At 33.4% G+C, this 71,485-nt stretch overlaps 6 protein-coding genes across 8 annotated transcripts; all 6 read right to left on the bottom strand.

The window, feature by feature from the left end:
• Nucleotides 1–128: 128 nt before the first annotated feature.
• On the bottom strand, nt 129–2,808 carry LOC7454249 (heavy metal-associated isoprenylated plant protein 32). Its single transcript, XM_002311797.4, has 3 exons — nt 2,310–2,808; nt 2,009–2,084; nt 129–1,796 (listed from the first exon to the last, which is right to left on the bottom strand). Exons 1-3 carry the CDS (start codon nt 2,337–2,339, stop codon nt 385–387), a joined length of 1,518 nt encoding a protein of 505 aa, XP_002311833.1. The 5' UTR covers nt 2,340–2,808; the 3' UTR covers nt 129–384.
• A 7,223-nt stretch (nt 2,809–10,031) lies between these two features.
• On the bottom strand, nt 10,032–14,298 carry LOC7454248 (probable E3 ubiquitin-protein ligase LUL4). The gene is made up of 3 exons (XM_024607331.2): nt 13,583–14,298; nt 10,947–11,454; nt 10,032–10,384 (listed from the first exon to the last, which is right to left on the bottom strand). Exons 1-3 carry the CDS (start codon nt 14,122–14,124, stop codon nt 10,271–10,273), a joined length of 1,164 nt encoding a protein of 387 aa, XP_024463099.1. The 5' UTR covers nt 14,125–14,298; the 3' UTR covers nt 10,032–10,270.
• A 443-nt stretch (nt 14,299–14,741) lies between these two features.
• Nucleotides 14,742–19,371, bottom strand: LOC7454247 (uncharacterized). The gene is made up of 9 exons (XM_052455175.1): nt 19,111–19,371; nt 18,296–18,357; nt 17,951–18,005; nt 17,591–17,689; nt 17,221–17,307; nt 16,954–17,070; nt 16,207–16,299; nt 16,026–16,056; nt 14,742–15,086 (listed from the first exon to the last, which is right to left on the bottom strand). The coding sequence occupies exons 1-9, from the start codon at nt 19,207–19,209 to the stop codon at nt 14,902–14,904; spliced, it is 828 nt and encodes a 275-aa protein (XP_052311135.1). The 5' UTR covers nt 19,210–19,371; the 3' UTR covers nt 14,742–14,901.
• Nucleotides 19,372–26,838: 7,467 nt separating this feature from the next.
• LOC7454246 (uncharacterized) lies at nt 26,839–29,709 on the bottom strand. 2 transcript variants are annotated; one of them, XM_024607690.2, is made up of 2 exons: nt 29,426–29,709; nt 26,839–29,244 (listed from the first exon to the last, which is right to left on the bottom strand). In XM_024607690.2, exon 2 carries the CDS (start codon nt 29,237–29,239, stop codon nt 27,251–27,253), a length of 1,989 nt encoding a protein of 662 aa, XP_024463458.2. In that variant the 5' UTR covers nt 29,240–29,244; nt 29,426–29,709; the 3' UTR covers nt 26,839–27,250. The 2 variants fall into 2 exon arrangements, with proteins under 2 accessions (XP_024463458.2, XP_002311830.4); XM_002311794.4 differs by having other exon boundaries at nt 26,839–29,241.
• Nucleotides 26,839–47,185, bottom strand: LOC7454245 (uncharacterized). Of its 2 annotated transcripts, none has more exons than XM_002311793.4 (2): nt 45,037–47,185; nt 26,839–27,069 (listed from the first exon to the last, which is right to left on the bottom strand). In XM_002311793.4, exon 1 carries the CDS (start codon nt 47,183–47,185, stop codon nt 45,197–45,199), a length of 1,989 nt encoding a protein of 662 aa, XP_002311829.3. In that variant the 3' UTR covers nt 26,839–27,069; nt 45,037–45,196. The 2 variants fall into 2 exon arrangements, with proteins under 2 accessions (XP_002311829.3, XP_052311026.1); XM_052455066.1 differs by having other exon boundaries at nt 26,839–27,193; nt 45,140–47,185.
• Nucleotides 47,186–52,877: 5,692 nt separating this feature from the next.
• On the bottom strand, nt 52,878–56,602 carry LOC7481631 (UPF0613 protein PB24D3.06c). Its single transcript, XM_002311792.4, has 9 exons — nt 56,244–56,602; nt 55,965–56,041; nt 55,704–55,809; nt 55,299–55,391; nt 55,133–55,198; nt 54,492–54,637; nt 54,082–54,190; nt 53,642–53,706; nt 52,878–53,373 (listed from the first exon to the last, which is right to left on the bottom strand). The coding sequence occupies exons 1-9, from the start codon at nt 56,469–56,471 to the stop codon at nt 53,226–53,228; spliced, it is 1,038 nt and encodes a 345-aa protein (XP_002311828.3). The 5' UTR covers nt 56,472–56,602; the 3' UTR covers nt 52,878–53,225.
• Between the last annotated feature and the right edge of the window lie 14,883 nt (nt 56,603–71,485).

Here is a 71,485-nt window from a genome sequence, read left to right as displayed (position 1 = left end):
GAGGCAGAGGAGTTTTTTCTTTGTAGCTCCATCATCATCCTTCCTCCTCCTCCTCCTTTATCTTATATCTTATTTTTGTTTTGCAATATATAATAAGAACATATAAACAGCTCCATGGAAGAGTCTACTACTCCTAGAAACTTCAAAATATATTAATATATATATATTATATCTATAGTTACTCCCCCTTTGGTCATAATTAAAAACCCTAATTCCACTTGGACCAAAACAGAATATAAAAAAGGGAAAAAATCAAAGAGGAAAAAATATTAAAACTACAATGAAAACCCATTTTCATGCATGTATAGGCATTCATAACTTTCTAGTCCCTCCAAGTTGGTTGAATCTATAACCTGAACCACCACCACCAGCAGCTGCGAGCCTTTACATAACATTACAACTTGAGGTGTTCTCATCACTGAAAAAGTTGGTATATTGATCGTTCCCATTTGGGTGCGGGTGCGGGTGCGGGTATGGATACGGATACGGGTATGGATGTGGCTGTGGATGTTGAGGCATGTAATTTACAGCAGGTGGGGGCCTAGCATACATCATGGGCTGGAACCTCTCATTACCACCACCCATGGCGGCCCTTTGTTGGTTCATCATTGCTGTCATTGCTGCTATGTGCTGCTGCTGCTGCTGCTGCTGGTATGGGTTACCAGGTAGGAGATCCGGTCCAGCTCCTTGAAAGTATCCATTAGCGCCACCACCGGCTGCACCACCCATGGCAGCCGCAGCTGGCAGACCTTGCACTGCAGGGATGCCGCCCATTTGGCCCATGGGCATGCCGCCCATTTGGCCCATGGGCATGCCGCCCATTTGGCCCATGTTTACTTGGGGTCCACCCACTTTCTGAAATCCATCATTCAGAGCACCACCAACCCCATTATTTCCCTTTTTACCCCCATTCATTTGCATGTTGTTACCATTACCACCATTGTTCTTGTTACCACCGGCACCACCTCCATTATTACCATTTTTGCCATCTTGTGGCTTTCCACCACCATTTTTGCCACCTTGATTTTGACTTCCATTATTACCTCCTCCCCCACCAGCACCACCACCTTTTTTCCCTCCATTTCCATTTTTACCCTCACCGCCACCCATATTTATCTGAACAGGCACAGCTCCATTACCGCCTCCCCCGGCAGGGCCGGCACCACCTTTTTTACCATTCGCACCACCATTTGGAGCACCCTTTTGGGCGTTCGGGAGCTGGGGCGGTATACCATTCATCATCATGTTATTAGGACCTTGATGGCCATTACCCATGATTTGCTTCATCCTACTAAATGCATGTCGAGGGTCATCCATCTCATCATCAAGCTCATCTTCATCATATTCATCATCAAACTCATCATCAAACTCATCATCAGTTATGTCATCATCTTCAGGAAGTGCAAATTTTACACTTTTCTGTTGCTGCTGTTGCTGCTGCTGCTGCTGGTTAGGAGGCATTTTCATATCTTGCGATGCTTTCATGTGCTGTAGCTGCTGCTGAAGATATTGGATTTGCTGAGGGGTTGGTTGGCCACCTTTGGGCTGCTGGTGGTTATTGTTTTGGTTATTACCCTTTTGGCCTTTGTTGTTGTTACCTCCTTTGCCATTATCAATTTGCATGTTCTTGTTCTGGTTGGCTGTCTGGTTCTGGTTATTGTTGTTTCCCTTTGGGGCACCCCAAAGCTCAGCATGTTTACCTGATTTTGCAAGTTTCTTTATCAGTACAGCCGGGTCTACATTACCTGAAACTGTTACCTTCCCTTGCTCCGATTCTATTTTTATAGTGAAAACCCCTGAAATAAACCATGTCCCCAAAAACAATCAACTAGAAGAAATAATGCGCAATGAAAGAGGATTGGGGAGAACTTGAGACAGAAAAATCAGTCCTCCAACGGGTAAAAAAAATCAAAATTTGAGTATCCAAATCAAGAAAACAGATATGTAGCAATTTCAAGAGAGTATAGGGAATGGAGCTAGCTAGATATGTTAGAAATGGAAGTAATACCATCAATTTTCTGCAGTATTTTCTTGACTTTCTGTCTACATCCCTCACAGTGGATATTCACTTTGAGAACGCAAGTCTGCATGCACAAGCAAAGTAAAAAGAGAGATCGAAAATAAAGCAACAAAAAAATATGCTAATTGACAAGCTTGCTAATATAATGAGTTACAAAATAAGATAGAACGAAAGAGAATCAAGATTTTCTAAAGCAAGAAGAAAACCAAAGGAAAAAACACAAGCTTGAGTGAAGATGAGCAAAGGAATTGAAGAAAATGGGTAAAGAAAGAAGTGAGAAAATGGGTACCTGGATCTTCAAGAACTCTTCTTTACTCATATTTTTCCACTCAAGTAAAACAAACACAAAGGTACAGCACTAGAAAGAGAAAAAAGGGTAGCTGGCTGGTAGATCTGAGAAACAGAGAGAAGGAGCTAAAATTTACAAGAACTCCCACAATGGATTCTTCTCTGTTCTTTCTTTTGGGTCTTTAGTTGAAAAAGAAAAATCACACACAGGAACAAAGAAAAACGAGAGAGAACAAATGAGTCTCACTAAGTCTCTGAGCGGAGTAAGTTAGGAGACACAAGTCACACAACAACAACAAGGCTCAGTCTTTGGAAAGAGAGGGGGGGTGTTCATCAAAAGCTTTGGGTGCACATTAGATTTCTCTGGCTCTGCTTCATCTATTTCAGGGCGAGAGAGAGAGAGAGAGAGAGAGGGAGGGAGGGAGGGAGAGTGAGGGAGTAGAAGCAAATTAGATAGAGTGGCAGAGAGAGCGTGGTGCTTGCAAGGCTTCACTCTCTCTTTTGGTGCTTTATTTATTGGTGTGCATATTTTGCTAGCTACTGCTGCTGCCCTGCCCTGTTGCCCGCTTTAGATTTTCTAACATTGCCACAATCTTTTCTTACAACTTGACTAAGAGCCATTGAACCATTACATGAAGGCTTGGCTTGGCTTGGCCTGGCCTCTTCAGTTAGTTTTACCACGTGAGAGAGAGAGAGAGGAGTGGTAATAATTAATGGGGGCATAGTATGATCAGATTTGTTTTTAATTTTTGATAACCATTATCATCATATGTGAATGAACTCTTCTCAGATTCTCTCCCCAGATTGGGTGGCTGTCTTAAATATTGCCATTTAATTCCTTGGGGCTTTTAGGTTGCTTGTAAATTATTGTGCTTCAACACTGCATTCGAGTATTTATCATCACATTAGGAGGGAGTTTATCGCTAAGGTTCATTCTTGGGTTTTTTTAATATTTTTTTATTGTAAATTTAAAAAATAAAAAAATTATTTTAATATATTTTTAAATGAATTTTAAAAATAATATCCATACTTTAAACATTTAGCATTGACTTTTCCAGCCAAATCACTAACACACCGTCTTGCATAATGTTTTGGACTGGGATATGTTTTCTTGGATTTGGATTAATGTTTCTTGAACCTCATAAGCTCATTCTACAACTATAATTATCAAATCCGGTTCGATACTTGGGTAGATTAGTCTCACAAACTATAAAATTTTAACTTGATTTGAATTGAATTTCTAATTAAATTTGATAAAATATTAATTAAAGGTTTTTAATGAAGTGATTGATAAGGATACGTTTGTTTTTTGGAAAGTGGTTTCCGGGAAACCACTTTTCAAATTTTCCTGTGTTTGTTTGCCATTAGAAAAGTTAGTCAACGGAAAATACTTTCCAATTAAAGAAAAATTTGGTTTGGTTTTCAGGAAAGTATTTTTCTTTTATTATGGGCGAAAAACACTTTCCGGAAGTTGTGAAAAATTTAGAAATGTCATATTATTTGCTGATTATATCAAATTTGGTCCTCAAACTTTTGATTACTATATATATTTTGTTTTGAATATTTTTTTTTCAATTTCATCCATTAGAATTTAATTTTTATATTAACTTTGGTACTCATTTTTTATTTGCTTTTCCCTTATCATTTTTTATCTATCAAATTTGGTCATTGTTCTTTTGATTGTTACTTATTTTATTTGAAATAATTTATGAAATGTTAGTTATTATTATTTTAATTTCTTCATCTTTCAATTTTTTTATTTTTTAGATTTGATCTCTATTATTTATTTTATTTGAGATAATTTATGAAATTATATTTTTTTTTCAATTTCATTCTCATTCAACTTTTTAATTTTTAAGATTTGTTCCTCATTATTTTAATAAACTTGAAAAAAAATAAAACATTAATAAGTTATTTTCCAGCTCATTTTCCATGGCATAACCAAATACTGGAAAGTGTTTTCCAACTTATTTTTCATTACACTACCAAACATCGAAAAATAATTCACTTTCTCGGAATTCATTTTTAAAAAAAAAAACTACTTTCCAACAAACAAACGAGGCCTAAGTAAAATCCAATTTAGATTTGATATAACATCAATAAAAAAAACAATATTTTGATAAAAAAAAAACAATTAATTTATGATCCGTGGACTAACTCATTGACCAAGTGAACTCAACCTTCTTTATTTTTTTTCAGACCAATTTTCATATAGGATTAGACAACTATAATTACAACAAACCTTGTTTCATCCTTGGAAACATTCTTCAAACAAGTTCACTTTTTTCTTAATTACCAATAACCCAAAAAACCATCCTAAACTCTCTTTTTTTATTTGTTTTTAAAAAATGTGTTATGATTTAATACAAGTGTAAGTGTGATGAAAAAGTCGTGCAAGTTTCAACAAAAGCTTAAGTGCCTGTTTGTTTTTGCGTTTTAAAAATATTTTTAAAAAAATTTAAATTTTTTTTATTTGATTCAATTTTTTTTTGTGTTTTTAAATCATTTTAATGCGCTGATATCAAAAATTATTTTTAAAAAATATAAAAAAATATTATTTTGATATATTTCTGATTAAAAAACAATCGTAACCATACTTTCAAACATGCTAAACAATCGGAGCATCCATTTAGATAATTTTTTTAAGTTTATTTTGCTTTCTTTTTCAAATATTGATTTTCGGCTTTCTACTTTTTTAAAGTTAAAACAAAATACCCACTGATTTGGTTTTTTGCTTTTAAAATTCACCTGTTATGTCACCATTAAACTTCGAAAAAAAAAAAGAAACCTTTGATCTGAATGGTAATTAAGATAACTCCATTTAACTTTAAAGTCACTTGAAGATTCTTGGATTCTACCAAACTTTGGAGAAAGAATGAAAGATATTCATTACAATTTTCTTTTTGAATTCTCTCTAGCTTCGTGTCAATAGTTAAGCAATATCAAAATTCATGTAAATAAATTTAATTACATTTATTTAAAAAAATAAAAAATAAAAAATTCTAAATCATGTGTAAATAAAATATTATAAGCTGTTCCGAACATCCATATTAAACTAAAAAAAAATATATATATTACAAGCTGGCTGAATTTGATCTACAAATTCTGGAGATTCATGCACGTTGTCTGCTTTTAGACAAACAATCAAAGAAAAAATCTGTTTGTCCTTGTTGTTTTTATTCGTTTGTTTGTGTCTATTGTACTCAAGATTTATCTTAGTGTTCATAATAATTGGTCTTCACTATTTCTTTTTTCCCATTCTTTTCAGATATTCTATCATTTATTAATGAATATCAGCTTACAAAAAACAGTTAAGAAAAAGAAACAGTTCGTCAACATAGAATTTGATTAGAGTTGATTTTAATTTTTTTAAAAAAACCATAAACATGGCTTGAATTGATTTGTCGACCCGCGAGTCATCCCTCAATCCGAGTCCTGAATCGAGTTGAATTTCGAGTTCTATCTTGTAACTCCAACTCCGGTCTACATCTGGAAGGCCTAATCCCAGCCCATTCGTTGCTTCAACCCCATGCCATTTAAGTTCTTAAGTAGACCTGTGCAGGCCTAATTTTCATGTCACCACGAACAAAGACAAATTACTCAATTGGATTTGGTGTTCGAAGCTGTCAAGAAAATGAAATCTTCTTGTAGCAGTACAGTAGTGACCCCTTTGCTAACAGTCTCTCACTGGTTGTCGCAGCACTGACTTCTCTCAGCCAACAAGGCACCGTCAATATTAGGAGGTACATCGGCCTAACATTTTGAAGAACACTCTCTGAAGAAGTACATGGATTCAATCGTGCTTATAACTTGATGACAAGCCAAGAAGGCTATGTTTTCGAACCCACTTGTACGATGTGTTTCCTCCATTGATTCTTCTTCAATACATCATTTATATTCGAATTGATACATGGTGAGAGGATCCGATCTACAAATAATAATGCTGTACATTCCATAAATACATATATGTCTACTTACTGTTCAAACTAAGCATTCATAAATTTGTTTGTGTACGATTCAAGTCAAGAAGCTTTAAAATGATGTTTTTCAGAGTTGAAATACAATTTAAAACGGAAACAAGCACGTAGAGACAAACAGGCACCGAGAGCGTTAGCCCTTTCTCAAGGTGTAGATGTGCCCGTAATCATACTATATTATACATGCTGCTATCAACTTTTACAGCTAAATTTCTTCGAAAGCGATTTAAGAATTGCTTAACAAGCTAAAAGTTGGCTAGATATAATAGATAGCACCAGTTTTTCCTTTATTGGTTAAAAAAATGGATACCAGGTCTAGCAGAGGAGGACTGTTAACATGTGATTGGCGAAGAAAATAAAAACCAAGCATAGTTATCTTGTTGAGAGAAGGAACTTTTAAAAAGAAAGTGGCCATGGTCAAGTTAAGTAAGTAATGAAAGCTCTTTTGGTTTAATCATGTCTTACTTTGAGAGCAGTTAGGTGAAGAAAGCTATTCCGAACTTAGCCTAAAGATGAAAACAATATCACGTTTGTAGGGCTATTCTCTTTATTGTTTTCAAGTCTTCTTTTCCACCAAGCTGTTGCTGTCCTTCTTAATAGCATAAATCGTGATGTAACTAAAGTTTTTTGGTTTATATTCCGGTCTAAAGATTTGGGTCATAAGTAGAACGGGCTAAGTTGGATTGATTCCGATCAATACAAGATAATATTAACTAGATGAACCAGGTTCAGGATTGAATTCTCAAGGCTGGGCAAATCAACTTCCATCCTGTTTATTTTAAAAACCGGAGCAGCAGGTGACCAAGGAGTTGAGCTCCTCAAGCCGGGCCGGGTTTGATAGGGATGTAAGAAACCCTTGTGCAACTTTACCTGAAAAAAAGGTTCTTGAATGCCGACAAATGACATAAACCAGGTGTCTTTCTTGCCCTTGTTTAAGCAAAGAGACGCTGCGTCCTGGGTAATTACACATGCTAAAAATTATGTCGTAGTGAAGAAGGTCAAAATGTATATACTGTATGTTTATTTTTCAAGTCTCTAAACAAGCCACATATCCCACACTCATACCCACTTGGTACAATGAGTGTTATATTTGGGTACGGTTGTTGGGTAAATTTGAATGAATTTAAGAACCCTAACAGCCATTTCTGAGCTTGGCTTTACTTCCTTTTGTCTCTTTAGTTCTTAAGAGGAAACACCTAGGCTACTAGTCACAGGAACTGCTATTTATGTTCAGGGAATCACATGGTGTGTGGATAATGACTGGTTGATGAGAGGAAGAATATGTACGACTATATATATATTGATGGATGGCTTGGAAGGCCATATTTATTTTGGATCTATAGAGGCTGCCATGATCATCACATGCATGGTCCCTCTACAATCTTTCTTCGTTCTAGCTCTAGATTTTTTGTCTATATGGGTAAATAATAATAGAGGTACTACAAGTTTTGACCATGTATAATGGAAGTCTTTAATTTTCCAGACTAGTTTTTTGTTCTCTCCTTTTTATGCTTTCTCTCACACTCCCATTAGGAGTCATATCACCAAGAGCCACCCACAACCCTTAGGCATAGCCACTCTTCAGCATCATCATATGAATCCAAGAAATTAAAAGCTTCCCATAACATTATGGTAAGAGAAACTTAATGGCAGGTTTGACTTATATGTACAAGGGCATTGCACACTGTAACTCCATTATCTTCCTTTACATCTTTGCCAGGACTTGTCACATAAGGACCCTTTCCACCATGCCCATTTTGGAGTACATTTCCCACTTTTATCTATTCCTTTTTAGATACCCATCTCCCCTAGATATTTATCTCAGTGATTTTTCCATCATCCCTAGCTGATTCAGACAAACGCATGCATGTCAATGGTGGTCATATGGGCAGCATCAAGAAGAACAACATCTCCCATCAAAATGGCATTTTCCACTGTCCTGTGGGTGGGGGAGCGAGTGGTACCGAATTCAAAATTAAAGTTAAATTGTTTCCATGATCATTCCTAGCTAATACTATAATTTTGTACCTCCGAGCCTTTTTCTCGAAGTAAATGATTGTGACTTAAGAACAAATTCTTAATAATGACCGACTCCTCATGGCAAATTAATGCATTGTACGTAATTCTGTGATTTGGAAATGGCAGAAGCCAAAGATTAATTTGTGGGAAGGAATGACAGTTGCTTGTTGCTTGTTGCTTTCGTTCATTCTTGATGCTGATGGCACATAGCCGAGTGAAAGAAAAATGCAGTCATTGACATTCTGATTGGCAAATGGAGGGGTATGCTGGGTTTTGAATTGTGCGTAAGAAATAGTACTTTTTCATTCCAGCCACAATTTCAACTGTGGCATAGACCTAACAGTAAAATAACCTTCATTCTTGTTCTTTAATCTAGATGGTCATGAAAGCAAAGAAAACATTGTGACAATTTTTAGTGGAATATCAAGATTAATTAAAGAATGAGAGACTATTTTATAGCTTTAATAAAGTCCTTCAACAGAGATAGAAAACAATTTTATGCCCTTCTTCCTTTTACTCACCCTTTAAACAAGTTTATGCCCTTCTTTTTCAGCCTTACCCCCACCACTCCCTTGTCCTTTTACCTCTCTTTCGAAACAAAACAGATGTAAAAAGAAAAGGCGCACCGTGTATCAAACAGCATAATGCAGGGCAGAGCAAGTAGTTCAAGACTTCATTTGGCATCAATACAAGACTTGTTCAACAGGATGAAAGGAATCTGGATAAGTTTAAATGAAGTGCAACAGAGGTCTCCTGATTCCCTCCATAAAACGTTAACCATGTCCTGAAAGATCTAAAGTATCTTGCAAAATTAAAGAAATGATATGAACTGCATGCAGATCACTTATGCAAAACCATACGAGTGCAATGGTTAGACCAATTTACACGCTACAGGTACACATCAGATCTTACAAAACTTAAGAAGACATCAAAGGGAAAGTTTCAAGGTCTAAAAAACTGCAGAAAAATGAGTCCAGTCTGGCGTTCTAAAAGGCGCAATTAACACAAGACACCTGCATGCATAATCAAAGCAATTTAGGAGAAATATCTACATCCTTCGCTGGCAAGCAATACTGCGCAAACAATGATATCAAAGCATAGCTTTTGTATTCTCTGATCGTTAACATATCACTAAAGGTAAAAAATAAGCTTTGAAGATTCTCGATTTTTCCCCTTCAATTCTATCTTCGATGGCAAATATTCCCTCTCAGCCTCTCTTTTCGGCTGTAAGCTCAAAGAGAAAAGGCTGCTACTGTCGACCTACAGGCTACAAGTGGGTTCATTCAGTCAAACTGTTTGCAGCTTCTCTTTCTTCCTTTCGAATCTCCATGTTCAACTCACATATGAAAATAGCAATTTTACAGACACACATGATGGATACATGTCAACAGGAACTGGATTCAATGATGAAGGTTGGGAGTGTGGACTGTGTCAAGAGAAATAAGAAACAGCCACGAATCCTAACTTTAATGCAGATACCTCATATTCATGGAAAACTTCAAACTGTCCTGGCACCGACATGCAAAAACATAGATATTTGATATTCCTGGACTACATCAACCATGTTTTGGGATGAGATGGAAAATGATTGCCACTTCACCTCATGTACATAATGTCCAAATTGATGCATACCATACAATGGTTTTAAAAACACGTTTTGGAAGAATAAGATGATCGAGGTAATAAAGGTGGCTTCATGGACAAATAAATAAAGGCAATAATACAAGTGGCTAAAGATTCGTTTAATGTTTACTGTTAGTAAATTCTCTCTTTGGAAGATTTGGATCTCCAAAGTATTCTTGTACAAAGACACAAGAAAATTATATATATATAAAATAAGAACAAACAAAAAGGATAAAAATATATATATATAAAAGAAGAAGATAAATTAGAACACACATTCATAAGGGAAAAAAAGTTAACCATTATACCATAAATCCAACTTTATATGAGAAAACACAGTTTCTCATTGATCACTGCTATTTATCTTGATCCCAATGAGTTGCTCAATCGGTTGGCGGCATATCGGACACTTATTTGATTGAAGCCTCAATTCTTTTGCACACTTGCCACACATGCACTGAAAAGATACAATATACATGACTTGAGAACAAAGGAATAGAGGTTTAAATAAAAAGGAAAGGGAAACAGAGATTTGAACTTGTAACAACATGCAGAGTACAGAAATGTTTCCTCAAGGAATTCAGACACTAGAAAGAAGTAAGAATGTTACCTCTTGAGAAAAACCTTTTTGAACAAACTCCATGCAAATCAATTGCTGAATATTAACAATAGAGAAAAAACTTCTCTAGTCTAGATTTCCACATAAACTAATATTAATACTCAGCCGAACTTATCGCTATAAATGGACAATGACTGCTCAAGTGAAAGGGAGAGAGGGACTGAGAGATATATCCACTAAATAAACTCTAGAGATCACATAACTTGCACTCATGTGCCTGGAATTAAACAGTCAATTTAAGATGTGTAGTTCAAGCATAAGAGATTCAACCTTCCTGATATCACCCTTAATAGTGTGTGGAATCATTATGCTTGAATGCGAGAGCACTACATAGTGCTTCTCACTTATGATTGATAGCCATGTCTTAAAATAGTGAACAGGATAAAGGGCAGACTCTCACCATATGTCGGCAAGGTAACACGGCGGTATCCTTAGGTTCAATCATGCAAATCACGCACTCCTTCCCTGGGTCACTGTCATCAAAGCCTTCAGCTGCCAAGCTTCCTATTCCGTATATCTCACGGAGCTCATATCGAACTCCAGCAACCCATAGAATCTGCCTTATTACTCTGACATGGAAATTGTCATCATTTTTCTTCTCAAGAACAGCTTGAGTAATCTGCATGTGGCGAAGTGTGATCGGCACAGAATCATCATTTTCATTTGTTAAGTCAACTGGCAAGTATGTTTCAGCAGCTATTACAAGTGGAAAAACATCTTCTTCAGGTGATGATTTTGAGAGATCATCCAACTCAAAGAAGCCTAAATCAATGCCTGTTCCTGAAGGCTGATGAAATTTCTGGCCAAGACCTTTCTGGAAGGAGATTTTCACAGGCAAATGGGCTTCAGGAAATGCAGGAACGAACCTACAATCCTGCTCTTCCTTGGCAAAGTAGAAAATCGTAATGCTGTTATTAAAAACAAAACAAAACAAGCGGTATTAGATTTAAGAAAAAAATCCTTGCAAGGTCTCTTGTGTGTGTGATTAGAAAACTCAGAGAATCAAGCTGGCACACAGCTTCTTGTTAATTGCTGGTGTTTCTAGTGTTCTGAAGGGATCCAGTGCTTTGGTTCTCGTATGAAATAACCCCAATGAGATTCTCATGTTGTAACATTTGGATTTTCTTTTTAAACATGCAGAGTTTGAAGTTGCTACTTTAGAAGTGCAAACTTCTCACCCAATTCCATAATTCAGATTGATGCTATTGAGATTTTAATAGAACAAAATTCACTTCAGAAAATTAACATTGCAGCAGTAATACATCGGTATTGTCCACATATAAATGCTTTCCTAGAAAAGATCTGGGAAAATCAAAATAAATGCAGCTGACATTTTCACTTATTAGAATATGTGAATGTCTTCCTAGAATAAACGAGTGCCTGTGCTTACATCCGAGGTCAACTGGATTGAGACAGAACATTATAATTAAGGTCTATGACAAGCTTGAGCCTAAGTGTTACGATTATGATCTCTAACTCTTCTGACTATATAGCTAATTGCCATAGGATACATTTAAAATTACCGGAAAAAAAAATTATCGCTATTGTCTATCATGCATAGAGAATAAACTACTAAAGAGAATCACCATATAGAAATTGCATACATGCAGAATGATAAGTTTCTTCCGGTCAGCACAACAATCCAGTGAAGCCCACCCGAAAAAGGAAGATACTCCTTTCAAAAGGTAAAAAATGAGAGGGGAGAGAGAAGAACAAAATCCAACTAATATCCAGCTAATTCACTAATCAATGTGTGAATATTTCTGGTCATCCTAAATATTACAACTGATACACAATGCGATTTCATTCACATAGATCTTGTGGTAATCGTTTGGCATGAGTTAATTCTGATATCATAAAGCCAAGATGGTGACCAGTCTTTCTAAAATGAGAAAAAACTGTGTAGTTACACACGCTGTATTTAATACAGATCAAGCAAACCTTGATTACAATTGTAGTACTTTACGCTGTATTTAATACAACTGTAAACACAGAATGATGCTGAAACCTAAGGGTAAACTAAAACATTTTCTACTGAGCTTATATAATGAAAAATCAAGGCATCATATGGCACTTTTGAACAGTATTCGAGTCAGTATACAGACCAAGAAAGCCTTGATTACAATTGTAGTACATTATGATGTAATACAACCATAAACACAAAGAATGATGCTGAAACCAAAGGGTAAATCAAGCAGTTTAGCTAGGCTAAACTATCTTTCCTCACTAATCACCTCTCAACAAGGACTATTCACCTAAATTTACTAATTTATATCTCAAAACATATGAAAAAAATGGGCAGCTTGTGTAGCGTATAAGCAACCACAGTCCACGATCTCCGAGTATCTCTAGAGCTATATATTTGCAACGAGAACATCATTAACGGGAAAAAAAAAACTCAGGCTTTGGTTATGGTCTTGTCAGTCTACGTTTAATCCCTTCAAATTTCCCTGTTTGGCTCGTTCTTGCAAATTTCATTTCTGAAACGCTTCACTACTCTCATTTCCACCGTCAAAACCACTCTGGACAGTCAACAATTAAGAGATAAAATGCATGAGGTCTATCAAGGCCTCCGTCAACCCACACTATCACTTGAGACATCATCCTAAGCCCCAATTACCATCAAAATCACACTGTGAAAACTCAGTAAGATTTGCACAACTCAATGTTTTCAACATAAAAAGGTCACCTGATAATCTAATTGAGATCATTCCTTATCGGAGATGGTCACTCGTAATCTTGTTTCAATTCATTCAGTCACTCAAAACACTAGAAAATCTCACCCTCAGATTTTACTATAGGGATTCATTATAGTCAATCACCGAGCTCGTAGCTAATAAAAATTACAAGATTGAATCTTGACTTATTTTCTTAAGCAAACAAATCCTCCATGTTAATTTAGCAACAGAAGCAAAACCCTCAATCAAGAATCATGTAACCAACAACCAATGTATCAGAAACCTCTCCTTTAACAAAGCAAAATCAAGAATTCAACAATAAAACCAAGAATCTAACACTAGCAAATCAAACACTAACCTCCCATCAAATAATGCATCGAAAACGAAAGAAACCAAGTGATGATCAGGGTTTGAAACATCAATTTCAACCTTTAAAGTATCTTTATTAACATTGACATCATTTCTAACCCTCTTTGCGTTCTGATGGTCCACAAAAGGAGCTGGCTCCGGCAGAATTGGTTGTGCAGTAGCAGCATTAATAGTAGAAGCAAAACCCACGTGAGGTCTGATTACAGGAGACCACCCACTAGTTGGCTGATGATGACAGGTATAATAAAAAGGTTGGTGATTTGCATAGTTGCATGAGTGGTAATGTTGGGAATTGCGGTAGTGGTGAACTGGAGGTGGAATGTGGGTAGGATAAGGGTTGTTGGGTGGAGGATAAGATTGTGAGGGTTGTGGTTGGTGCATGGTGGTGTAGTGACTTTGATGTGGTGGTGGGGGAGGAGGAAGGAGAGAGATGGGTTCCGCGTGATGATGATAACAGCAAGGTGGTGGCGGTGGCGGTGGGTGATAAAAAGTGGTGGTTCTTCTTCTAGTATTGCTCCATGAAAGGCCCATTTTTTGGTGGGTGTTTAATTATTTTTTTGCAAATTGAAGGATGAGAGGACCGTTGAAAATTGGAATGCAAAGATTCGAGTGTTGTTGAAGAAATGGGTGAAGAGTATAGCTTAGAGAAACGAAACACATTTATACTTAAAAATTTTGTTTGATTTAATGACCAACATACTCTTATAAACAAACTCAGCCATCAGAAACGAAACACATTTATACTTAAAAATTTTGTTTGATTTAATGACCAACATACTCTTATAAACAAACTCAGCCATCAGAACTTGACCTTCAAGAATCCATAGTTGAAAGGATGCGATGATCCAAGGAGATCCAGACCATGCATGGTCTTTATTTTCTTTTCATAACTTCGGTTACAACATTTGTTAAGAATAGAACCCTGAGTTCAGGTTAGATAAATTATAAAAGCATACGTTCTAACACAAACACTGTTTCGGGAAATAGAGTGGAACAGAAAGGACATGTCCTAAGTCCTTCGTGTTGCTTTGAAATAACATGATTCACTCCAAAATTGTTCCAAATGCGGCAAATCGCATTGAAGACAATATTATATCATTCATTCTTAGGTATTTATAGGCTCACTTCAACAAATGCCGATCAACCACTTACATCCAAACCTACATTTTTATTTGTTTTAACTTTTTTGTAAAAGATTTCTACTGTACAAATAAGCAGAATAACAAATAACAGGCACTAAATGGCAAACTAAATTAAGAGCATTGCCTTTAAATGAGGTAGGAAAAGAATTTACACAAATTAAGAATCTCATTGTTCATGGTTATCTTCAGACGGGTCTATCTTGATAATGAGAGGCTGGTTCAGATTAACAGAAGTATCTGCCACAATGGGTAATTGAGGTGATGCCAAAATGACATCTAGATCCTCGTTTTCGGCCAAAGCTTTATCCAAAGCAGACTTGGCGACTTTAGTAACACAAAACATAAGAACCACTGCAAAGCAAAGAAACAGAAGTGAAAATTGTAACCATAGGCAGAGTTCAGACAAGATATCAGGTCAAACAAAAGTTGTCATTAGACTTCAATTTGAGGCAATGTATGATACTAAAGCCACCATGCAACTCTCTAACATTCATAAATCTAAGAGCCAATTTTCAAAAGTTAAAAGAAAATTACTGGTCAGTTTCTAAGTTTCACTTGCATGATCACATCTAATGGATAGCTTTGAAGAAGAGTTTCATATAAAAATTCTTGAGCACTTCCTTCCGCAATTTTGTTACTTTTTTTCTCCTTTTGTTTCACATGTCATTTTCTTTATCAGTTCATCATAGCACTGAGTTATATCCCACCCAACTATCACTTAATCGGTGAAAAGACTCTGACATGGACACGACCACACAACACATACATTGAGTTCATTTGGCTCCTTGACATATGTTGACAATTGCCAGCTACTTTATAATACCATTATTTCCCTATTGTCCTAAAAGCTCAAAGCCTTGAACCACGTGGCTGTAGGATCCAACTTGATAAACAAATCCCAAGTAGTTATAATTGGCACCAAACAATGTTGACATTTTCAGTAAACAAGACTCAACAAAACATGGAAACATTCTCCGAGTTCACTTCTATTTAACTCATTTCATATATGATGAAAGCCGCCAACTCCTGTGAGTACCATCATCTCCTCATTGTTCTCAAATCTTGAACAAAATGGCAAAAATGATCAAAATTGATAAGTGATCCTGAGTAATTATAATTTGCACTTGACAATTGGTGGTGACTTTTTCACTAAACAGGGCATTAATATTTTGTGACCATTATGATTAAAAAAATTATGACCACTCAAAACTCCAATTGGGCATTCAAAAAAATAAAAACAGAAAGGCAAAGCAAAATAAAGAGGCATGCTGGCGGATCATTGCAACTTACCAGATACAACAAGGCCCAATACAATAAGAACCTACATCCACAGTAAAAGAGTCACAAATATATCAGACTACAGATGAAGTGGTGGTTAAAAACAGGGAGAGAAATAAACAGTGGAGACCTATATATCAGAAAATGACTCAAAACCGAACTCGAGAATGTAAGAAAAGGATAGGGTCCTTACCCAACGAGTAGTTGAAAACTCACTCCACCCATGAGTCACATCAGAAAGATCCTTGAGTGTCGTTCCAATGTACACTAAAGCAAGGGTTATTGGCTGTAAGAAATACCATGTTAGATACGGTGAAGTGATTCAAACCAGCACTACCTTCTCAATTATGTTCTTCCATGCATATCTCATGAGCTAACATAATTAGAAGGTCATAACTATTTTGGAAAAGAATTGAAAACAAAAGAAAACCTAGAATTTCACATTTTTTAAACACCAATTTAATTTCTCTCTTTGTTTTCTGGATATACACAGACAAACTAGCCAGCAATTGAAATGTTTGGTCCATAAACTTAACATTGCTTAAGCTTAATGAAAACACTAAGCATAACAACTGATTACACAAATCATCAAGTACCACCCATAATAATAACAAGTTAGTTGTTCTTCTATGGGGTGAGGACTCCCTCCCTTTGGTCAGTAATCCTCACACTAAAAAATTTTAATCAGTGCACAACATGCCAGTAAAAATCATGTCAGAACATGTTTTAATGTTTATATCACATAGGGGCAATCAAAGTGGAGACCACATCACATCAAAAACATGATTAAACAGGCCCATCAAGCACCAATGCTATCCTTCAATTGATCCACATGAAAATAAATCTCTTTCAAATACATATTTGGCATTTCATAAGACTTTTGTATCTCGATACAGCATTAAAATTAATTCACCAAGTACAGTTGGATGAGTGAACATACCATCATTCCTATCCAGGAAGCCAGCATGTATTCCCCTATTGGAACAGGAGTGACTGACAGCAGGTAATTCAGCATGTTGAAAGGCAGTAAAGGAACAAGTCGAAGCAGCAGAACAATCTGCACAACAAAATAAGAAACTTCAGAGATTTCAGAGAAGAGTAAGCCATGTTAGAAATTATGGACAAGAGAGGAATAACAAGGAACTTGCAAATATATGTAGCAACAAAACCACTGAAGTTTTGAGGATCAAATATGAAGTACACAAACCTTGAAGCCAGACTTCTGAATAGCAATTGCAACTGAACTAAACTTTGGGTAATCCTTCAACTTGGAGACAACGAAAGATCTACCAATCTGAAGGCACCAGAATAAGACATAAACTAAACACTCACTTGCAGTATCAAACATAGAAACTACAAATCCTCTAGCTAGTTAGAGAAAACCAAAAGGAAATGAAAATACATAAAAAAAAATGTATGTTTCCTTTTTTCCCCAAGCCTTTAATAGTAAACAACAAACGCAAGCTCAGGTGAGTGATTAAGCACAAGTAACAAAAGGATGCGCCTTTTCTCCTTCTATGCATATTATGCTGCTGGAACTAGGAAGTATATACCATTGCAAGAGTCTAATAACTTACTGTTCTTCCTAGAAGAAATGCTGCCCCAGCACCAACTGTGGCGCCGATAGAATCGGCAACAAAGCCCACGGGCAACCCGAAAAGATATCCACCACCAAGCTGAAATATGGAGACCAAGTTACAAGAGAAATAGAGCTTATACAGGATAAGTTTTCTTCCACAACTACTTGAAGATATGCAAGTGGAGAGAGATCCAAATCAAAGAATTGGGAGTGCATGATCTTGATAGCAGAAGTGGGAGAACAAACAAAGGGCGGATAAGCAAAATAGAAGCCAAAAGGATGAAAGGATTGATTATTTAAATTATTAAGGAAAGACAACCAAGCAGGAAAAGGCACCAGAAATGGTATAAATCCTTACAGTAAGCACTGAAGCTGGAACAGCCAAGATTGTTAGAGGAATATATGCAATAGCCCTGCAAGTGGCAAAATAAAAGTGAGCTGCAAGGTCAATTGATTTCAATGTGCTGTGTGACTGGTGTGTCTGACTAATTTAAAGCAGCAACAACAAAAAAGGGTTTACAAACATAAATACTCAAGTGATTGATTACAATCTGAGAAATTATAAGGCAACAGGTTTCCCAATGAAAAGGAATTGGAACTATTTAAGGCCATACACAGCGTGGAAAGGAAATCAAGAACAAAACAATTTAATATCAAGAAAATTAAAAAATACAAGGAACATGGGTACACAAAATTGACTTACAGTACGAGGGGACCCCAAGGCCCGAGATCCTGCTCAACCCATAACAAGAAATCCTTCAAAATCTGCAAGGAAAAGCTCTCCGGTAAATACACAAATGCAAGCATAATCAGTATAAAGCATAATCAATCATCATCGGCAAAATTTAACAAAACCGGTGAGATGATCACAGGCCAAAGACACTCAATGTGAGACTTGGGAAAAAAATATCCACTAGTGCAAGACAATGAATCTACTTGTTCAGAACAAAGTCCAGTTCCTGCAATCGAACCTCACCACATTTCCCCACATCAAAATAAACAGCCAAACTGAGATGATAGCAGAGAGAATAAAGATCACATTACAGTTAAATACTAAGTAAGAACTAATCTGAATCAATACCGAACCCTATCCATAACAACAGAACACATATTTATAAACCTCGATAAAGCAACCATCTTTTGTCTCTGATCAGCCGGCAAAAAAACCGGTGAGTGTCCCAGCAGTTCAAACATTGAACGAAGAATCAGATTCAGTTCAAAATCACATATGCCTACATAAAAATGAATCTGGGACACAATCACATTGCACAGAAACACACCCTAATAACCTCAATTTCCAAGAAATTCCACAAAAAGACACGAAAGACCACAACTTTCCCTAAAAGTAAAACCCCCCACAATTGCATCACCACTAAAAGAAACCAATACGCCATGTATCAAAGAAACCCCACAAATCCAACGCAAAAACAAAGAAACCCACATCAAAAGACACGCCATCGGACACAGAAAAGAAAAGAGAAAGCTTAAAGAGAGAAAGGGGAGAAGAAAAATCGAAACCTTTTCAACAGGGAGAGTGAAGAAGGCAAAAACAGCAGCGGCAACAAGGAGAAGAAAGATGGTGATCCTGAGAAGAGAAGCCCATGAAAAAGAAGCCATAGAAGAGGAAAGCCTATGACGCCAAGGGCGACAGTCTTCGTCGTCGTCTTGGCAATCCGATATAGCTTGCTTCAAAGACAAGCGGGCTCTCAAGCCTCCAAGATTTGCCAGGTTTCTTGTCGTTTTGGAGAAAATGATAAAAGGATTGGGACGTGGGAAGGTGCTTTCTTTGTTTTATTCTTGGATAAGGATTTTATTTTTATATTATTATTAAGTTAACGTCATATTATCATGATAATAATAATAATAATAATAATAATAATAATAATAATAGTATAATGAAAATAATAATAGTATCAACCATCACACATTAACAAAACTCTAGAATTAAGTATAATTATAGAAGGGCGTGTTTTTTTTTTTCCATCCAATCACTGTTTATCATCTCACATGTTGGTATGAAATACAATAATGTATTTTTAAAAAAAATTATTTCCATCATGAATATTTTTTTAATATAATTCAGCCCTTTTAAGCTAAAATTAGAGCTTCATTATATATTTTTTTAAGATGAGGGTTGAATTGAAAGACAAAAAACTAAAGTGAAAAAATCGAATAAATTAGACGGCAAACCTGTAATTGGTTAAAAAAATTCATTTGCATCCTTCATGTTTTTAAGCTATTTGTTTAATTGATCCCTATAATTTTTAAAAAAATACACTTCGAAAACGAACTTTATTTTCCTTTATTTTCCGGTCTTTTTTTTTTGTGGATGTGAGAGAGGGGATTACTGAAATCCGGCTTAGAGAAAGAAAGTTGGTATTAGAGAAGATTTAGGTCATCAACATGATCGATTGTTGTGTCAAATGATTTCATATGATGAAGAAGGTTATGATTAAGTGTTCTTTTACCTTGAAAACACGTAAAAAAACATATTTAAGCTCAAGAAGATTTTTGGTTTCGGGTTTTGGACCAGTTTTTTGTGTTTTTGGAGGCTATGGATTGGTTTTACAAGGTTTTTAGGGGGTTTCCTAGGTTTTTTGGGTAAAAAATGAATTGAGAATGAGTTTTCGAGTAAAAAAACAAATAACCCCATTTTTGCAACCGCACCAATAGCCAAATTCTGAGATTTCGAGACGGCGTGTTGTCTAATGAAACAAATGACACGTCGTCTATTTTTCTCAAAGAAACTAGGGCGAACGACGTATTGTTTGCCCCATTAAACTTAAAAAAAATAAAGGCCCGCTTTTGTAGGCCCGGCCTGCATGGGCCTTTTCTTGATTAGGGTGTTGGGCTTGGTAAGCCAGGCCCAACATCGTCTGACCTCTTTTTTTTATTTTTTATATATGTGTTTTTCAAATAATTTTTAAATTTTAATTAATACCCTTTTTCTATGATTTTTTTGAATTTTTTAGCCTTTTTTGAATAGCGATTATTTTTTTAATTATATTGGGCGTGTTTAGTTTTTTTAGATGCTAGTATGATTCATCTGTATTATTTTTTTGTACATTTTATATAGATTAAATATTTTTATAATATTTTTAATATGTGCAACTTTGCATAATATTTTTTTTACTTTTATTTTGTTCAACAAATTTTTTGTGTGTGTCAATTTCTATTACAAATTGATTTTCATAAACAAATTCATTAGACACAACTAGGTAGATAACTCGTATTACAATATTAAATATCTTTATCTACATTGGTATTTTAATTTTTCTAATTATGTTTATATTTATCATTGATTACTTTTCTTTTCATTTATTTACACAATGGTTAGTGATTTATTTAATTTAATGTGTACATAAGTTTTTCAATTTATATTTATGATTTTTTTATGTAAAAAACCATGTTGAAAAATTCAACATGTTCAAGTTTTTTTTTTTTTTATCATGTATTGGTGTTTTCAATTTTATTATTATCCTTATGATTTTTTTTCCTTAACTCTTTTTATAAAAGTTTGGTTCTTTTTAATTTCACCTTTCAATCCAAGATGATAATGTATTGTTTTTATTTTGTCCTCATTGATCGATTTTCTTTATATCTGTGTTTTCTTGTTTGCTATTGTTGCCTCTTTTTTTCCAATATGATTCAAATAAAACCAACTTATTTAGATGGTTGGGACTAAAACACGCTAGCGACGCCAAAATATTTTACTGGAAAAATAATACAAACTTGTAGCGTAGCTCGAGCACCAATTAATAGTATATAGAGAAAACATGTAGCATTTATTGTGTATAACTATAAATATAACTATAACTAAATATACTAAAATGCAAGGGTGTTTAGATAAGTGTCAAACACTATTCAAGCATTCATAAAGCATTGTGGACTAAACTATGCCATTTTATTTTATTTTCACTTTGGTCCCTTAACTTTTTTTTATTGTGTCCTTTAGTTGCAAAATTAGCACCCAATTGCATCAATTTTATTGGCTATCAACAAAATTAAAAGACAAGAGACCAATTTAGAAAAGGTATCGAAAATGGGTGGTGTGTTTAAAGTCTGCATAAAAAATACACTTTAATCCATTTAATTTAAAAAATTAGACCTTTTTCAGTCCTGTATGTTTTTCTAAGTTAATTTTGGTACACAATTTCATTTTTGTTAAGTCCTTGGTTTTTTAAGGAGATTGAAAGTTTTGCTAGATTCTGGCATAAAAAGAGAAAATTATCTTTTTTTGTATATTCTGACCATCAAATTGGTTGATATTTGTGTCCACAAGTTCTATTTGATGAAATGAGTTGAATGGTAATTGTTTCAAACCTCAATATTACCTAATAAAGTAGATCAAGGTCGAGAAAGAAAAATATAACTCGGTTTGATTTCATGTTTTGGGGTTGTTTTTGGAGTTTCTTAGGTTGATAAATGAGTTTTCTAGATGTTGCAAGGGTGTTTATAAGGTGTTTCTTGGTTAAAATGGGTTGAAAAAAAAATGTATTTTTGGACAAAAATATCTTTGTCTTAATTTTCCAACCACCACTATGGTGACCGGATTCTGGGCAGACAAGCGACACATCATTTGCTTCAACAAGCGACGTGTCACCTAATTTATTATTATTTTTTCAATACCCCTTAAAAAATTAAAAAAAAAAGTTTAGGGCTTGGGCACACGACATCGGCTCTCTTTTTTTCATATGCCTAGACGAGCTGAGTTGTTAGGCCCACGCACCTGGGCTTTTTTATGGTTTTTTTTTTTGCAATTCTTTTTAGTCTTTATTTAGGTGCAACATAAATTTATCAAAAAAAAAATTATTAGACCCTGTTGAGCTCTTGGCGGGAACTGTTGATTTGATAGGTTTTTTTAATGCATCCCCCCTAAATTAAAAAAAAAAAAGTAATTTAGCCCTTTGTTATAATTGATTTTTTTTATTTAAATTCAAATAAATAAATAATACAATTTCATTGTTTTTTATCACTTTGCTTAAAAAAAATTATGCATGATTATGATCATATTTTGACTTGGATTCTAAATTTTGTTTGTTGATTAAAGTTGACTATGATCATTATAGTATGTCATATTTTAAAGTTTTAACTTAAATTCTTTCATGACTCTTTTATTGCTTCTAGATTTGATCTAATTTGTGGTCAATTAAGACCTAGTGAAGATCCAACCGAGAAGATAATGAGGAAGGAAAAAGAAAGATAAATTATCCAATTGGATCAACTTATTATGGTCATGTCCATCACCTAAGTTGTAAGTTTTCCGTGTTATCCCGGGTCAATACAATGTTTCTTTAGTTTTTCATTTCACTCCCTCAATTGTTTTTTTCTAATTTAATTCTTTGATAGTTCTTTATTTTCACATTTAAACTAGAGTTAGACAAGACTGAAATGACATGTATTTTTTTTAACCAAATCATCAAGTTAGGCAACTAGTTTGTTGTTTGCTAGCTTGGTTGAACAAGTCACATCAACTTTTTTATTTATTTATTAACAATTCTAGTGGTTAATTAATTTATTCTTACACACTAGTCGAATTTTTAATCATCGTTTCAAATATTTCATCGCATACATAAAAAAAAACACAATTTATATTTTTTTAATGTAATTATATGTTTTTTATCCGACTCGCAGCAAAGCATGAACCCAAAGTCTAATATACTCTAAATTTATTATTTATTAATACAATGTAATGATTTTTCTGCTATTCCAAAATAATGAAGAGGATTATAAGTTGAGTGGAGGCAGTTTAGTCTTTCTACTTAATCCATTAATCATTAATTATTTGTCTAGGTATATGTGACTTTTTTATTTTTATAAATTGTAATAATTTTTTTTTAAACTCTGATGAAGGGTATTTATGACTTTTCATGGTTATAAAAACATGTTCAAACGCTCATTTTGTTTTTTAAATAGTTAATTCAAAATTGATTTTATCAATTTTTAACAACACATTATTTGACTTTTTTTAAAATATTATTTTAACTTAAAAAAATAAAACAAATAAACTCAGATTTTAATAATAACTTTGCTATCAAACCTCACTTAATAGTCAAATATCTAAGAGAGTAGATTTTGAAATTTTCTGTAAATTGTTTTTGTTTTGTGCTGATGATAATACTTACAAGGGAAGGAAAGGGGGAGGGTTTTGATAAAGCAAAGGACTTTTTTTTGTTTGTTTTCTAATCTTTATCTAATCAATCCTTGTTCTTATTCTTTATCTAATTAATGGAATGGCTAACTTATGGCAAGTGCCAATATGGACAATGCATGTGGATATTGTATTGATTATTATTATTATTATTTATATTATGAGATGTATTTTATATTCATGTAAGCATTTATATCATCACAATAAAACAAAGTAAACTTGAAAAAAAATATTTATGAAATTGTTTTAAAGACAGAGAATGGTTCAATACTTTTAATGAAAATTCAGTAACTTAGGCCTGTTTGGAAGTATGGTTGTGATTGCTTTTCAAAGTGTTTTTCATACCGAAATGCATCAAAATGATGTTTTTTCGTTTTTTAAAAATCATTTTTGATATCAGCGCATCAAAACAATCCAAAATATAAAAAAATATTAATTTTTAACAAAAAAAATTGAACTTTTTGAAAACATGATTGGCCTGTATTTCCAAACGCTGCCTTAAAATAAAACTAAGTATCGTTATGATAATGATAGTTTAACCATGGCATTTGTATTTCCTCAAGTTTTGTTTTTATTAAAAATTATCTTTAATATATTTTCTAAGATAATTTTTATTTTTAATGATATAATCCTACATAAATAAAAAAATATATATCATAAATGAAAATATTTAATAATGTTACATAATTAGCATACATAGTTAACATTAAAATTTGATATGAATCAATAATTAGATTAATTAAACAAATTCAGAAAGCATAAAAATTAACCGAATAGACTTAGAAAACACAAGGCTTCATTAACTAAATTAAAAATACAATCATAAAAACGAATAACTGATACAATCATAAAGCTAAATTTAGAGTATTTGTTTTAATTAAATAAATTTAATAGATTTTTTCTTCTAACAAGAGATCTTGAAGCATATAATAGATGTCTCAAGCCACTCTCTGTGTTTTTCTAAAATCGAATTTCCGTTGCGGGACTCAGAGCCGAGCCGAGCCGAGTATCCTAATCAACTAGACCACAATGGATTTATGATTTTTTACGTTGAATTAAGTTTATTATCATGTAAAGGAGTTTCTTTAGTGCAAAGCTTTCTGGGAGCTTAAACTTTAAATTGTTTGCTTTGCGATTTGCTTTTGTACTTTATGGGCAAATTATATGCACGGGTTTGTTAAAAAAAGAGGAGTCTGTTTAATACGGTGGTGGATGGTGAAGTGTATTTTTGTAAAAATATTCTTTAATTAAAAAAATATTAATATGATATATTTTTTTTGGATTAACATGGGTGTGCGGCGAGCTTGTGCGTACTTTGACTAATCCTACATGCCCTGAAGTTAACGATCATGTAAGCCTTCAGTGACCCTGAGATTTATAAGACTCGAACTGATGACCTCTAGGGAGCAATGTCACCTGCCCTTGAATTGTCCAAGTTCCTTGTCCATGATGATGTGGTTTCCAAGTGACCAACCTACGAGAGCGACTTTTGTGTGGTTCAAATTGAAAATAAGGTGATGTTTGTCTTTGTAGGGATATTGTATTTTTTAAAAATTTAAAATTATTTTTTAATATTTTTAAATTATTTTAGTATGTTAATATCAAAAATAATTTTTTAAAGATAAAAAAATATTATTTTAATATATTTTTAAATAAAAAACATTTTAAAATACATCCAAATACTACATAAAACACTATAATCTAACGGTCTAAAATTAGTGTATTGTTGGATACCATATCAGATCATATCAGTTGTTGGTCATCATTTGACTTCTGACCCTAATTCAAACCTTTAAGTTGTAATTGGTCAGTGTTTGTAATTCTCACTGGAATTTTATTTTTCTAATCTCGTGGGGCTAACAACTGATCTCCACAGCATTAATTTCTCTACACACAACTTTTATGATTATAAATCTGCCCGAGTGAAGAAGAAACCATATTCATCGTGTTAGGGCTGTTTGTTTTCGAGTTTTAGAAGTAATTTTAAAAAAAATTAATTTTTTTTCTTTAAATTAATATTTTTTTAGATTTTTTTAGATATTTTAATACGCTGATATCAAAAATAATTTTAAAAAAATAAAAAATATATTATTTTGATACATTTCCAAGTAAAATACAAATTAAAAAATAATCACAACCATATTTTTAAATAGTCTCGATTGCCTGCGTGTTTGGCAAGGCAAATAAATTAAGGATCCATCTGGGCATGCATTTGGAATAATGTTTCCTAAAATTTAATTTCTTTTTTTTACTTGGAATTTGTTTTTGTTTTTGGATGCTGATGACCCACCTTCAAATGAACATTACCTCTCTCAGGTGTCATTATGTTCTAAATAAACTTTCACTTGTATCTATAAAGGAGAAAAGGCAAAAGAAGGCACCTTTGCCAGATAAGTACTCATCAAATGTATGCTACAGTGGTTGGAAATCGTTTGAATTTGAATTCGTTTTTCATTGCCAAAAACATCTTTAACAAGAGTGAAGAAAAATGTTAAACAAAGGACAAACCATTTATTTTTTGAGAACGGATTCAGATTCCTAAAGTCTCTTTTTCTCGACAAAGAAGAGACTCAGGGGAAATGGATGCTAATTGAGCTGTGAGGAACATCCTTGATCACTTCATATGTTAGCCTCTAAAAAGTCAAAACCTCAACATGCATCCAGAACTTCATGGTAACATGTTGAAAACAAATGTACATTCTCTGAATGTATTGAATAAGCATGGACAGAAACATACAAAATTCTTACATTACCTGTCTTCGATAGCTACTTCCATTAACAAAAACATACAAAAGCACACACTCGCACATTCAAAATACCATTCTGAGAGTGAGAATTCTCTGAAGATTTCACTCGTGAATTTTTGTTGCAGAAAGAGCTGGGAATGAAATATGTATTCATATCTGTAATGTTTGAGAAATCAATGAAACGATGTTTAACAACCAGAATGAAATGCGTAGCTAAGAATTTGTAATTAAACAAGCATTTGACCTTCATTGCCTAAATACTTTATGCCTATAGAGCAACTGCTATAAAGTGGCATCCAGAGCACAAAACAATTGCTTGATCAAGTACGAACATTGCGCACAAGTCACTTGCAGAAAAATGCTAAATCAATTGAAATTCACTTAAAAATACATTTCGTTACATGCATATAATGAGCTAATATCATTCCAGGCAGTCCAGATGCCTGTACTTCAGATTTCAACAATGCAATTTGATTGAACTTCATAAACGAACACTGAACTCCCACCATATCTATGTAATAATTACAATAGAACATGGTAATAGATGCTGTAGTTATTGTCTTTCGAAAATTTTATGGCCTCTCATAATATACCCTTGTAAACATTGCATCTACAAATAAATAAAGAATGCTAATCCTAACCAAGAAAGAGCAGTGTGAGCCAACATGATGTCCATGTGCTAGTTCCGCAAAGCTGGCAACAGGTGCTCCTCGTTGTTGATAGACAGCCAAAAGAATAAATCAACCGCCTCCTTCACTTGCTACCTTGAACACAGAGCATTGAGCAGCACATGAGCCAGCATGAGGTCCACAAAATACTGGTGGCCGATTTCACCATCCCTCCACTTCATCTTAGCTGGAGCTCTGCCATAATGTACCCCATCACTGCACCGATTGTCAAAATGCCATGGAAAAGTCATATCAAAGTTATCTATCACACCAGAAACCAACCCAGCTCGCCTAAATTTATCTAATGCAACCCAATTAAATACCTCCATCTTGTTCGGATTAAATGCTAGTGATCTTGCATACCCACCAGTGGCTATTGTTGTCCGGTAAAAGATCTGTGGAACTGCCAACCCTCTCTGCTTCACCGAATCCATGACTTCTTTCCAGAATGATGCTGCATACCCTGCTCCCTCTGAATATGCTCTAAAACTATGCCAATGCACGCCATCATGTAAACCTGAATTCATGATTATAGTGTCTGGCACTGTGTCCTCTGAGAAGTACTTCTTCAACAGATTCCTAAATCCTTCATCCATCAAGGAATTAAATCCTTCATAATTCATTGTCTCATTCCAATGACCATTGAAAATGCTAGTAATTCTAACACTTTGAGATGCATCTTTCGGGTTCGAAAAGTTCATATCAAACCGTCTAGGAACTGATGGTATTTGAGGCAAATCCAACACAAAATTGAGCATGTTCCTTATAGTATCAACATGATTTGAATCACCCCAAAAGAAAATCCAGCGATTCTTCAAGCAATTCCAAGCAGAATCAGCTGAGAAAAGCCTAAATGAACAGTGGCTTGAATACACCCAGCCATTACTCTCTAACAACCCTAAAGAACCACTACACCAAGGACTTTGGCATGGAAAATCTGGCGCCAGACAGCGGTACCGGCCATCATTACTGATTTGGCAACCATCATTTTTAGCCTGCCTAGTCCACCTTCCTAGCCAAAGATCTCTATTGAAATCAGATTTTTCACAAGTTTCAATCTTTGGCAACTGAGCACCACCCTTAACAAACTTGATTCGAAACTTACGCAATTGTTTATCAAAAACAAATCTCCATGGTGAAAATTTAAGACCTTGAAAATGCCTATAGAGCAAAATAAGAGTAAGATTATAATCACCAGCAAAATCAGGATGAACTTGAAGCAAAATAGAGTAAGACCCATTTCCAAAATCCCTGACTAAAGGCCTTGATTTCCATGCCTCCCCTGAAAGATCAGCCTCGAAATAATCGCCACCTGAACAAACAAGATTCTTGGACTCATCCAGAGCTTGAAAACCAAATTCATGACTATCACCAGCTGTCAACTCAATCAAATCTTTACCATCCAGTCCAGGAATCACAATCTCCACCGTACGTGACCCTCTACAAGGCTCCCCTTCAGGAGCTAGCCACCTTGAAAGAAGGTTTTCCGTCAAGTTTGGCTCCAGTTCAGTCGACACCCACTTCACACTGCCATCTGATCCATTCCTTCGTGAGGCTAAATTCTCCAAAACTCCATCTGAATATTTCTGAGCAAAAGAAACATTCTCGTTGTTTTTCAGTACTATGTTAGAACTAGGTGGGACCCTGGTATCATTGTCGTTGCTCTCTTGGGCTAATGGGTTATTGGTGGTGCCATTTTTTGTGATTGTAGAGAAATTCTGAAGGGTTTCTTGTTGCTGGGTTAGATTTGTGAGAGGGTGTTGTGTGTGAGGTTTCTTGTCGTTGCTCTCTTGGGCTAATGGGGTATTGGTGGTGCCATTTTTTGTGATTGCAGAGAAATTTCGAAGGGTTTCTTGTTGCTGGGTTATATTTGTGAGAGGGTGTTGTGTGTGAGGTTTCATGGTCGAATATTGCTTCGTGGACCTTCTTGATTCGACGATGCTTCTAATGGTACCCCCATCTATGCTCCCAATAACCACCAAGCCGAGGAAAACAAAGGCTGCTAGTACATGAAGACGCCATTGGAGCACAAAGTTTGAACGGTGAAAAATCCATGATTGGCTATCTCCTTTTTCAGGCATGTCTGCTAAGAAACAACACAACAAAAGTAGAACAAGTGAAGAACTAAAGACTGTTGTCTCGGAGACAATAATTTGACGGCAACAAGATCACGACACTCCAAGAAAGGTATAATATTTTATACTATCCCTCTAAAAAAAAAACCCTCGATTTTCTCGACAGAATAAACAGGAGAGGTGTTTTCTTACCTGTTATAAAACCTTTGGGGAGCTGAAATTTTCTTTGGGAAGCGAAAAGTAAGGTAGTGTAGTTTATTATCAGTTGCGAGACAGCAGGGTATTTTTATTACTTGTATATCTATCTATCTTTCTCCGATTTTCAAATCTCAAAAAGAGCTTTTCTTTTTAAGAAATTCTTGTTGTTGTTAACTCGAGTTTGCAGCTTAACGTCAGGTTTTTGTGTCCAAATAAAACTAAAACAAGGGAAACAAAATCCTTTCTTGAAGCAGAAAACATAGAAGGATTAATCTCTCTTGGGTCTTTTATATAGTTTGAGTGTTGAAAAATATTGCTTACTAGGTTTCCTTGGTGACTTGTATTTACAGCATCCACAGCCTAAGACTATTAACAACCATACTATTAATCTCGTATATTTTCAGCAAAAATACGATGTTTGATGATATTAATTAGATAATTTTATTAATGATTTGATTTATAACACCGACCGACCGACTGAAATTAATAAATTAATTTTATTTTATTAGACAATAAAAAAGATAATGATATTAATTAGATAATTTTTTTAATTAAAATCATGATACCCTAGAAATAAAACAAAAGCACAAAATTAGATGGGTAAAAAAGGAATAAAAAAATTGGATCAAGACAACAAACACAGAAAAATAATAACTACACAAATGGATATATATAAAAAATAGTAATTAAAAGAATGATGATGGAAATTAAAATTAAAAATAAATTAGAGGACAACTAAATTTGTTTGATTGGAGGGTTAAATTAATAATAAAAATAATTTAAACAAAAAGAAAAAAAATAAAAGAATGAGGAAAAAATTAAAAAAATAACATACCATAAACTTGGACTGAAAGGTGAGATTAAAAATCAATAAAACTTTTATAAATGGGTTAAAAAAAAAAGAGATCCAAAGAATAAAGACCACATAAAAAAAGGAATATATGAAAAATTGAAATTGAAAGACTAAATTGAAAAGAAATAACACTTGTACAAAAGAAAAAAAGACAAAAAATAAATTAAAAGAAAAAAGGACATAAATTTTCATTTAGAGGGTTAAATTAAAGAAAAATAAATCCAACAAAACAAATTAAAAAAATAAAAATTAAGGACCAAATTGAAAATAGTAACACAAAATAAACTTAGATTGAAGGATAAAATTAAAAAAAAAACATTTTAAAAGGGGTCAATTAAAAAAATCAAAAATAAAATAATTAAAGACCAAATTAAAAGTATAATATATTACAAATTTGAATTGAAGAACTAAATTGAATAAGCTCTTATAAAAGAGTTAGGGATACAAATAAGAAATCAAAAGAAGAATGACCAAAGCACAAATATCAAAATTAAAGAAGACCAGACTTAATTTTTGGGGGGAGGAGAGAGGAAAAAAAGAAGAAGAAAAGTTCACCGGCGACAAACTATCCAACTATCAATGACGTACCGCCTGAAAGAGGACGAAAAGAAGCATCTAAACACACTATGGATGTACAGGCTCAACCATCAGGAGGTGCTGCACACACTGCCCAAAGTGTGGGGGTGCCTCTCACGCTAGCACCAACAACTTTTTGAAATTTAATATTATATAATTATGGTAAAACACAATAATGCTTTTGATAAAACAGAAAAAAAAACTTGAAAAGACATAAATATCCCTAGACCGAAAGCTTTGATTTTGTTGACTTAAAGGGTATTTTAGTAATCTAAACATAATATAAAACATAAAAAATTGATAATACCCTTGGACTAAAGGCATATAATTTTCTATCTCCAATGGAATTTTAGTATTTTCACTGTTCTTATAAAACAAAAGACCCTGATACTCTCATAACCAAGACCACTTGTTATTTGAATGAGAGGCAAAATAGTAATTTCATTTTGTAATCCACAATGAAATGTGTCTTGTGCTACAATAAAATCATTGTTCCCATCCCCCTTTCCATTTTAGGATATTTATTATATTCTAGTTTATGTTATTTCATATTATTATTACGTCGTTTAACTAATATCTTCATTAGATGCATCTTATGATATTCAACCAAATGTCAAGGCATGTATGTCGTATCTGTCAATATTATTTTCTCCTTTTCTTGTTGTTATTGCAATAAAATTTCTTGCATAATAACAATCTTGTCTCATTCTGACTTTGCCTTTTTATATTTTGTCATTACTTTATTTTCCTCCAAAGCATATGCTTTTTTTTTTTATCTTCTTACATTCCGTTTTCATTTCATGTTCTTTATAATCCTCTAAGATCAATCAAATATGAGAACTTATGCTACCCTTGTTTTTTTTAAAATTGTTTTTTGTTGTTGCCTATCTACCTATCAGAGCTAATTTAAAGTGAATGGAGGCCTTAGACAAAGTAAGGCCTTACACAATCTTCATTTTGTATTTATGGTCTTTTGTTAAGTGGAGCAATCTTCATTTATAAAGCATAATTGATAAATATCTCTTACTTATTCTTAGAGCTTTTATTAAGTGGGGGTCTTGGGCCATTGCTCAAGTGGCCCTTAACTTAAGCCAATTCTACTATCTATCGATCTCTTTATATTGTCGTTTTCACCAAATACAACATCATCTTCTTCTAAGTTGGTTGAACTTTGAGTAAGAAGAGAATAAGATGCAGGAGTTGCATTTCTAATATTTTTTGACTTCTTCTTTGAGTTTTTAATCATCCATTTAGGTTAGCTCTTCAATTTCTCTCAACAACGTTGAAATAAGAATGGTTGATCTTAAATTTTTTGATATGCAATTAGGGGTGAGTAAAAAAACTGAAAAACCAATTAAACTGAGAAAACAAAAAAAAATAACCTAAAAAACCGAACCATGAAAAAAAACCAAACCATGAAAAAAAACCAATTAGAATATTTAGAAAAACTTCCGGTTTGGTTCGGTTTTGTAATGCTGAAACCGATAAACCCTAACCGAATCGAACTAGTTCAGATTAAAAAAAAAGGTATTATAAAAAAAAAGATTTTTATTCTAACCCAATAACCTTAGCAGTCCCCCCTCCATTTAGAGACATAGACACGCCACACCTCCTCAATCCTCACAACTTCCCATTACAACATTCACAAGTCCACACCCAATTCTTCGTTCTTCAATCTTCATTAGTTCATTTCATTCCATAATCTTCATCAGTCAGCACCATATCTAGCAAACCAACCACTCCCACCCAAACTCCCACACGCCACACCTAGCCTTTCAATCTTCATTCTTCAACTTGCATCTTTGGATCTAGAATCCTAGCAACACCCCCAAGCCTTAGCAACATTCCATCCAAGCACCCTTATTCAGTTCTTTGAAGTAAGATTTCTCTCTCTGTTATTTTTTTCTTTGACATATGTTTTTGATTTCTCGATGTTAAGATTTCTCTCTCTGTTATTTTTTTCTTTGACATATGTTTTTGATTTCTCGATGTTTCTAAATTTTGTTAAATCAACATATGCTTGTTGTAAAAAATCAACACCTAATTTCCTTTTATTTTATAAACAATAGAGAGTTGACTATCACATGGTTTGTTATGAGTCGTCACTCTTGAAATCTAAGTCTTCAGCCTAACCAATCTTCCCTTATTGATAATTCTAATTGTGGATATGAAACTCTTATTGTTGCTATAACAATAGATACTTTTCCTTCTTTTTTTTTATGCTCAAGTATATGGTACTTAGACGTGACCTTTTTGTATGTGGAAGAATTGATGTTGCTAAGGTGCTAAGGTTCTTTATTGCCCAACCTTGCCTCAATTGGCTTCGTGATTCTATTCTTGCCTCAATTATTGTTTAGCTTTTTGTTCATTTTGTTTCATCATACACTTTTATGTTGCCTAGTTGTTCATTTTTCTGGTGTGGATTTTGTGTTTCTTTTAAGGGTTTGGAGTTGTTTTCATCTTGGATTGGTTGCCTTTAATGTCATAAAAAATAATAACACAAAAGTATTTTTACAACATATCATAGTTTGGTTAACTATTTTATGTCTTTCTTTGATTGATCACCATAATTACATGGAAAAAAACACAACCTTAAAAACTGACAGAAAGTGGAAAGAAACTAGATGTTAGGCTGAATAAACACAGCTACGTGTACCATATTTTAGATTTTAATAAAATTACCCTTTCTAGTTTGTATTTTCCTATAACTATGCAGTTTGTGCAGGGCAGTTTTGTAGAACAGTTCATGTTGCTCTTCGATTTCTCTTTTAATTGTGGTGTGTTATTTCTAGTCTTGCTGCTCTCTTTTTATTTATTTGTTTGCTTTTGTCTCTTTACATGTTCATCACGCATTAGGTTTTTTTTTTTTTTGCTTTAGTTTGCCGTTTAAATCCTTTTTTTCATGCTTTGTGTTCTGTTCCACTACTATGTTGTGCTTTGGTTCTTTGTTTTTATTGTTTTCAAAAGCTTTTTGCTATTTTTCCAAGTGAGGTTGTCGAGATTCATTGTTGTTTATGTGCTTCAAGTCCAGTTGGTTGTCTATTGTTTCTTCTGGTTTATGCAATCTTTATTTCAGTTTTGTTTTTTAGTCTTTTATTTTATTTCTTGATTGTTTCTAATTGATGTTTTCCTATGCTTATCTATTTTTTAGGTTCTTTTACCCATAGTTGTTGGTTGTTGCATCGCATTGCAATTAATTATTCTTTTGAGTTCTTTGTTTGGTAAATGCTATGTTTTTCATCACTTTATCCCGTATATCGACCTTTTTTAAAAGTTGTACTGCACATTTCAACATGCATAAATATTAACATGTTTTCATTTGGTAATTACATATGGAAAACTTTCAAAATCAAAATGCTTCATCCACTAACACTACCCCAACATCAACCAATACCCCAACTTCAAACACTAACCCAACATCAACCACTGCAGGATCCGCCACAGATAGCAATGGTAAACAACCTCAAGTCCTTACATCAAGGAAAAGAAATGTTGATGATAGAAAAAAGTCACAAATTTAGGATCACTTTACAAAACTTGATAATGATCCTAAAACCCCTAGAGCTGAATGTAATTATTGTGAAAATAATTATGCATGTCATACTATTATTAATGAGACAAGTAATATATGGAGTCATTTAAAAGTACGCAAAAAGTTTCATTTTATGGTTGATAAGAAGCAAAAAAATTTGGTATTAGAATCTAAGAAAGAGAAGGGTGAATCAGGAGACCGGAATGTGGGAACTCTTAAGGTAATAAGTTATAATTATGATGAATGTAGACAAGCACTAGTACAAATGGTTATAATTGATGAGTTGCCCTTTAATTTTATGAAGGGTAAGTGATTTAGATTATTTTCTAGGATTGTGTAACCTAGATTTGACATTCCTTCTCGTTTCACTATTATGAGAGATTGTTTGAAACTTTATGTTGAAGAGAATGGAAGATTAAGGACAGCTCTTAGGGGTCAACGATTATGCTTAACAACAGATACATGAATATCAATCCAAAACATTAACTATATGTCCTTAACAACTTATTAGATTGATAATTAGTGGAATTTTCATAAAAGAATTCTTAATTTTTGTCAAGTTTTCAATCATATAAGTGGGACAATTGGTTAAGTTATTGAGAATTGTTTGTTAGAGTGGGGGATTGATAAACTTTTGACTGTTACAGTCATATTTTTAAAACCCGGCCCGGCCCGGTGGGTCAACCTAGGACCCAACTGACCTAGGGTAGGAACCAGGCCGGATTTATGAAAAAAATAAGGGAAGTCAAAAACTCGGCTGACCCGGCGGGTTGGCCTAATAACCCGGTTGATCCGGCAAGACCCGGTCAAAAACCCTGTTGTAACCCGTTGACTATTTATTTATTTTAACCAAAACAACGTCATTTTGATTTATAAAAAAATTATGGTTGACCTGGATGACCCGGTGACCTGGTCAAAACCCGTGACCCGGGTCTTGAGTCGAGTCAATCGTCGGGTCGGGTTTAAAAACACTGGTTATAGTATACAATACAAGCTCTAATAATGTGACTATTTCATATTTAAAGAATGTGATGAAAGATTGGCCAACTAATATATTGTCAAATAAAAATTTGCATATTAGATGTTGTGCACACATTATAAATCTCATTGTGTGTGATGGCTTGAAAGAGATTAATGTTTCAGTTGTTACGATTCAAAATACAATTAAATTTGTGAGATCTTCACCTTCTAGGTAACTTGCATTTAAGAACTGTGCAGAAAAGTTGCAGATAGAGTGTAAGAAATCATTGTGTTTGAATGTTGCAACTCGATGGAATTCAACTTATCTTATGTTAGAAGCTGCTGAAAGTTTGAAAAGGTGTTTGTGAGGTTAGGTGAAAGTGAACCTAGTTATATGAGTTACTTTTTAGAGGTTGATTCAAAGAAGGATAAAAAAAAAACATAGGGCCACCTAGTTTGGAGGATTAGGAAAATGCTAGAACTTTATTGAAGTTCTTAAAGATCTTTTACATGGTTACATTGAGATTTTCTAGCTCATTGTATATCACATAAAATTCTTTATTCAATGAATTAATTTATATGCATACAAACTTGTTGCAATTGTGTAAAAGTAGAGATAATTTTTTAAGTGGAATAGCGATGAACATGATGTTAAAGTTTGAGAAGTATTGGGGTTGTGAAGTAAATCAGATTTTTTTATTGTATATGACTAATGTTTTGGATCCACATCTCAAGTTGAAATATGTAAAATTTTGTTTTGGTGAGTTGTATGATTATGACAAAATACAGTTACTAATAAAAAATATGAAAGATAATTTGGTGAGCTTGTATGAGTTTTATTTGAAAGCCAATAAAGTGGTGGATGATAATAGGCATAAATAAGATGTTAACGATGTTATTGAATACATGGAGGTAGATGTTAACACTTTAGCTCGATTCAAAAGGCATTTACAAGAGGAAAATAATGTGGAAAATATAAATGAGGTTGAGAGGTATTTGGTTGATGATTGCGAGGATCCTAATAACGATAAATTAGATATTTTGGGTTAGTGGAAGAGTAATGCTTCAAAATATTATATACTTTGGAAGGTTGCACAACATGTTCTAGCTATTCCTATATCCACAGTGACTTTCGAATCATCCTTTAGCACAGGTGGTCGCATACTTGACTAATTTTGAAGTTCTCTATCTCCAATAATAGTTCAAGCACTTATTTGTTGTCAAAATTGGTTGCATCATGAACCAATTCCAACCGATATTAGATCCTTGGTGAATGATTTTAAAACCTACGAAAACCTTGAATCAGGTAATTTTTATTATAAACTCACACCTTTTATTTTATGATTTATTAATTTATGCATTTTCATTATAACATGTGTAATTTTTTATTTTGTAGAATTGGATGAAAAGTTACATCTAGCAATGGATGATAATTAGTTTAAAAATCGAGACATTTATTGAAAATGTATGATAAAAATACTACATTTTATTTTTATATCTTCTAATTTAATTTATCATGTTATAATTCAAGATTTTGAATTCCAAGTTTTAATGTCAATAGTATTAACTATTCCATGTTATTTTTTTTATTAAGATGATGTGCACATTGAAGATTTATTTTTTTGGCTTTGAGTGTTTTATTACAATGTTATTTGTTTTTTTTTAAGCCCTTTAAAGGCAATGCTTTGTAATTTGGATTTTAACTTATTGATATGTGTTATTTAAACTCTTTTACAACAAGAGTCCTGCTCATTCAAACAAACCAGAAGAAAAATATTAGGAAGACAAAAAATATATTAAACTCAAGATTGAAACTAACAATTTAATATAAATGAATATTCAATGGCAAAAAAAAATTAAATATATTTTGAAAATTTTAAAGAAAATTAGACAATATTAACATCAATTACAAGCCCATCAGAAAGCCCATTAGAAAGTAAAAAAAAGCCCAAATAAACAATATAGGTTTTTTTAGTTTTTGACATAAAGAACCGAACCAAGCCAAAACTGGTCGGTTGGAATTGGTTTTGGTTTTTTTTTTTCTTCAAAATTTCGGTTTGGTTGTTGCTATACGTAAAAACCGAACTGAATAAAAAATGATCACTCCTATAGGCAATCTTCACTTCATTAACCTAATATTAAAGCACATTGGAATGTGTTACTTTAAAAAATTAATATTTAAATGAATTTAAATATATGAATTTTATATAAACAATACATTGTCTTCATAGGTGAAATCATTTTAGTTTCTATTTTTTATTTATGCATATTGCGAACAAAAACTATTCACCACTAATTGAATGGTTGACCAATGATGCATTAGAGAACTTGATGTACGATCATATACAAACTTCTTGTTTTTGTTGTAGTTATCGTGAATATTTTTTTCCGATATGCCTTACTTTTTTTTATTCATTTTCACATATTAGATCCATGCTAGTGTTGATTCATGCATCTATAAGGCAAATATCTTCTTCATCCTTAAAGTTGCTCGATTGTTTTATCTCTTTAGTTGTAAGTGAATTTTCACATGGATCTTGAGATGACATAACAAATTGATTAAAATATTGAGTGGGCTAGATCATAACTTTCTTGTGAAAACTGTGTCTTCTGGTCGTACCCTTCATACATGAGATTAATGAAATGGTTATCACATTGAGATTCCAATGAGAGTTTTTTAAGTGATTGGGATTGAGAAAGAAATTGAAATAAAGCAAATATACTTGAAAGTGTAGATTTCTAATATAAAAAAAAATTATAAAAGAATTTGAATTGGGTACAAATTATATCATTTATATTAAATGGTGAAATTACAAGTGGTGAAAAATCTTTAAATGTGACAACTTTGCAATTTATTGCTACATGTTGAGAGATATCATTCTGGAATCCTTAAACTAGATAGAAGAGAGATAAGTTAATTTTCAAGTATAGGCATGCATGTTAGGCATTTCAAATGTTATGTTCTAACCACCGAACCACTTCGTTCTAGAAAGTTCAACACGCAAGAATTTATTTACATAACTTATTATGCTATCTACTTAACCAAAGAGGAAATTAATCAATACAATAGATTGTGAATTGCTCTAGCAACAAATCCCATGAATCACTAACAATAAAGGAAAACAAATTTCTTATATAATGATGACAAGTAAAATATAAGAGAAAAACATGATTCTTCAATTAGAAATGATGTAAATATTCATAATCACAAGCTTGGTTGATAAATTCTTCAAAAGAAACACAGTAGAGATGCCAAATGAATAGTCTATTTCCATAGTAGTCTTGTCCAATATAAGAACAAGAAAATGACAATTATTTTTATATTAAAAAACCAGCAGGGACCTGAGGGTTAATGAGTAATGCTCATCAAATTCTTTCCAACCATTTTGTAACCATATTTTTACCATTAGAGAGCTCAAAGAGTGCCTTATTTAATAGATATTTTCCATATAATCTCACAAACTTCTTTAAAATTCCTTTATAAAAGCTTAAAACATTAATTGCAGATCCTAAATAAGAAATTACTACACCAAACCAAAATGAACGAAGGAATTAAATCCAATAAAATTCGGATATCTTATCAAAATTTGATAGACCTAAATGCAAATTTCAAAAAACAAGAAAAAAACCATATTAAAAATACTAGAAATATCCATGATTTAGATAAAGAAAGAAAGAAAGAAAGAAAATATTAGACCTTTCTTGGCTAGTAGTGCTCCAGATCTAAGCCTTAACAATTACAAGTGGCAAATTCAAAACCAATGGTGAATCTGGATTCCAAATTGAATACATTTTTTTTTTGGAAATCTTGACAAAAGATTGGATTTTCCAACAACAAAATCACCTAAAAAGAAAAAAGATCAAGACTCAATTCTAGTAGATTCTCCATCTCCAGATCAAAATCTAAACCCAACTTTTTTTTCTTGCGACCAACTCACTTTTTTTTTTTATTGCTACATATAGCAAGCACTATTCATTTTGCTAGAATAAAGAGCTATTTAACTAGTGACAATGATATGGGAAAAAACACAATGGCTAGCTATTATAGCTAAGTCTATTTTATAATATGTTAGTAGATATTTGAATGGAATTTATAAAATTTATTTGAATATAAATAGAAAAAAAATTGTTTGATGTACAAATTAATTTTAAATTGATATTTATTATTGAATTGTGTGAATCATGTTATAACGGATGTTTCAACGAACTATATATAAAAATAGTAAAAGAAAAGAAAAGAAGTCACCATCTAGTTTTGTGGTAACTATAAACCCTAACTAGTGTTTTACAGGTTTTAGGTAAGGAGTTGGTTATGCTAAAGAAAATATGAAAATCACCATAAAACATCTTATCTAAGATAAGTTACTTCGTGTTTGTTTTTAATGATAAAAGATGTTTATTGTGCTTGTATGCTAAAGGTATGCATAAACTAATATATGAGTGTTTGCTTATTGAAGGTGAAAATAACTACTATGACTTAGGACATTGATTTGAAATATGGCCCACTAACAAGCCTAATACTGACACTTAGAATACAGGTGTTGAACATGAAAAGATGATATATTATAATTCAGGCTTTGAACTATATCATTTGGTTATGTTATGAAATAAGTTTAAAGGCCACCACTCACATTCAATGGATCTTGGTGAGGTCATGTGTACCTAACTCAAGTCTACTAACTATGATATGAAGGAACATATTGTTATTTTGAAGAAGAATAAATTCTTTTTACAATAATATTATCGATTGCTTTATGGATAATTATGTATTAGAATGATATGCAGAATCTTGATAATAATGTGCTCATTCATATTGAATGAGGAAAAAATAAAAAAATTTATTCTATTTTTTTATTTTTTTTTATCAAATTAAGAATCCATGACAAAAAAAGATATATATTTTTTTTATTGAAAACATATATTAATAAGAAAAACAAGAATTATGCTAGAATTGGTTTTTTCAATGAAGTTTAAATTATCTATGTTCTAAAAAAACAATTAAAAAACTCCCTGTAACATGAGATCAGATATCTTAATACACATGATCTCAACTTCTCAACTCAATCTTCTGTTGAAATCAACAAATTTATTATTATTTATTGGAATATATAATTCTTGATTTATTTAAATGAACGCACATATCAACTTTTTAGTTTGCAGTTAGAATTTTTCTTAATGATAGAAAAAAAAAACGTTAATAATTCCCAAGTCTTTTTGCGTTAAAAAATTGATCTACTCTAATAGGATAAGGAATCAAACTAGGCATATTCTAAATAAACTTTAACTAGTATCTATAGAGGAGAAAAGGAAAAAAAAAGCCATTTTTGTTAGATAAGTACTCATCAAATGTATGCTACAGTGGTTGGAAACCCACTTCTTTGAATTTGAATTTATTTTAAATTGCCAAAAACATCTTTAACAAAAGTGAAGAGAAATATAAAACAAAGGACATGCCATTTTGTTTTCTTTGATGAATTCAAATCCTAAAGTCTCCTTTTTCTTTATAAAAAAAAGACTTAGGGGAATGGATGCTAATTGAGTTGTAAGGTGTTGGGTTTCCAAAACTCTTAGACGTAGTGAAAACAGTAATTTAAAATATTCTTTGGAAGATCCTAGGATCCCGTTAGACAATTTAGATCGTTTAATGTTTATACAAAGATTACCTGAAAATTATATCTTCTTTTTGAGGTTTGATCAACTTATTTAAGGCTAGGTTGTAACAAACCATAAGTCATCCAAATATCCTATCTGTAATAGTAATTCATACAAATTACTAACGAGAAATTTACTAAAACCCTTTTTAGGAGAGAGATATTTCTATGTCTTTGAGTGCTAATTCTTTCTTTTTCTATTTTATATGTTTCTTTGTACCATATATTTTGTAACATTTGTACCGCTCATACTGTATGTTCGATAACATACTTCTCTCATAAGATATAAGGCATAACATTCTATTTATAGAAAAAATGTATCAACCCTATAAATAACGAATTATCAATTTGCCCCCTAAATAATATTACATATATTATTTTAGGATAGTTTTAAAAACTTATTAAATCAAGTCCCTACTTGATTTTTTGAGGTCTAGAATTATGATACCATATATTAATTACATTCTAATTCTTAATTTCTAAAACTTATATACAATCAAGTCACAATTGATTAATTATTCTAATTTAGTTTCTGACCAATAAATCTTATATGTATAACCTACTGAGCTCCTTAATATATTGGCCCACATATAAATCATAATTCTAAATAAAATAGTGATGTGGATCAGCCTGCGAACAGTATGGACTCATTACATGTTCCAAATGGGCCCATCAGAAGGTTCAAAGCGAAGTCATTGAATGAACTGGTTGTGCAAGTTTCGGCCAAAGCTGAACTTAAGGATCTTTTCGAGCATCAAGAGGAGACCTTAGTACATTTAATCCATGTTTAAGAGGGGTCCAATCCACCCTTATTTGGGCCATGAAATTTTGATAACAAGGCTGCCAATTTTCATCAGTTTCGGCCAGCCTTGTTATGTGATGTTTCCATGTGTTTTGTGGAGTCCTAACTAGTATTGGATTTCCTATTATGTTTGGGAACATTCGTTATTTCTTTTAAATAGTAGAATTTATTATTTTTATTTTATTTTCTTATCAAGTGAGGAGAAAACACAGCAGAGGAAACAAAGGAATCCAATCTGACTTAAGAAACACATAGCCGACATAGTCTCCTTGTTGTGCAAGGAGAATAATTTAGCAATTTAATTGTGTTTTCTAATATTGGAAGGATACCAAGGGGAGCATTAAAGGCAACATCCTTTTCCTTTCAAAAGAAGGATAAATACAAGGTTAAGATCAGATTCCTATTCTAACTTGGAAACCAAAGGGGCAACAACTTCTCCTTTAGTTCCTTGGATTATTGGGCAGCATTATAGGTTATAAATAAGTCTTGTATCAGACCAACAATGTTTTCTTTTCTTCTTCTCTTCTCATGGTAGATAAAGACTTATCATTTATGTACTTTTTTTTTTTTTTGTTAGCTCCAACCCAAGGCTTGTTTAGGCTTAATTAATACTTTATTTTTAGTTAGGATTCAAGGGTTGTTTGGATCAGGGTTTAGGCTTACTAGTACATGCTTTAGGTTAGTTTTTGTATATGGGTCAATTCAGCCCACAAGGGTAGATCCATTAGAGTTAATTTTTCAGAACTATTTAAACATATGTAAGCTTAAATTTTGGTGACCATTGATAAATAATACTTCTAAACTTTTCAATTTTAATGTATGAGAGAGCTTCTTGCATTCTTTGGTTCTTGAACAAACTGAATCTGACTTATCAAAGATTAACTGGCTTCGTTGCATTATTAAACTTCATTCCAATAATGTTAGTGCCTTAGGACATGTTTTCATTGTGTCACACTCCTATTAGACCTCTTTCGGCTTTCCAGGATCAGATCTTAATATTAATTATGGGTTTCATGACCACATGATCATGAGGTTTGCATCATTTGGTATCAGAGCTAGGCTATGAGAACATGTCATATCTTTTTGAAAATTTTGTTTTCCTAGTGTTCGTTAAGTTTTCGGTGTTTGCGTCAATCTTTTTTTTTTCTCCATGTCTGCAGCATAATATTAAAAAAACATCAATATTTTGTTTTGTTATTATCTCTAACATATCAGTAGCATAAAATTCAAAAAAGAAGAAGAAAGAGACGTTATTCAAAGTTTGTTACAATTCTGACGCAAAAACACAACTCTTAAAGAACCCTAAACAAAACACCTCATAATTAATTGAAATTTCATATATTTACTACTAGGGGTGAAATCACACTATATATTAAATTTGGGATTATTTTGATATCTTTTTCTTGAGGTTTCAATTTGGGGTTTAATTTTGCCGCAAACTCATCATACACAGGTTTTGTTATCTAGACATAAGATAACAAACTATAAACTGATATATATATATTTTGTTGGGTACCAGGATACTACATATTTAATTTAAGGTCATTTTGATATTCTTAGTTTTTTTTCAATTCTAGTGCTTTAAAATTACGTAATAGGTCAAATGTACGTCAAGTTCCAAAACATGTTTGTCTACTAATTATTTTGACAAAATCAATTTGTTTATGTTATATTAGGGTTATTTAGGAGTCAAATAAGTGTCTTCATTAATTTTCATTTCTGTTTTCTTTCACGTCTTCGTTTCGTCCATAATTCGCATGAATTTGGACTACTACTCGCAAAATCATAATCGTCGTTTTGTTTTGCTTTGCTTGTTAGTATATTTATTAATTTTTAAAGCTATATTCATAATTTGAATGCGTTGCAAAAGCCTCTAACTTTGATTGGTTGGATTTTCAGTTTTGAAAGAACTGAAAGAAAGCAAGTTGTGAGGTAAAAGGCGTGAAAAGTCTAATTTTGAGTGAAACACGAGCGACGTGAGGAATTTTTTTATATCACTAACCAATTTTTTGCAGGTATAATAATGTCAGCTTAGAATAACACACCACCCCATCCTGAGGGTGATGTAAAGTTTCAAATTCAAGCCTTGACAAAGATGATGGAGAGGGTGAATTTTGTGATGAGGAACGTGTGTGATAGACTTAAGAAGGTGGAGAGATATGGCAATGAAATTGGTATAATACCCAATATGTGAGGAAGGTTGGAGCTGATCCAAAATCGAACAATGAAATTAGGGTCGAAAGGCCAATATGGGTTGATTATGTGGATTTTAAGAAGGACGTTGATGATTTTGGTGATGGAGGTTTTAAGAATGAGATCATAGGCCATAGGGGAGGTTTTCGAAAACCTACAAACCAAAGGGATTTTAGGAATAGAACTAGGGGTCAATTTAGCTAGAAGAGAAATTCCATAACTTTGATGGATATGATGGTGTAGATGGTGATTTGGATGATATTAAGATGAAAATACCCAGTTTTCAAGGTAAAAATGATCTCATATGTATTTGGAGTGTGAAAAAAAGGTGGATTGAATTTTTTATTATCGAAGCTATTTGGAGGCGAGGAAGGTGAAATTGATAGTCATTGAATTTACAGAATATGCATTGATTTGGTGGGATCGGAATATGATTGGTAGGACAAGGAATGGAGAAAGGCTAATAGCATTGTGAGAGTAGATCAAAATGTTGATGAGGAGGCGATTTGTGCATAACCATTATTATAGGGATTTGTATTTAAAATTACAAAGTCTGCATCACGGTTCTAAGTAAGTGGATGAGTATTATAAGGAAATAAAGATCGCAATGATTTATGCCAATATAATTGAGGGTTTGATGAGTTGACTCAGGTCTTTTTTTAGGTTGGTTTTTTTTTTAATTTTCCCTATTAAAAATTAGTTTGGTTTGAGAATCAAACTACATTTTTTTTTTACCTTGTATTGGGTTATCTCATCTATATGATCCATATTGCGGGTTTTGGTGAGCTTACTTGGGTTTGCTGGTGTTTTTTTTTCCTATGTGTTAATTGATTTGTTTTTTAATTTTATCCTTTTATATTTAGTTGATTGAAAATTGAGTTTTGTATTTTTTTTTAATTGATTTATACTTCAGATTACAACAATGCAATGTGATTGAACTTCAAAAACGAACACTGAATTCCAGCCAAATCTATGTAATAATTACAATAGAACAAGATAATAGATGCTGTAGTTATTGTGTTTCGAAAATTTTATGACCTCTCATTATATACATCATCTACAAACAAATAAAGAATGCCAATCCTAACCAAGAAAGAGCATCGTGAGCCAACATGTGCTAGTTCCGCGAAGCTGGCAACAGGTGCTCCTCGTTGTTGATAGACAGCCAAGAGAATAAATCAACCGCCTCCTTCACTTGCTACCTTGAACACAGAGCATTGAGCAGCACATGAGCCAGCATGAGGTCCACAAAATACTGGTGGCCGATTTCACCATCCCTCCACTTCATCTTAGCTGGAGCTCTGCCATAATGTACCCCATCACTGCACCGATTGTCAAAATGCCATGGAAAAGTCATATCAAAGTTATCTATCACACCAGAAACCAACCCAGCTCGCCTAAATTTATCTAATGCAACCCAATTAAATACCTCCATCTTGTTCGGATTAAATGCTAGTGATCTTGCATACCCACCAGTGGCTATTGTTGTCCGGTAAAAGATCTGTGGAACTGCCAACCCTCTCTGCTTCACCGAATCCATGACTTCTTTCCAGAATGATGCTGCATACCCTGCTCCCTCTGAATATGCTCTAAAACTATGCCAATGCACGCCATCATGCAAACCTGAATTCATGATTATAGTGTCTGGCACTGTGTCCTCTGAGAAGTACTTCTTCAACAGATTCCTAAATCCTTCATCCATCAAGGAATTAAATCCTTCATAATTCATTGTCTCATTCCAATGACCATTGAAAATGCTAGTAATTCTAACACTTTGAGATGCATCTTTCGGGTTTGAAAAGTTCATATCAAACCGTCTAGGAACTGATGGTATTTGGGGCAAATCCAACACAAAATTGAGCATGTTTCTTATAGTATCAACATGATTTGAATCACCCCAAAAGAAAATCCAGCGATTCTTCAAGCAATTCCAAGCAGAATCAGCTGAGAAAAGCCTAAATGAACAGTGGCTTGAATACACCCAGCCATTACTCTCTAACAACCCTAAAGAACCACTACACCAAGGACTTTGGCATGGAAAATCTGGCGCCAGACAGCGGTACCGGCCATCATTACTGATTTGGCAACCATCATTTTTAGCCTGCCTAGTCCACCTTCCTAGCCAAAGATCTCTATTGAAATCAGATTTTTCACAAGTTTCAATCTTTGGCAACTGAGCACCACCCTTAACAAACTTGATTCGAAACTTACGCAATTGTTTATCAAAAGCAACTCTCTGTGGAAAATATTTAAGACCTTGAAAATGCCTAAAGAGTAAAATAAGAGTAAGATTATAATCACCAGAAAAATCAGGATGAACTTGAAGCAAAATAGAGTAAGACCCATTTCCAAAATCCCTGACTAAAGGCCTTGATTTCCATGCCTCCCCTGAAAGATCAGTCTCGAAATAATCGCCACCTGAACAAACAAGATTCTTGGACTCATCCAGAGCTTGAAAACCAAATTCATGACTATCACCAGCTGTTAACTCAATCAAATCTTTACCATCCAATCCAGGAATCACAATCTCCACCGTACGTGACCCTCTACAAGGCTCCCCTTCAGGAGCTAGCCACCTTGAAAGAAGGTTTTCCGTGACGTTTGGCTCCAATGCAGTCGACACCCACTTCAGACTACCATCTGATCCATTCCTTCCTGAGGCTAAATTCTCCAAAACTCCATCTGAATAATTCTGAGCACAAGAAACATTCTCGTCGTTGTTTAGTACTATGTTAGAACTAGGTGGGACCCTGGTATCAATGTCGTTGTTCTCTTGGGCTAATGGGTTATTGGTGGTGCCATTTTTTGTGACTGTAGAGAAATTCTGAAGGGTTTCTTGTCGCTGGGTTAGATTTGTGAGTGGGTGTTGTGTGTGAGGTTCCTTGTCGTTGCTCTCTTGGGCTAATGGGGTATTGGTTTTGCCATTTTTTGTGACTGCAGAGAAATTTCGAAGGGTTTCTTGTTGCTGGGTTAGATTTGTGAGAGGGTGTCGTGTGTGAGGTTTCATGGTCAAATATTGCTTCGTGGACCTTCTTGATTCGACAATGCTTCTAATGGTGCCCCCATCTATGCTCCCAATAACCACCATGCCAAGGAAAACAATAGCTGCTAGTACATGAAGACGCCATTGGAGCACAAAGTTTGAACGGTGAAAAATCCATGATTGGCTCTCTCCTTTTTCAGGCATATCTGCTAAGAAACAACACAACGAAAGTAGAACAAGTAAAAATTCTTGGAGAATAATTTGACGACAGCAAGACACTCCAAAAAAGGTATAATCTTTTATAGTATATCCCTCTTGAAACAAAAAGCCTCGATTTTCTCGACAAAATAAACAGGAGAATGGTTTTCTTACTGTTATAAACCCTTTGGGAAGCTAAAATTTTCTCTGTGAAGCAAAAAGTAAGGTAATGTAGTTTATTAGTAGTTGCACGACAGTAGTGTACCCTTTTAATACTTGTATATCTATCGTTCTCTGGTTTTCAAATATCAAGAAGAGCTTTTCTATTCAAGAAAGAAGAAAGAAACACAAAACAGTTTTCTTGTTGTTGTTAACTCGAGTTTGCAGCTTCATGTCGGGTCTATGTATCCAAATAAAACTCAAACAAAGGAATCAAAATCCCTTTTTTTACCAGAAAACATAAAAGGATTAATCTCTCTTGGTTCGTTTATACAGTTTCGAGTGTCGAAATATATTTCTTAATTACTAGGTTTCCTTGTTGACTTGTATTTATAGTAGAACATGTTTGTAGATACTTGAATGGGATTTATTAAATTTATTCGAATATAAATACTTATTTATGATGAAAAAATTAATTTTGTTTAATGTACAAATTAATATAAAACTTTTATTTATTATTGAATTAGAAAAAATATTTTAATTACATCACATGACATCACAGAGACAAATATACATTGAAAAAATCAATAGCCTATGGGTAAATACGCGTCTACACAATCAAAAGTCAATAAACATACTATAAATTATTCAAACACAAATCAATGTGTTAAGGTTTGAAATCAATTGTTAGAGATGGTCGGACGCTGAAGACTAGTTATTTTCTTTCTTTTCTTTATTTTTTTCGATCACTCTTTTTCCAGTTTTTTTCCTATCTTTTTCTCTTGTTTGGTTTTTTTTTTTTTTTTTTTGGTGCATTATCCAGGGAGCTCTTTATCTCTTTTGTATGGGGTTTTTATATATGTGGTCTCCTCTCATAATAAGAAAATTAAATATTGCAAATTTTTATTTTAGTTCCTAATTGATTTAGAAACTTTTTTCTCTCTTTTTTTACAATTTTCTAATATCAACTTGATTTCTTTTTATTATTTTTTTTCTTATTTATATGGTCTTTTATTATATTTTTTTAGTCATCTCGGTCCTTCTCTTTCTTGCCTCTCGTTTAATTCTCTAAACTTTAATCTTTTGTTTTTGTTATATTTTTAATTATTATCTTTCTATCTTGTCACACAAGATAAGATAAAATAAATGAAAGTGCTAAAAATTACAAAGTGATGAAAATTAATTGGATTTCATTGAGAATATATATATTTTTTAAAAAATAATATTTTTAAAATAAATAAAAAAGTTAGGAATTTTTTATTTACAATATTTATAGTACAAAGACATTAAAAAACTCATTTTTTTTAGCACTGTATAATAAGTTTGAAGAATAAAATAGCATAGGGAAATCTAAATAGGTTCCAATTTTTAGTTGACTAATCTCAAAATGATATTTAAAAATATATCAAAATTATTAAATAATTATCCTCAAAATAAAATTTAAATGGGTTCAAATTATTAGGTGATATATCTTGATATAAACTTTAAAATGCTTCAAAATTATTAGATGACTAGCTTCAACATGAAATTTAAATGGTTCAAAATTATTAGGTGGTCAACCTTAACATGAAATTTAAAAATAGATCAAAATTGTTAGGTAACTAGTTTGACATGAAATTTAAAATGGGTTCAAATTATTGGGTGACCAACCTTAATATAAAATTTAAAATTAAGTTAAAATTGTTAAGTGACCAACCCTAATAAAAAAAATTTAAAATTGATGCTCGAAAGGAAAATGTAATTGGATTGATGAGTTTCATTTTAAAATAAAAATGTCATTAGATTAATGAGTTTTTTTAAAATAAAAATGTCATCAGATTAATTTTTACCTATTGATCTAATATGTTTTGGTTTAATTTCTTCATTTTTTGAGTTTAATTCTTGAGAGTAGTATTTAGTAGAATTTTTTGAATTTCATAATTAATTGGATTGATGTTTGGCATGTTTTTAAAATCGTTCAAGAAATAGGTTTAGTTTAATTTAATTTATTATTCATTATTTTACACTTGCTCGCATATTGCCTTAAAGTAAAGAAAATATGCATAAATACTAAAAAAAAACCTCAAGAACTTCATAAAATGCTGGATAGATATAGAATTATTTTAATATTTTTTTATTGACTACAATGCCCTTGATGTGTTGCAGGGATCTCCGTGAGTAGAACAGCTACCGACAAGGGCGTCTTTGACCGGGTCGTATGGGAGGGGGGTGGGGATCGTCGGCGGGGGCATTAATGTCATTTAGGATGGTGGTATTAAATTGCTAGGCATAGTGGGGGATAGCTGGTGTCACGTGAGTGAGCTTTTGAGAACGGGAACCACAACGGGTCCACTCATGGCATCCCATGAGAAATGAAAATTACCTTTTTCTCCTTTTTGTTCTCATAATTTTTCTTTTTAGGGAATCAGAAAATAAAAAAGAGTTTTAAAAATACGAGTGACAAAAGAACCTATAAAAGGAGTATTATTTTCTAGAAATATTTTTTTTTTTAATGTATTGGCCTGATGATTAGGAAGACAATCTTCGAATCACCATTATTATTTTTATTTAATTTGTATAAATATATCATATCAATACATAAAAAAATATGATTTTTATATCAAGAATTCCAAACATCAAAACTAAATAAATCTTCTTCTAATTCTAATAACTTAGGACCAATTCATTTAAACTCAGTCTTGTCTACCAGGTCAACTCGGTAACTTGTCAACTCGGCTCTTGATTCTAATTGGATTTCAAATTAAACCGAATGAAAATTAGTTGGGTGATCAAAATCTAATTTAATTTTTTTTAAAAATCTTAAACCTAGTCTTGATGCATGTAACTTAAAGCATATTTGACATGATAATACTAAGTACATTCTTAATCAAATTTTAAATAGCATGAAGTTTGTGTTTAGTATTTTAATAGCTATTATTTTTTAAAATATATTTATTTTAAAGACATACAATACAAGGATAAATTGTACCAAGCTGACGTTTGCGAACACCCCCAACAAAATTGAAATCTGAAAAAAAAAAAAAAAAAACATTGAAAAGCGTCATTTATTCCCCGTAAACGGTGCTATGGTTATGCATGCCAGTTATTCCACCGCCAGGTGCGCCTGACAGACGGTGCCAAGACAGCCCACACTGCCAATAATTCTTGGTGTTAGTCTCCATTTATATTGCTTTAATGTTGACAGGGATGCAATAACTGTGGGACGTACACGTTTCAATAGAGACAAAGCGAGAGGGCCTATCAGTGTCAGCTGCATGTGCTGTGCACCACTTCTGCAGTCACTCTCAACTATATCATGAATTTTAATATTTTATCAATTAAGTTACAACCCAGAAAATAACAAACACAAAATTACAAAGATTTCAAAAGGCAATATAAGAAAATAAATTAAATAGAAATCCCAAACAAATTAGGAAAAACAAGATAACAGAGTGATCACATCAGACTTCACAGGTCAACAAGGCGATGATGCCACGTGTCTTTAAGTCATTGCAGGTCATGTTAGAAAAAAAAGAAACATACGGTTACAGTTTTTCCAGCAACTAATACTATTATAACATTGAAAGCAAACCAATCCATCAAGAAAATTACAACCACCGCATAACACTATTGGAGGCAGATCAAAGTCTATTTCTTTTTATATTTTAAAAATGTTTTTCAAAAAAATTATTTTTTATATTTTTAAATCATTTTGATATATTAATATTAAAAATAAAAAAAATATTATTTAAATATATTTTCAAATAAAAAATAATAACTAATCCAATACAAGCAAACTTTAAGGCCAAGAGAGGATGTGGCCTGGTATTGGATCATCTCTCTCCCTGTCATTGGTGATGTATCTTTTGCACCGCGTTCAAAAGGGATTTTTCAAAGCGTTAATTAATACCAGAACCATAAAAAAAGCAAAATCTTTTTGACAGAACAACCTCACTTGGAAAAGATTAGATAAAATATTATATTTTTATTTTATTGTATTTTTCAAACATAGCATTTACTAAATATTATTATTTCTAATCGCCACAAGATAATTATTTTTTATATTTTTAAATAATTTTAATATAATTGTTTGATTGCACACAAATCCTTACAAAGAGTTTTCAAATATTGTTTTTCTTGGCTATGAAATCATTACTTTAATTATCGAATTTTTAGATTTTAAAAACCTCGTTCTAAGATTCTAATTTAAATAATTTTGTAATTTTTTTTACAAACCGGTCAACTAGATAATCCTGAGTTTAATTGATGTTGCGGTTTATAAATATAATATTTAATTAAATGTCACAGAATGATAACATTCAAAATATCCTTTTTCACCAAAACTTGCTGCTGTTATGTTAATTTGTCTTTTTTTTTTTAAAAAATAAAATTTGTATGCTTACTGTCTGCTTTGTCTTACCAAACACTCCGTAACGCTTTTACCGACAAGAAACATAGCCATGACGGGGAAAAGAGGTGCAGCACCGAGCGCTTAATGAATATTGAAAAAAGGTCGACGATGGTCTAATTGTGTCAAGGAAAAGGTGTAGTATTGCCAAGCTAAAACCTGCATAGGATATTTCCAACTTTTCTGAAAGAAACCTCATTGTCTACATAGCCAAACTCCTGGACCTTAGCATGATAGAGATGCAGTGCCACTTCAGGAGAAAACCAAGGGTATTTGCCTTTATTTTCTAAATTTTTTTGTATTTATTTGTTATTATAAAAGTTAGTCAACAAAATACTTTTCAGTCAAAGAAAAATTTGGCTTGATTTCTAGAAAAGTATTTTTCTTTTATTTTGAACAGAAAACACATTCTGAAAATTATAAAAAATTTAGAAATATCATATTATTTGCTAATTATATCAAATTTAGTCCTGACTTTTGATTGGTATGTGTGTGTATGTATATATATATAATTTTAAATATTTTTTTTCAATTTCATCCCTTAGAATTTGATTTTTATATTAACTTTTTTTTCTCATTTTTATAATTGTTATTTTCTTTTTTCTTATCATTTTTTAATCAAAATTTTTTATCTATTAAATTTGATCTCATTATTACTTATTTTATTTGAAATAATTTATGAAATGATAATTATTATTATTTTAATTTCATCATCTTTTAATTTTTGTATTTATTCAAATTAATCTCTATTATTTTAATTATTATTTATTTTATTTGAGATAATTTATGATTTTTTTTCAATTTCATTCTCATTCAACTTTTTAATTTGTAAGATTTGTTTCTCATTATTTTAATAAACTTGAAAAAAATAAAACATTAATAAGTTATTTTCCAGCTCATTTTCCATGATATAACCAAACACTAAAAATTATTTTCTAACTTACTTTTCATTACACTACCAAATATCAGAAAATAATTCACTTTACTAAAATTCATTTTAAAAAAAAAAATACTTCCAACAAACAAACGGGCTAAAAAAAACAAAATGATCTCCATTTTTTAGGCACCCAATTAAAGTGACAAAAGACTACAAGAGATCAGTTGTCCAAAACGATGATCCGGTAAGCTGAAAGAAAAAAACCAAACCAAAGCTGGCATTAAGTTCACATGCTGGTTACTAATTGACTTAAGGAATAACAACAAAACCAATCCATCATTTATATTACAGTACCCGAAAACTGCTAGAAGCCATAAATGGTGAGAAGACATTAATTTTTTTTAATGGCCTGGGAAAAACAGCATTGTCTTCTCTTGATTGGTTTTACGGGAAGCACCCAGCTACTATTAATCCAAAAGAGAGAAAAATGGGAGCAAACTAAAGCTGAGCATAAATAGAAACTGGAAATGAATGAGAACAGAGAGAGAAATATGAAAGGCATAAAGAATACAAGGTAAAAGATAAAAGAAAGAAGGAAAAAAGAACGGGGAGAAAACACCAGATCAGTTCCAAGGATCATCCCAGCCTTTGGGTCCATCTCTTTTAACAAAATCAACAATTGCCTGGACAGCTTCTTGGACTCTGTTCGAGAGGGAGTGGTTACCATGTTCAATTTCAACTTTCTCCGCACCACCCATCACTCTGCACAATCTGAAATGCGTACATAAACAGGCATTCAAGTCACAAGTCTCTTTCTGTCAAAAGCACTTGTACGCACGCAGATATACAGCAAAACATGCCCAAAGTAACTACAATAAGGTATGTTTATTTTGGTTTTTAAATGTCCATGAAAAAAAAAAAAAAAAAACCAATTATTGTTGGCTCTATGGTGGATTCAGTGAAAACTCCAAACAAGTGAACAAGATATACTGGAAGTAGTCATGGAAAAACCATCCAAGATAAGAGTTTCTGTTTTCACCTTTCTACCAGAGCTTTCTTATCAACATACTCAGGGACATACTCATCAGCCATTGAAAAGATAACCTGCACAAGAGATGTGGCTAAGTTTTAGGTAATAACAAAGCAACAATATGACAGCATGCTTCTTGAATTGGTAGTTTAGTGCTGAAGCAGACACAGCACCATGTTCATCAGTTGAAATTGGTACCACTGGGCATAAAATATCGATTGCAAAATCTTAATGATTTCATACGACCCTTCATACTGCATTCTCTTTTAAATACCCTTGCATTCTCTCTTACATTCCCCAATGGCAAAACTGGTGAAATCATGATACAAAAATAAACGAGTCGGTTCCTTGGTCTCAGCTGCAAACACTTTTCAATGATGCCCCTTTGCAATGACATGCATTACAAGCATATACCATGAAAAAAAAGAACAGAGTAGGAATATCCCTACCTGGCAAGGTGTGTTGCTCATGTGACCAAGTCTCATTCTCAGTTGGTCATCACTAAGATCAGAACTGAACAAGTCATCATCCCCCATGTAGGCACAAAGCGAGTGATACCTGCAAAATGCTTTGTTTAGTGACAAAATATAATCCAGTTCTGTGTGGAGAAAAGGTCAATATAAAGGTATATAAAACATAAATGTGAAGGTGTTTTTTTTTTCTTTGGAACGTTAAGAATTTTTTATATGCAGGAAATTGAGCAGTTTCACTCAATGGACTTCCATGGCATCTAAAGATTTTGAGCACTCAGGACAAGCAAAATGGCAAAACCAAGAGAGCACATGTGATCTCTGAATTCTAGGGAATATTCAATTATATTTTTTAACACTAGCATGGTTGTAATATATTGCATGCATACCTATAGGCAGTTATTGGGGCAGAGGGATCAGCTTCCTTGGGCATTAATTCCGAGCTCCGACCTTCAGCTATCATGGTTGAAGCCAGGTCTATCATGGAAGCTGTTTCAGGAAGAGTTGCTCTATACTCCCGATCACTAACTGGAGCCTAAACATTCCAATTGGAATTATAAGCAAAAGCTGCAAGTGGGTGTGCAAAGCTAGGCAGTTGCAAGAAATAAAATGTTACCACAGAGATTATAAAAAGTCCAAGTCCAGCCAATGGTAAAATACACATTCTTTGGTATCAAGATCATGTTGATATTTATTTAAACATAAAAGCTATTGGAGCATAGAAAAGTTACACAAAATGATTGTTCACCTTCAGAATCATCGAAGAATGAGGCACGGTACTAGTACCGAAACCAGTTTAGTAACTTAAACCTAATGGAAAGACCAAAAGGTACAGATCTGACACTCAACTTGGACACAAGACTAAAACTCAAATTGTTTATCTGCCAAATGAAAATCATTCAACATAGAGACTTATCTATGCATCAGTGCAACAACTTATGAATCACTTTCAGGAACTTGGATATTGAAGTGCAATAGGTTTTCATTGAAGTAGAAATGATAACTTAAACTAAATAGGGCCATAGACTACCTGTAAAATGGCAGCACGGACTGCCCGGGAGCATGCGGCATTTGTTCGCATGTAATGCACAATATCCTAGATTCATGTTAAAACAAAAAAGAAGCTAATCTCATATACAAAGAAAGAAGCGATATGACCCGTTCAAGTTAATTGTGAAAAATCAATCCGAATTCACCTGACAGCCAGTACTGTGCCCAAGTAGTACCACACCCTCAGAATCTTCTTTGTTGATCAAATAACTTACCAGCTGATCAAGTTCTGAGGCATCCTTCAAGAAAAAAATGAAAGAATATCTTAAAGTTTATGCAGCAAGATATTAAATTCTAAAACCATGAAAAGACTTAATCATGTATGCGTGTCAGAAAAATATTAATCACTAGGGTACGTATGCCAGATTTTGATTAATCAGTGCTTGATTTCATAAGATGAGTTAGAGCTTGGTCCAAGAACAATTCAACAGTCAAAGTTGGAGCTTTAACTAAAACGAAACAAAACAATCCGATCAACCTAGGAACTCCTATGTATAAAACGGAATCAGATTCACCCCATATCAACATGCACTTGAAAAGAGAGAATGTACTTGTTTCAAGCTGGTGGTGCCGTATCCGGTATACGAGGATGACATAAGAAGCTGAACAAGTGACCATTTCTCCTTATCCAAAGCAATGGCAAGAGGCTCCAAGTATCTGAAAATCAAATAAAAAAAAATCATAACAATACATACTAACATAATTTTCTGCATTTTGTTCATAGCAACAAAGAAATAAATCTCTATCACTTTGATTAAATGAATGCATTAATAATCTAAAAATCAACAAATTATATATTAAATAATACATACTCAGTGGCTAGAAAACCATCAGTCAATCCACCAATAAAAATGACCTGTTGTTTATAATCACCGGTTTTAAACGCAACCTGCAGAGAAATCAATCGAAAAATCAAATCCAAATGCACAAATTTAAATTTCTTGTAGATTATTATAAACTAAACGCGATGAAAATCGATAAAATAATTGAGCTAATTACGTGTTTCAATTGTACAAATCTAAACGAGATGCATCGGCTTTTTAATCAAATTTGATTCAAGAGAAAATTGAAAGAAATTAATCAAATCTGACCTGAATAGGTTTGGGTCCGTACTTGAAAAGCACACCACGGAACTGATTCTTGGCTTTGATAGGTCCAGCATTGTGTTCACTGGAGTTATTCGTCATTTTCACGCTGCCGGATCTATTTGTTCGGCCACGAACAATACCGGAAAACCAGGAAGTTGCCGTCGAAGAAGGTGAGGAAACAGCCGTAGAAGAAGAAGATGCTGATGATGTTGAGAAACTCATATCAATCATTCTTTCGCTGCCATTTACTGTTTAATTCCGTTTCGAACAACGATCTATTTCTTTGGTTTTCTGTTTTGAAACAAGAAAACAAGAAACTGTTTTGTTTTGGGCTGTTTGGTATTTTTCTTTTCTTCTTTTTTTTTTTTAAAAAAATTTCCACCAACTCACATTTCACTTGAGATTTCTACCATGAAATTACTATTTTATTATACTTCAAAATACATGAAAAAATTATTGTGCTGGTTTTGTGTATGTAAAATGTTTATACAATCACATTATAGATGTTCAGAGCATACATCACAGGTGTAGTTGTTTATTCTATTTTTTATTTTAAAAGCAGTTGTCATGTGTAGGCTATTAAATTCAAGGATATTGGATCTGACTCGACAGTTAAAGATCTAATGTTATTGGGTATGACTTGACAAGTATCTAAAGATATTGGGTGTGACTTGATTACCAGACCCAAGACACTTAAAATATTCTCTATACTCTTTATATTTTTTATACATTAAAAAAAAATTGTTATTGATCCACTACGGGGCGCAAGTCAATATCCTAATTTAAGTTTTATAGCATTTAAGGATAATATAATATTGTTCATATAGATATTTATTATTACAAGATTGAATGAGGCAAATGAGTCATTTAACCTTTGTAATATTTAAAATACTCTCAAAAATTTAATTTTCTTAACTATAATGGCATGAGCGCATTTGATTTTTTATTCTTCTTGGCATAGTGTAATTACTAAAGTGTCTTTTGAGTCGAACAATCTATAGCTAAGATTGAGAGGTTTTTTGGTCTTTTTATTATGTTTTTTTTCCGTTAATATTATATTGGGTCAGGGATATTTTGGTATTTGAAAAAAAAAGAGAGAAAAGCTATTGGCGCGTAGGGTGCCTCCCAGTGGCCAAACACCTTATTTCAGGGCAGCGTTCGATGCGTCTCGCCATCTCCTTCACGATGGTGAGGCTTGTGCAGCCTTCCTATCATGGTGAAACTCTGACGATGTTTTTTCTTTCCCCTCTCTTTCTGTCTCTTCAACATTGAAAAACATGTTACCCTTGTAAAAAAATTAAGAAAAGTGTGTTATTTGTTAGTTTTATCATATTTGATCCCCATTCTTTTAATTGTATCAAATATCTTTTTTTTTTCAATTTCATCATTTGGCATTTAATTTTTATATCAAATTTGTTCTTTTATTTTATGATGTTTCGGGTTTGACCCTCAATATTTTGATTTCTAATTTAGATTTTATGCTCTTTTATCAAATTTTAATTTCTTTTCCATTTCATCCTTGGATCTATGATCTTAATTTTAATTTTTTTATAATTGGTTCTCATTCTCTTGATTTTTATTCTTCTTTTGGATTCTTTTGTAAATTTGATTTTCTTTTTAATTTTGCCCTTCAATTCAAATTTTTTTGATATTTAAGGTTTTGCCCTTAATGTTTTGATTTCTAATTTTGATTCTTAGCCCTTTTATCAAATTATAATTTGTTTTCAATTTTATCCTTAGATCCATCATCTTTATTTTTTACTTTTTCTTCAATCTGGTTTGCATTCTCTTGATTTTATTTTTTATTTTGAATTTGTTTGTTAATTTGATTTTTTTTTTAAATTCCCTTCAATTCAAAATTTTAGGTTGTCCTAGTCGTACGTGAGCAGCATCGCAACGATTGTCCTCTTGGATCAGGGTTATCGGGGTTGGTTATGGTGATGTAAGTGAAAAAGACAATGAATTCTTGTCTTTTATTAGTAAATAAAGAAAAAAGAGAGTTACCACCTAGTATTATGGTCACTAGAAAATTTAATGGTCTGCGAGAGTTAGGGCAAGGGGACTGGTTGTGTAAGGGAAAGACGTATCACCCTCAATGCACCCTACCTATGGTAAGCTGCTTTATGGTTTGTTCTAAATCGTGTTTCTATTCGTTAGTCTATCTAAGGTTAAAAAAAATCCTCCTCAATAAGGAGATTCCTATCTCATCAGGTTAAAACCTAACCAATTTAAAAGCCTAAAAAATAAATTTGTCTAAAGTTTAAGAAAAGTCCTTCTCAACAAAGAGATTCTTATCTTATTGAGTCAAAAACCTAACTATTCTGAAGGTCAAGAAAAAAAAAGGTTTTTATTTGAGATTTTGACCAAATTCTAATGGATAATCGCAAACTTGTTGTGATAATCGCAAACTTGTTGTGATACCCATTAACTAATTTTTTGTATTCTTCAAAGTATGATGAAGATGCAATTTTTATAAAATATGCACGAAAACCTTAGAATTTGGTCGTAAGCACACAAAATAGAATATATCTTTTATATTTTTGAAATGAGGAATATTTAGAAATTTTTGGAATTTCAGCAGAAAGCAGGTATTTTTAATACCGAGTTTGTATCTTACAGTTTAAGTCTACGGCCTAACATTAAGTAAAATTGTTGGAAAAATATTGAGGGACCTACAAATAAATTTAAAATAGTCCCTGATTTTTTTAGGATTTTTCTAAGATTTTTAAAGGGGTTATTTGGCTAGATATTGAAATAAAGCCAAGTTTAAAACTAAAAGAAAGGTATAAGGGTGTGTTGGCCAGAAAAGCATAAGGGTGTGTTTGCCAAACACACCCTTAGCCTAGGGGTTGGGCTGCTTAGACCCGAGGCCTAAGCTTAGACTGGTTGATTGGGTTGACTGAAGGCCTAATCATTTTTTTATATGGATGGGTTGAACCTAGCCCACCATACGAGCTGGGCTGAGGGTCCAACCTGCATAATTTGGTCACTCACCCAACCTAGTGACCAAGTTATGCAAAACTTGCAGAACATGAATTAATTCACGTTCTGCATGCTTTTAGTAGAAGAAGAAAAGAAGCCAATGAAGGAAGGGAAGAAGAAAGAGGGTTACCTGGCCGAGAAGGGATTTTGCTAGGCTGATGGTCCTGCTGGTAGTCTCATGGTAAAGGTTCTTGGCAGTGGTGAACCATGGTGCTGTTGTCTAGAGAAAAGAGGGTTATTGGCTATGGACAATGTTCTAATGGGACAGAGGGAGTGCACAACTTGATGCCCACAATATTTTTGTCTATATTGGTTGGTAAATAGAAAGAAAATATTGGTGGGACTGCTAGGGAAGGAAGAAATGAAATAATATGGCTGGTTGCAATGGTAGGGTAAGGGTTATTTATCTTTTATTTGAGGTTTTTTCACAATGAAAACAAAGTGTGAATGGCTTGATATTGAGCTGAGGTTTGGTTTTTTGTAGGTTCTTTAGTTAAAGGGATGAGAAGCTTTGTATAGGAACAATGATGGTTTCTTTTCTTTTTTTCTCCTTTTTTAAAAGAAAAACTAGTGTATGGGGGGGGGTTTGGTGCTCTCCTTTTTCTGGCTGTTTTAAGGTTGGTATTTATAAGGGGTGAGGGATATGCTGGACCACCCTACTCATGTCTAAACAAAAGCAAAAAAAGAAGAAGAAGAAGTTGGCTTGGTAGTGTATTTGGGGTCATTTTGCAACAATTTCAGAGCTGCCAAATAACTTGTTTTTCTACTTTTATTGGGGTACAATGGCAGACCACAAGAAGGGTGTGTTTTAGTGTCATGGTATAAGGGGATGTGGAGGAGAAAGAGGGGAAAAAAACCGGTAAAAAGAGAGGGAAAAAGCCATCTCTTCTATATGCAAAACCAGTGCAGAGGAAGAAGATGGTGCACAGTAACATAAAAACAACTTTGTTTCCTTTTTTTTTCTTTTTTTATTAATTAATTTTAAAAAAGACATCGTTTTATATAAAACATGTCATTTGATTTAAATAAAACGGCGCCGTTTTGGCACTTTAGATTCAAATTAGGTTTAAAAACTCCTCTCTCAATTTCAGTCTTCAATTCTCGATTTATTCAATCAGGTTCTTAATTAAACTTTGATTTTAAAAATCAATTCAATTTTCACCCTTGCTAAGTTTTAAAAATATCCCCTGATTTCAGCGCATTTTTCATCTTAGTTTTTGGTTTTGGATTAATGCGAATTGATCCTTAATTGACCATTTAACTTTTAATTTTTTTTAATTTCACCCCTGTTTTCAACAAAATTTGGACCTTGAATTCACGCACCTTGTGCATAAAGATCCCTAGTCTTGAATTTCTTCAAATTGACCCTTGATTGACCACCAACTTTTATTTTCTTGCGATTGCGTCCCTGATTTCAACCAATTAAGCTTAAAAAAAAATTGGACTTCTAAAATTCTAATCTTCTCAATCAAGCTCAAATTAAGCTTTTAGACTTATTTTTTCACCAATTAAAATCCTAACAAAATTAATTTGACCCATTAAAAGTCCAATTAAGTCCTTACACTTAATTAAATCTTTTAATTTGACCCAAATTAATTCTTGAACTTAATTTTTGTGCAAATTTATCTGATAATCATTTAATTTGAGCTTGTATTTGCATTGTTTTTCAAACTCGGGTATGATTGGGTTCTTGATTTTGTCCAAAACTCTAGCTTAGTTTATCCATGCATTTGAAACCTTTATCAGCATACTCTAGCCAAATTGCCAGTTTTTTCATCTTTATCTTCATTTTTAATTTTTTGTTACGTTTTATTTTAAAAGAAAAATGATAATTTTAGGGAAAACCTAAAATTAGGTTATGACAATTGCCCTTTCTTTACAATACTTACGATAAAAAGTCTTGTAAGGGACTTTAGATAGTAAACTTGTAAAGAAGAAAAAATGATAGGTTGTGGATTGACTAGATCAATAAATGGTTAATCCTTCCAAAAGTGTTAGAATTGAGAGCTTGAAAGCGCACTATCAAATGGATAGGGGCTAGAAAGCGTATTCAAAAGGAAAGAGATAGGGCTAGAGAGTGCATTATCTGGAAGGCTAGGGCTAGAAAGCGTAACTCGAAAGAAACATAAATAAAGCTAGAAAGCGCACTATCCGGTATACGAGGGCTAGAAAGCGCACTCAAAAGGAAAAAGATAGGTCTAAAAAGCACACTATCTAGTAGACGAGGGATAGAAAGCGCAACTCGGAAGAAATATGGATAAGGCTAAAAAACACACTATTCAGTATACAAAGGTTAGAAAATACACTTTCTGGTAGGCGAGGGCTAGAAAGCACAACTCGAAAAAAATATGGATAAGGCTAGAAAGCATACTCGAAAGGAAATAGACAGGGCTAGAAAGCGCACTATCTGATAGGCGAGGGCTAAAAAGTGCAACTCGAAAGAAACATGGATAAGGCTAGAAAGTGCACTATCCAGTATATGCGAGCTAGGAAATGCACTCAAAAGAAACATGGATAAGGCTTGAAAACGCATTATCAGGTAGGCGAGGGCTAGAAAGTGCAACTCGAAAAGACAAAGATAGGACTTGAAAATACACCATCTGAATGATGAGGGCCTGAAAGTTCAACTCAAAAGGAACATAGATAGGGCCTGAAAACGCATTATCTAAATGATGAGGGCCAGGTCCTTTTTGTTGGAGAAGCTTGAGTTCGTCAATGACTCTTTTCGTGGACCCCTGCAAATGTCAAAATGCAATACGTTGTGGCCATGCATGTGGTCCCATTTCTTCACGAACTCTATTATTTGAATCTCCGATCCTCGCAGTAACCTTTCATGGCTCTTTTACTTTTTCTTACTTGATTCATGGACTCAACCTTTGGGAAGGAGATGTTTAATTAATGAGTTTGGATGATGTCGGTCTACCCCATTATTTGAAGACCTTTATCTAAAAGATTATGACCTCTTCCATGATGGCTTTCCTTAAAAGTTATTTTGAGAATTTGAGCATCTTTGCTTCCCATTCTCTGTTTTCCTAGAAGAAGAATCATGGAGCTAGCCTTATAATATTTCTTAAGTTGCCCCCATCCTGATCATGCCCTGAAGTATTTTATCATGTTTTTTTTTTTTGAGTTTTCTCAAGGATGATATCATGTGGAAGAGGGTTTAGTTATTAACATAGGGGTTGCTTTCACTCAAAAATCTTTAGAATTTCAAAGCTATTTCCAAACACAAAAGCCATTTTAATGTTGGTTTGAAGTAAATTTGTTCTGAAAAGAATTCAAGTGATTCCTATAGTTAGGGTTTCGTAAGGGTTGAAAATTTTTGTTTATCGGTGAAAATGTGAAGTGGCCTTCTATTTCTTGTTTTAATGGCAAAAAGGATTCATGTTTTGACTTGAAAGTCTTAAAAAAAAAAGAGAGGCTTTACTGAGCATGTAACGTGGGCTTTGGCTTTTGGTTATGAAAGAAAAGGGTATTTGTTGGTTTAAAAGGTGTTTAAGGGATCTCAAGACGAAGGATCACTAGTGCTCGCTCCCATACCTTCTTTTTGGTCAAAGGATTCTTGGATTTTATGGTTGACTTGGCAAAATGGTTTGCGGTGCCCCTAGTGTTGGGCTTGGACTTCTTGTCTTTGTTTTCTTTTTTTAGTTTTGAACACCATCATCATATTCGCTATTTCACATGGCATGCTCAAACTTTTGAATTCTTTGAATTTCTTCATGCCCCTAAGCTTTGTTTGGGCACCTTTGATCATTAAGAATTATTTTGTAAATTTTTGCGGTCAGATTGCTTTTCTAATCTTTGCATTTTCTCCCAGTATGAGGTATGATCTTAGTCAAGGTTCATTCTCAAGCTTACCAGGCTTAAAGGGGTTCACAAAAGATATCTTAGTGACAAATGCGTTTAGGATCAGTAAGCTTTGCTTTCCTTCATTGTGATTAATTTGAACTTGCAAAATGATTTCTCATTATGATTATGATTCATCATTCATTTAGTTAAAACTCAACTTCAAAGTTATTTTATGGTGTTTGGTTTGTTTTTTAGGTTTTTAAGTATTTGGTCACCTCAACAAGAGATTATTCAAATTCCCAAAACTTGCTTATTAAAAACAAACACCAATTTAACTTTTACATTTGTACTTGAAATTTTATTTTCCTAAAAGCCTTGGTGAAGGCATCGAAACAGATGTTTTAAGCTTATAAGATCATACAAAGTTTTTTTTTTAGAGAAAAGGAAAATATACCAAAGAATTTTTGGCCAAACTTAAATTTTTATTAATTGGTAGTCAAAGTACTTAAGGCATAGTACTTCTTTACAATATCAGAGTTCACATGTCTAAGCAGATCATCTCCATCCATATTGGTTAAAATTAAAGCTCCTTTAGAAAAAGCTTTCTTTACCACGTATGACCCTTCGTAGTTTGGTGTCCATTTTCTCTGATCTTCTTCTGATGTTAGCAAGATTTTTTTTAATACCAGGTCTCCTTCTTTAAACACTTTTAGCCTGACCTTCTTATTGTATGCCTTAACCATTCTGCTTTGATACAGATAGTGATGACAGATGGTGATGACAGATGGCCGCTGGTCTCTTTTCACTAATCAGGTTCAACTGCTCAAATTTAAACTTCACCCACTCTGACTCTTCTAGTTTAACATCCATTAGAACCCTTAATGATGGAGTTTCCACTTCTAAAGGCATCACTGCTTCCATCTTGTATACCAAAGAGTAAAGGGTTGCACCCGTAGAAGTCCTGACCGTGGTACGGTATGCGTTAAGTGCATATGGAAACATCTCACTCTAATCTTTTTAAGTGACCATCATTTTCTAGATGATCTTTATATATTTTTATTGGCTGCCTCAACAACACCATTCATCTTGGGTCTATAGCGGGAAGAATTAAGATGTTTAATCTTTCATTTAATGTAAAGCTCAACAATCAATTTCCCACTGAAATTTTAAGCATTGTTAGTGACTAATCTTATTGGCACGCCGTAGCAACAAATCAAATCTTTTTCAATGAACCTCTTGACCACCTTCTATATCACATATGTGTAAGAGCTGGCCTCTATCCATTTAGTAAAGTAGTTGATAACTACCAAGATGAATCTATGTCCATTGCTGATTTTCAGATTAATTAGTCCTATAACATCTAATCCCTACATATCAAAAGGCCAAGGCGATGTCATATTGAATAGCGATGTTGCAGGTGCATTTATCTTGTCTCCATGTATCTGACACTTATGATATTTTTTTATGCAGTCTACATAGTTCTTTTCCATGGTCAATCAGAAGTACTCAAATCTTTACATTTGTCTTACCATCGCATGACAGTTAGCATGAGTAGCATAAATTCCCTCATTGATCTCCTGTAACGCTTGCATAAACTTCTTCTCATTCAGACACTTGAGTAAAGTCTCGTCAAATGATCTCTTATATAGGACATCTTCATCCAAGTAATAATCCATGGCCTTTTTAAATTCTTTTCATCTTTCTTGGAGGCTCTTAAGGGATACTCTTGGTATTGGATGAGCCTCTTAATGTCACTGTACCACGGTTCTCCATCTAGTGACTCTTCTAGTGAACAATAATGAGCTTGGAGATTTTTGATTTTGATGCTTATTGGTTGGATCCTACTTTTAATATTGATCTATGTCATCGAAGCTAGGGTTGCCAAAACATCAAAAAATTGATTCTTATCTCTGTTCATGTGAGTGAATTTTATCTTTTCAAACTCATTAGTTAACTTCGAGAGATAATCCTAATATAGCTTCAGCTTCTTATCTTTAGTTTGTCATTCTCCCTTCACTTGGCAGATAATTAGCAGTGAATCTCTGTAAACATCAAATTTCCCAACTTTTAGTTTTAAAACAGCTTCTAGGTTGATGATGCAGACTTCATATTCGACCATATTATTGGTATTTTCAAATTGCAACCTCATCGAAACAGGATACTGCTTCTTTTCTAGGGAAATTATCATTACTCCAGCCCCATCTCCTGATACATTCACCACTCCATCAAAATATATGGTCCACCCGTCGTTCATCTCACTGTTATTCTCAATTGTTAGCACATCCCTATTGGAAAGGTTAAAATTCAACAGCTCGTAGTCTTCCATAACATGATTTGCTAGATGATCAACAATCATGCTTTCTTTTACAGCTTTTCTTATCATATAAACAATGTCGTATTCCTCCAATAACATTTGCCACCTTTTTATCCTATTTGACAGGTAAGGTTTTTCATAGATGTAGAGCGGATTTAGTTTTGAGATCAACCAAGTCGTGAAGTATATCATATACTGTTTGAGCCTTTTTGCACTCCACACCAAAGTGCAACATAACCTTTTAATTGCGGTATACCGGGACTCACAGTCATTAAACTTCTTGCTCAAGTAGTAAATAACTTGTTTTTTCCTCCTGGTTTCATCACGCTTGCCTAAAATGCATCTCATGGCTGTTTTTGTCATTGTTAAATATAAGATTAAGGGTCTTCCTGATATTGGAGGCACTATCAATGACGGGTTTTACAAATACCTTTTGATCTTGTCAAAGGCTTCTTGACAATCATTGTCCCATACCCCTGGATTTTTCTTCTTGAGTAAACGAAAAATCAGCTCGCATGTTACCGTGAGTTGAGATATGAAATAGGTTATGTAGTTCGAACGCCCAAGAAAACCTCTTACTACTTTCTCTATTTTAGGTGCCAACATGTCCTGGATTGCCTTTACTTTGTTCGAATCAGCTTTTATCCCTCGACTGCTTATTACAAAACCCAACAGTTTTTCGGTCCTTACCCGAAAAAGCACTTTGTAGGGTTTAATTTTAATCGAAACTTCCATAGTTTTTCGAACAATTTCTTCAATTCTTGCTCATGATCTTCTCTTTTCTTTGATTTGGCAAATATATCATCCACATAGACCTTCATTTCTTGGTGCATCATGTCATGGAACAAAGTTACCATTACTCTTTGATACGTAACACTGGCATTCCTCAGTCCGAACGTCATTTCTTTATAGCAAAAGGTTCCCTAAGGAATGACAAAGGTAGTTTTCTCTTTGTCTTGTTCTGCCATTATAATCAGGTTATATCCCGAGAACCCATCCATAAATGAATATGTGATATTTTTTTGCTGCATTGTAGACTAAGATGTCTATGTGGGGTAGAAGAAAGTTATCTTTTGGGCTTGCTTTGTTCAGGACTCTGTAATCCACACACACACACACACACACACACACACACTGATCTTGCCATCCTTTTTTGGAACTACAACCATATTAGCCACTCATTAATGATAATGGACCACATCCAAGAATTATGCATCCTATTATTTTTGTATTTCCGCCTTCACCTTAAGTAGTATATCCGGGCGCATTCGTCTGGTCTTTTGTTTAACTGGCCTACTTCCTTCTACTAAGGAAATCCTATGTACCACTCTATCGGTGTCCAAACCAAGCATATTTGCATAAGTCGAGGCAAAAACATCTGCGTACTCATGTAACAACGAGATTAGACCTTCTCTTCCCTTGGCCGTAATAAGGGTACCAATCTTCAATTCTTTTTTATCTTTTTCAGTACCCAAGTTTATTACTTTTAACTCTTCACTGGGGAGTTTCCAGGTTTTCTCAGATTTTTTTACCATCCTAACAAACTCTTTTATGTCATCTTCTCCCCAATCTTCGTCGTCCATTGTAATTGTATTATCAAAGTTTGACCAATTATTCTTAGTGTAGTGGGTTTGTGAATTGATGGAACTTTCAAGATTCCTGAAAGTGTAAGGTGTGCTCGTGTTATTTGTATGGAAGATAATGAAACAAAGACATATTTTGGACATAAGAAAATGCATGATCTCAATAAAATAAAAATCTCAATTGATAAAGAAAGTCTTCTAGCATTATGAGCTAAATTGCCATCAAGACTAAAAACAACAAAACATAATAAAACATCTAGAAAGGGGTATAACATCAAAACAAGACAAAACACTTCAGTAGACATGGTTAAACAAAGAACAATTACTTCTTAAACTCCACAGGGGAAGGCTCCATCTTCCAATTCTAGTATGTTTCTCATTCAACCAGTTTTTTCATAAAGGCTTTTACAGGGATGTCGTCGATAATATGCATAGATAGCTGCGACAACATTCTCATCTTTTGCTTTGATCTTTACTTCTTCAATTTGTTCCTCATTTTCTCATTCAAAAGTGCTGATGTGGAGGTCTGTTATGCCAGATTTGATGACCTCTGTTGATTTTAGAAAGGTCGTTTGGAGTGGCGGGATGACAAGATTTTCTTCTTTTAGCTCCCATCATTCAACCTTTGTCATTCTAGCTTTCCTTTTGATCTTGATGGCTCGCTTGTAGTCGTCTTTCTTAGGCTTATATCCAAGCCCAAATCTCTGGTCAGCACACTTCAGTTTCATCAAATTGACCCACTCAAGCATCTCAGTATCAGGATCAAACTGGAAAGAAATCCTATGCTTCTTAAAGCAATTAACGACCATCCTTATAACTTTCGAGATTTTCAGCCTTCTTAGCATCGTGTCTTTAGGAAGCCATTCGACACTCATGATTTCAAAAGCATGAATATTCCCGTCTCTGCAGTCTTCTACCTCGATGAATGATACAACCACATTCTTGATCATAGAAACCGTCTTTTCAGCCTTAACAATTATTAGCATCCTATTCATAATGTATTTGAGGCATTGGTGTAATGAGGAGGTTACTACTCCAGCCGCATGGATCTATGATCTTCCTAACAATATACTATACAAGGATGGATATCATCACCTGTAGTGTCATCAAGAACACCTGTGGCCCCATGTATAACTCCCCTTCCAAGGTCCCAATTATCTGCCTTGGCGAGCCATCATATGCCCTCGCCATAATGGTACTAGGTCTTATATAGGACTTGTTGCATTCGACATCGTGGTGACCTTTAAAAATTCACAATGGTCAAAAGAACAAATATCTAGCATCTTGTTCTTGGGGGGGGGAAAGGTCTAATTTAAGGAGTCGCCACCTAGTATTATGGTCACTAGGAACCCTAACTGGTCAACAAAGATTTTATGATACAAGGCTGATTATGCAAAAGGGAAGATATTATCACCTCTTAAGCGTCCTATCTGAGGTAGGCTGTATTGCTGGTTTTGTCTTATATTGCTAAGGGTTTTTTTTGTTTTGTTTTTTATGGTCTGCTTATAATATTCCTGACTCTGGTGTCAGTGAACATTCAACAACGGATATGTCCAACTCTGACATTGGTAAATATTACATAACTAAAAAGTATGATATTCCTGACTCTAGCGCCAGTGAATTAACCAGTAAATTTGAATGGAAAGCAAAGCATACATTTTTTTTATAAATTTTTTAAAAGAAAAAAAAGGGACAGATATGTATCGCATATCAGATTCACATTTCACAGTAAAATTCACAAATCAAATATACATTGAAATCATTAAAAAAGCACGAGAGACCTACAAATAAATTCAGAAAGGTCCACGAATTTTCTTGGAATTTTCTTATATCCAAAAAGACATGTTTGGCTAGGTATCAAAATAAAGAGTGAAATAAAAGGGGGGAAAGCATAAGGGTATGTTTTGCTAAACACACTCTTAGCCTAAAGCAGTTTTGCCAAACACACCCTTAGCCCAAAACAAATTGGGCTAGCTCAACCTCATTAATTTCTGTTTTTTTTTGGGGCGGGGTTTGGATCTAGCCTAGTCGTACAGGTTGGATCCAGCTGACCTGACCCGGTTATTGGCTTAAACCAGTAACTTAGCTAATTTTTGTATCCGCATGCGTGCGTGAATTGTTCACGCATGCTTGCCACAGTAGCTATGTAATTAAAATACAGGGGGGGGGCGAAAGCTTATATGTTGCTGCGCTTGGAGACGAAGGTGATGGTGCTCTGCAAAATGTCTTCTCTTTTGTTTTTGCTCTTCTGGTCTTCCTATATGTCCTCCTCACTCTCGTTCCTCGTTTCATCGGTTTTTTTATCCTTTTTCCTCCCCCTCTCCTGTTATCTCTCTCTTTGTTCTTTGTTTCTTGTTGGGTTTTTTTTTCATTCTGTGAGTTTGGTGTATTGAGTCTGGGAACTGGTGTTAGGGAAAATAGGAATTCCCTTGCTGGTGTTCTAAATGAAAACCAACAATCCCTTTGGTTATTTTTTCTGTTTCGCGTTTTCCTAGGGTTCTTTGTTTTTCCCAGTTTTTTTTCGTGCTCCCGTCTGGCATATCGTTGGCTTTTTATAGAGTCACACCACTAGTTGTTCCTCAACATGTCTCTACCCTCCTGAGAGGAGAATAAGCACGGCTGGGGAGTGTTAGTTTCTTGCTAGGACTGGGACGCCAACAGTCCTGCCACGGTTGGACTGTTGGTAATGGGTTTTGATCCGGACATCAGAGGCGTGTCGTGGGTTGAAGGAGACATGATTGACTTGGGATGTGTGGTAGACCATTCGGTCTATGTTCTGCTTGGATTGAAATGATGGAGTCTGGACGAGCAACATTTTTCCTTTTGCAGATGGCTTCCCCTATTTCCAGAGGAAGAAGACGAAGAAACAAGTAATGTTAAATGACATCGTTTTGGGCTGAGGTGGTCATTATTCAATTTGGCCACTGAAATTCTGACATCTTGCAATCAAGCCCTTATTCATGGAAATTTCTTGTTCTCTTTAATTTCTCCCCTGGATAAATTGAAATTGGACCCTTATATTTCAGCACCATTTACAAAATAGTTATTGGTTTCTAATTTCTTGCAATTTTGACCAAAATCAGCCCCAAAATTTGGTATTCCTTCAATTAAGCCCCTGATTTCATAAATTAAACTAATTTAAGTTTAATTAAGTCCCTAAACTTATCAATTCTTTCAATTTTTGACCAAATTGACTCCCAAATTTATAATTCCATCCATATTAGTCCTCAAAATTCTAATTTGTGTTGTCTTGACCCAAATTTCAATTTATTCTTCATTCATTTTATTTTTTATTATCTTACTATATTATTATTTAAAAATAAAAAATAAAATTAGGTTATGACAATTGTCCCCTCTTTATAATATTTATGATGCAAAGGCATTGGAAACTCTTGTTTTTTTGGCTTTGTGTAGTAAATTTATAAAGAAAAGTAGTCATGGGAAAAAACTTTTACTTTCAAAAATCTTGAAAACTTTAAAAGTAGTAAATTGACATGACATTTATTGAGAGAGAGTGAAGTCTAAAAAATTAGTCATTTGAAAGGCGACCTACCTTGTCAATGAAAAGTCCAAATGTTTTTGGAAATGGTCAAATTGTTCCAGGCGACCCTCTCATTGGTGAAAAATTCGATGATTTTTCAAAAGTGGTCTAATTGTCCTAAACGATCTGCTAGTTGTTGAAAAGTACAGAGATTTTTCAGAAGTGATCTAATTGTCCCAGGCGACCTTCCCGTTGGTGAAAAATACGAAGATTTCTCAGAAGTGGTCAAATTATTCCAAACTACTTGTCCGTTGGTGAAAAATACAAGGATTTCTTAGAAGTGGTTCGGCGACCTGCCCGTTGGTGAAAAATACGGAGATTTTTCAGAAGTTGTCTAATTGTTCCAGGCGACCTGCCCGTTTGGTGAAAAATACGAGGATTTCTCAGAAGTGGTCTAATTGTTCCAGGCCACCTGCCTTTTGGTGAAAAATAAAAAAGATTTTTTAAATGTGATCTAATTGTCCCAGACGACCTGTCCGTTGGTGAAAAATACGAGAATTTTTCAGAAGTGGTTTAGTTGTTCCAGGTGATCTGCCCAATTGTGAAAAATAAGAGAATTTTTCGAAAGTGGTCTAATTGTTCCAAGCGACTTGCCTGTTGGTGAAAAATACAAAGATTTTTTGAAAGTGGTCTAATTGTTTCAGGCAACCTGCCCGTTGGTGAAAAAAAAACATGAAAGTTTTTTAACTTTGGTCTCATTGTAATAGGTGACCTACCCAACGACGAAAGATATGAAGATTTTTTTTTATGATCTAATTTTCATGGGCGACCTGGCCAGGTGAAAAACTCGAAGGTTTTTTTCAACATTAGTCTCATTGTAATGGGTGACCTATCCATTGATGAAAGATATGAAGATTTTTTTTTCTAGGTTGGTCTAATTCTCATGGGCAACTTGCCTAGGTGAAAAAATCGAAGGATCTCATTGTGATGAGTGACCTTCTCAATTGATGAAAGATATGAATATTTTTTTTCATGTTGGTCTAATTCTCATGTGTGACCTGCTTAGGTGAAAAACTTGAAGGGTGTCATCGTGATG

The sequence above is a fragment of the Populus trichocarpa genome, chromosome 8 (genome assembly GCF_000002775.5).
Source record: "Populus trichocarpa isolate Nisqually-1 chromosome 8, P.trichocarpa_v4.1, whole genome shotgun sequence".
NCBI lineage: Eukaryota > Viridiplantae > Streptophyta > Magnoliopsida > Malpighiales > Salicaceae > Populus > Populus trichocarpa.
The sequence above is the reverse complement of the archived record's forward strand: the minus strand, read 5'-3'. Positions and strand labels throughout refer to the sequence as shown.

What these genes read in the sequence shown, in the direction of transcription:
- LOC7454245 (XM_002311793.4), bottom strand. Translation starts at nt 47,185, where the DNA reads ATGCCTGAAAAAGGAGAGAGCCAATCATGGATTTTTCACCGTTCAAAC.
- LOC7454247 (XM_052455175.1), bottom strand. Translation starts at nt 19,209, where the DNA reads ATGGCTTCTTTTTCATGGGCTTCTCTTCTCAGGATCACCATCTTTCTT. An exon ending in CCTTGGGGTCCCCTCGTACT is followed by an intron (nt 18,006 to 18,295) that starts GTAAGTCAATTT and finishes TGCCACTTGCAG; the next exon opens with GGCTATTGCATATATTCCTC. An exon ending in TTCAGAAGTCTGGCTTCAAG is followed by an intron (nt 17,071 to 17,220) that starts GTTTGTGTACTT and finishes TTTGTTGTGCAG; the next exon opens with ATTGTTCTGCTGCTTCGACT.
- LOC7454248 (XM_024607331.2), bottom strand. Translation starts at nt 14,124, where the DNA reads ATGGGCCTTTCATGGAGCAATACTAGAAGAAGAACCACCACTTTTTAT. An exon ending in GATGCATTATTTGATGGGAG is followed by an intron (nt 11,455 to 13,582) that starts GTTAGTGTTTGA and finishes TTTTAATAACAG; the next exon opens with CATTACGATTTTCTACTTTG. An exon ending in TGTTACCTTGCCGACATATG is followed by an intron (nt 10,385 to 10,946) that starts GTGAGAGTCTGC and finishes GTATCTTTTCAG; the next exon opens with TGCATGTGTGGCAAGTGTGC.
- LOC7454249 (XM_002311797.4), bottom strand. Translation starts at nt 2,339, where the DNA reads ATGAGTAAAGAAGAGTTCTTGAAGATCCAG. An exon ending in AAGAGTTCTTGAAGATCCAG is followed by an intron (nt 2,085 to 2,309) that starts GTACCCATTTTC and finishes TTGTGCATGCAG; the next exon opens with ACTTGCGTTCTCAAAGTGAA. An exon ending in AATACTGCAGAAAATTGATG is followed by an intron (nt 1,797 to 2,008) that starts GTATTACTTCCA and finishes GGTTTATTTCAG; the next exon opens with GGGTTTTCACTATAAAAATA.
- LOC7454246 (XM_024607690.2), bottom strand. Translation starts at nt 29,239, where the DNA reads ATGCCTGAAAAAGGAGATAGCCAATCATGGATTTTTCACCGTTCAAAC.
- LOC7481631 (XM_002311792.4), bottom strand. Translation starts at nt 56,471, where the DNA reads ATGATTGATATGAGTTTCTCAACATCATCAGCATCTTCTTCTTCTACG. An exon ending in GGCACAGTACTGGCTGTCAG is followed by an intron (nt 55,199 to 55,298) that starts GTGAATTCGGAT and finishes ACATGAATCTAG; the next exon opens with GATATTGTGCATTACATGCG. An exon ending in GCCCCAATAACTGCCTATAG is followed by an intron (nt 54,191 to 54,491) that starts GTATGCATGCAA and finishes AGCATTTTGCAG; the next exon opens with GTATCACTCGCTTTGTGCCT.